This window comes from Triturus cristatus, chromosome 1_2 (assembly GCF_964204655.1).
Source record: "Triturus cristatus chromosome 1_2, aTriCri1.1, whole genome shotgun sequence".
In the NCBI taxonomy this organism is placed as follows: Eukaryota; Metazoa; Chordata; class Amphibia; order Caudata; family Salamandridae; genus Triturus; species Triturus cristatus.
In genome coordinates this window covers 1,069,652,377-1,069,724,465 of record NC_140580.1, presented here as the reverse complement: position 1 = coordinate 1,069,724,465, position 72,089 = coordinate 1,069,652,377, and positions in this window count along the sequence as shown.

Below are 72,089 nucleotides of genomic sequence, written 5' to 3'. Positions count from 1 at the left end.
ATACGGCCGCCAGGCTAGTCCTGGACTGCCCATACAGGACTTCGGCCCGCCTCTGCTTAAACTCCCTTCATTGGCTCCCAATAAAGAAACGAACCCTGTTTAAAATACTATGCTTAACTCATAAGCAAATGTATGGAAATGGCCCCAAGTATTGGCAGCCAAAGCTCCGTTGGTATAAACCCTCCAGGGCCCTGCGATCCAGTGATGCTGCCCTGCTTATCCCCCGAAGGATTCGTACAGCTAGGCAGGGAGGCCGTGCTTTCTCCTATCTGGCCCCCTTTTCATGGAACAAAATGCCTTACCATCTCCGTATCATGCCCAATCACGGTGACTTCCGTAAAAAGCTAAAGACCTGGCTTTTTGCCAATTAATCTGTGGCCCTCTGTTTCTTTTCGGAGTGTCTGCAAGCGCCATGAGACTCTCTGAGTGATATGTGCGCGATATAAGTATCTCTGACTTGACTTGACTTGACTTGACTCCATATCTGCGTTACACGAGTCAATTTCAAGGAGTCCCAAAGTATCCAAATGAGAAAGATCTGAAAAAACTTTTGAATTTTTAATAAAGATACGTTTAGGTTTTGAAGTAGCAGAGGGGGTAACTTTTGAACACCCATAGATCCGTGGTGGCAAAAAAACAAAACACAGATCCAAACCTCAAGAGTTATGAAATACCTGGTACTTATCCAAAGTCTATTTAGTCACCAGCGCTGGGTTAATAGCGTGAGTGCGTGAGAAGACGCTATGAGGCGTTTAATATGAGAGGAGGGAAGGTCTGCAGCACCTCATTAGGCAATTGTCAGGCTGTAAAGTCAGTTGTTAGTAAAGGAAGGTTGATTTCCCCCCAAAAAAATTTAAAAAGAAAACTAAAATTGAAGCAGTCTCTCAAATTAGTGGGCTCTTGTTGGCAATATGAGAACAATTGCAGAAAAGTTGAAGAGAGAGGCAAAATGGTGGCTATAGCCACATCACCACAGCACCTAGAGGAGGCGGGGTGAAATTGGGCTACTGCACCACCATTTGCCATTACACGAGGGAAAAGTAACGAAACTGAAGCACAGGGAGACAAATAATTGAAATAATGAGCGCTGTCTCTAGAAATGAAGGTTCTTTCATGCCGCGGTAAATAAACAAAATGGCGGCCGACATAGTGCGACCCCACCGATGCGCTAAATCTGAAGAAAAAAAAGGGTGCAAGAATTACCGGGAGAGCGCTCAAAATGATGTCATCCCCGCGAGTGTCTTTTCACACGCACACCATGCCGAAGGCTGTCCAATTTGAAGAGAATTGGGCGTCGTTCACCCGCTCCGGTCCGGGAGCCTCACCGCGGCGCCGCCATCTCTGCCGGGCTCCAAGCCACGCCCCCGTGATAGATAACTGCTAACACAATGTTTTAAACTTGTTTCAGATATAAAAAAAAGTATTCCCCAGCCCTGGTCCTGATGATAACCCTCAATAACCAGCAGTTCGAAATGCGTCAGCGATATTAATGATTAGAGATTTCATACTAATCGCATCAATATGGACAGCGATTAGGACTTTTTTTTAAATTATCATTTTGTGCCATATTAGATGGTTTTGAAACCCCGTTGCTCAAACCAAGAGGGCCAAAGAAAACATACCCCTCTGGATATCATTATAGGACTGGTTGAACAATGTATTGCTAATAACAGTGTTTTTTAATGCAATTTTGTGTGTCAAATTATGTTTTTTTGTATTTAAGTTTAGTGCTTTCACTGATGGTTATGTATTGTGTGGAGTACACCAGTTAGATTACTGAGAATAGCGATGCGCTGTCATTGTTTTGTTCGATTTTCAGTGTGGTTCACAAGAATTATGTAAAAGACGAGAGGTGTTATTTTTTTCCAAGCATATTAATATGCATTAATTTGTGCACTAATGTGTTAAATGAATTCAAAGGCCATGCTTATTGATTAACTTGACCTTTTTTCAAAGCAAAGTGACTTTAAATCACGAAGCCTCCAACTGTTTTTGTGTTTAGCTTGTATCTACAAGATACGGCGCATTCCTGTCCTTCGTCTCTGCGCCGGCGCACAAACAGCAGCCATGCGCTTACCTAGACACCCTTGAGTGATGTTGCAAGGGTGCCTTTGTTGCGGGAATGGACAAAAACATGAATTGATGCCATTTTTCTCTCTCATTGTGTGCTGTGAAATGTAGCATGTATAAACAGTGGAAAAAATTAAGAGAAATAACAGTATTTCTCCTCGTTGCATTACTCATACGTCTCCTCTGGGGAGGTGTTGAATTCTGGTGCATGCCCAGCTTTAAATAACATTGTAAATCTGGGAATGTGTCATGTTACATGGATGTTGCATGGGAGCACTCACAGCAACACCCATGTCACACAGAGTGATGCGTTATGAGGGCCCATATATACAAGGCCATAAAAAGCCCATTGTGCTGCTGGTGAATCAAGAAAAGTGATATACCGGCAATACAATGGGCTTGTAAATGAGGCCCACAGTTTTATATTTTGTCTATTGTATACCACAGCACATGCCTATCAGAAGGCAGTATCTGATTGAGAAATGGCTGTCTTTACAAAACATAAAAGGCAGCCATGTCGCTTTCAGCACACTTTAGCTGTGTTCGTGTTTTGCTGTGTTCTGAGCTAGTGTTGTAAATTAAGGCAGAATGTGATTAAGCATTTACTGAAAACATTAGTGTTTCCCTTTATCGTGTTTTCCTCATTATGTTGGCCGAAGTCCGGACTCCATTTTGTATTGACATGCTGCCATGTGGTCACCACGAGGAGAGTCCGACCTCTGTGTTAGTTGCTCTTGTAATCTGCCTAGCAACAGTTTATAAATAGCCCTCTTGTCCATCTGGCGCATGCCCAGACTTGACCACATCTGTTATAATTAGCTTTGCTTGACCATGTGTTTCCGCGGGCTCAAGGAGTGTGTTAGCTCCGCCCATGTATTGATTCAGTATCGAGAATGACCCTAAATGGTAATGTTCTTCGACTTCATGTGGTAACCACCCACTCATGAGCCCCTCTGTTGTGTATAAAAGGGGACAATGTACGCAAGTTCTTTGTGCTACTCCTTGCAATACTGAAGAGTGTTGTGTGGATTGTAGGACCACCCTTAAGGGTTAATAAACGTTGTTTTTGTACTTTGCAGTTTCCGTGCCAACTTCCTTATAGATTTCGTTACAGAAGAGCGAACCCTTGTCTCTTGCGGGCCTAGCTGGGGCTTGTATTCATCAATTGGCGCCCGTCATGTGGGGCTCATCGGCGACTCGGATGCTCGAAGGATTGGTCGCGACGAAGGTGAGGAGTTTGGCCGGGGATGTGATCACTGCCAGCGGCGTCTTAGCCCTGGCATCCCGAGGTTTTTCTTCCTTCCCTTCCGAGCTGACCGTCTGGGTGGCGCCGGTCATCGACTGAGACCTCTTCTGTCGGTCCTGCCGTGAGAGCCGTTTGGGCGATTGTGGAGCTTGGCAGTTGGAACCTGGACTCTTGATTGGTAAGAACCGTTGTACGGTACTTGCTCCGAGTTTTGAAGCCTGGTCTGGCTATTTGAGTTTGATTGATGGTGACTAGTCATATTTTGAATTTGTCTTTGTGAAAATATATGCGTTGCAACACATATAGGCAGGTAATGTGGAGAAATTTCTCCGGAGCTGTGTAAACTTGGAACGGCGCAAAGATTAAGTGCCATTTTTCTTGATAATACTGCATATTTTGCATTATTCCTAGCATGCCTGCTTTTAGCGCACTCCGTAAGTGGTGCTGCTGTTTGGGTAACCGGTTGAACCTCGAGGAATCTGCTCCAGCTCCCCCAGAGGGGACTCCTAATAGGGATATGTACGTGAAACATGGTCTTTCTTCCATAATGTACAGCACGTTATGGAGGAAATATACTAGGAAGGATCCTGAGTTGCGATGGCCTTTGTATGGATCGTTTGAGTATGTGGAACAGTGTATGTGTAAGCGACGTGCTCGTCAGGATATGTTTGAGAGTGTGCGATTATGGGTGAAGGAAGTGCGTGAACGAGAGAAGCGTGAGAAAGCGCTGTTTGATAAAGAGCAACGAAAGAATGATCATGTGCGAGCACAAGAAGCAAAGCGTCGGGAGGACAAAGAGCAGACGGATAGACAAGAGAAAGAGCGTAGGCTACAAGTTTCGGGCCAATATGTTGTTCGCCAGCCGCTTTATCCTGTCCTTAATAATCCTGATGATGATTTTTATTTGCTAGATCGCTCTCCGCCCCCTTATGTTGGCGCATCCGCTCCGCGGCCACAAGATTCTGACCCGGCTTCGGGTAAGGTAGACACACGGTCCATGCTGCCGGCCGAGCAAATGGCTGAGCTTCGGCAAATTTCCTTCCGTGCGCTTAAAGGCAAGGTATCCATGGAGGAATTGTTTCAAATTTGGGGGCCATGGCGGGAGAGAGATAAAGTGTATTTTCTGGGTCATTTCGCGGATGAAGTGATTAATGCTTTCCGAAAATATTCTCATGTTTTTGAGCCTGACGAAGTGTCTTCGGATGCCAGAGCAATACGTAACGGTGCTTTTTCTCCCTCTAAGGCTCCTGAGGCGGCTCGGCGGCTGTTCGCCTTGCGGGACGAGGTGCTGGCCCTTCGAGAGAAAGCACGCCAACGAGCGGAGGAGGAGAAGCAGTCGGATTCGTCTGCAGCAGGGGGGTACCCATCTGCCTCCCAGTCAGATAAGGATGACATAGTGCATGCTAAACCAATGCGAGAGGCGGCGCCTTTGTATGTTCCTCCTAAGGGAGCAGGGACTGGCTCGGACATTAACTCCGCCGATGCTAGGGGATATTTTGTATATAATTGGGTTTACACTCCATGGCATAGGGCCGATGTTATGGCATTAAAGAATGCGCTGCCTGACCCCCGCAAGAATCCAGCGGCCTTCTATGAAGAAGTCGAGGGGGCCTTGAATTCTTGCATTATGACCTTAGCGGATATAGACCTATTCTTTGGCCTTATCCTACCGCCGGATACGTGGCGCTCTGTTCGGAAGGTAGATGATGCGGTTGCCTTCAAGGCCCGGTGGTCTGACCTTGAGGACGAGGATAGGGAACGGAAGCCCGCACAGAAACCACCCCAGAATATTTTAGATCTCCCTGCGGCTATTGTGGCTAAGTTGAAGACGATTATCCCCCCTAAAAAGATTGACTGGAATATGTTAGCTGCATGTAAACAGAAAGTTGACGAGTCAGTCGCGGACTTCTTTACGCGCTTTGAGGAGACGTTTCATGATTTTAGTGGCCAGTCGCTTACTGACGACACGGGCCGCCACCTTTTTGCGGACAAATATGTGGCTAATCTGCTGCCGGCAGTTGCGGCCCGGTTGAAAGCGAGTGAGAGTTCTTGGTCCTCCGCGACACCGACGGCCCTTCTGACCATTGCTCAGTATTATGAGCGTCAGGAGCACGAGGCGAAGGGCCAGGAGGAGAAGAAATCGAAAGATCTTAAAACCAAAGTGATGTTAGCACAAGTATATGGCCCGCCCCGCCGGGGTAATAATAGTAGGGGAAGGGGCGGATCTTCTGGTCCCCCTTCGGGCCGATCTGATTTGAATAGGAACCAATGTGCGTACTGTAAGCAGTTGGGCCATTGGGCCAGGGAGTGCCCAGCATTGCGTGCTTCGCGGCAGGGGCACACTCCGGGTGGCCAGAGAGGTAGAGGGGGCTTCTCGAACTTTAGAGGGAATTCTAACGATAATGTCCGTTTCGACACTGCTGGACAGCACCGAGATAGCTCAAACGTTTTCGATCGCCAGCATCAGTATCATGTCTCGGACATCGATCACTCGGGATATCATGATTCTCAGCATGCATAGGAATGCGTTGGATGGGGGTCTGAATCAGTTGAGGTGCCGGTCGATCAGACGGGTCCTTATGTATCGGCTGAGGTTTTAGGTTCTACTGATCAGTTCCTAGTGGATACAGGAGCGACACGTAGTGCATTGTCTAGGTACTTGGTTCCGGGGGCTCCCCCATCCGGCTCAATAGTTACATCGGTAGGGTTTGACGGTACACTCTCCCGAAGCCCTCTTTCACAGCCCCTTGCATTTAAAGTTGATTGTTTTTCTGCGCCTTGTCCGTTTCTGCTTGCTCCGTACACACCGGATAACATTATGGGCCTTGATATGTTAAAGTACTTTAGGGCTACAATTCGTTGTTCCCCTGAGGGTGTGAGGGTGATTTTAAATGACAACTACCCCCGATCTGGGCGGATGTGTACAATCTCAGAGGATGCGTTGTTGGCTACCCTCCCCCAAGCTTTATGGGCGAATTCGGACACAGATGTCGGACAAATGGTGATTCCTCCGGTCCACATTAGTGTCCAGGAGGGGGCGGTGCTACCACGCCTCCCACAGTATCGTATTTCCCAGGAGGGCGAGGAAGCTCTCATACAGATTGTGCAGGATTTGATCGCAGTAGGAGTAGTGGAAGAAGTTCCCTATAATATCTGTAACAGTCCGATTCTCCCAATTTTGAAAAAGGACACGGATGCAAAGGTCTATCGGTTCATAATTGATTTGAGGGAGGTAAACAAGATCGTGATACCTCAGTACCCGGTGGTTTCCGATATCACGACGTTGCTTACCTTGGTCCCGCCTACGGCGGCCGTGTTCTCAGTGATTGATTTGAAAAATGCCTTCTTTTCCATTCCCATTCACCCTGATAGCCGATTTCTTTTTGGGTTTACATTAAACAATAGATCTTATCGTTTTTGTAGAATTCCCCAAGGCTATACAGAAAGCCCTAGTATTTATAGTCAGGCTTTGAAGCGACAGTTGGATTCCTTTGTTTTACTCGAGGGGGTCGCCCTCATTCAATATGTCGATGACATCCTGTTGGCGGCTGACACCCTGGAGTTGTGCGAGAAAAGCACGATAGCCTTACTTTCCTTTTTGGCATCCCACAACCACAAGGTCTCTAGGAAGAAATTGCAATTCTGTAGACCAAAGGTGACTTATTTGGGTCACCTTTTGTCTAAGGAGGGGCGTGCACTCACACCAGATCGTATCCAAGTAATTTTGGACACACCAAGGCCATCCACGCAGAAGGATGTGCGTGCATTTTTGGGTCTTGTTTCTTTTTGTAGGCAGTGGATATTGGGGTTTTCACACATAGCTAAGCCATTACTAGCTCTTTTGACAAAAGACACGCCTATCCCAATCCCTTGGTCAGATGAATGTGATGCTGCTTTTCAGCAATTGCGACAGGCCCTTTGTTCAGCACCAGTGTTAGGGACCCCTGATTATGCGAAACCCTTTTCGTTGTATGTGCATGAGAAAGATGGATGTGCATTATCAGTTTTAGTACAGATGCATGGTGATAAGCAACGCCCTTGTGCATACTTTTCGGCTGTACTTGATCCTGTCGCCCGCGCGTTGCCAGGGTGTTTTCGCTCGGTTGCGGCGACAGCTGTGTCAATACGCCAAAGTGAAGGAATTGTATTGTCCCATAAACTGTTGGTGTTAGTTCCCCATGCTGTGGATGCCCTGCTTAATCAAACAAAGACGCAGCATTTGACCAGTGCTCGTTTAACGGGATATGAGCTGACGCTTTTGGCTCCTCATATTACGTTAAAGAGGTGCGTGACATTAAACCCGGCCACATTGTTGCCATACCCCGAGACCCAGCCTGAGGCACAGAAAGCGCATGATTGTATTCTTGTGACTGAGGAACAAACAAAGGGTCGTATTGATCTCCAGGATACGCCCTTTTCAGATGTAGATGGAGAGTTGTGGGTAGATGGATCATGCCTGAAGCTACCAGATGGTACGACTTCAGCAGCGTATGCAATTACCACATTACACACGATAGTGGAGACAGCACGCATACCACAGAAATCGGCTCAAGCAGCGGAACTGATAGCGTTAACACGAGCATGTGAGCTCAGTACAGGATTGTGCGTGAATGTTTACACAGATAGCCGCTATGCCTTCGGAGTAGCGCACGATTTCGGCCTACTCTGGAAGGAGAGAGGGTTTCTAACGTCACATGGGGTGCAGATAATGCATGGGGAGTTAGTCCACAACCTTTTAACTGCATTGACATACCCAAAGAAAATCGCTATTGTTAAGTGTAGCGCCCATAGGAAAGTGGTTGATAAGGTTGGAGAAGGGAATGCGCTAGCGGATCGAGTAGCACGGGAGACTGCGATGCAGCCCGGTGCTACTGCCATGTATGTAGTAAAATCACAGGTGGAGAGATGGCGTGATGCAAAGGAAGAAGTGCGAGAAATACAAAGGACCGCTTCTGATAAAGAGCGGGAGCAATGGGCTAGCGAGGGAGAGTTGGATGACGAGGGTTGTTGGAGAAATAAACAGATGGATAGATGGAAGTTACCCACGGCTTTTGTACAACCTATGGTTCAAATGGCACATGGGCTAGCACATGTTGGAGCTTCCGCAATTGTGAAATTGCTTACCCAAGTCTGGGAGCATCCAGAGATTGCTAGCACAGCAAAGAGGGTGGTGCAGACCTGTATGATCTGTCTGAAGTATAACCCAGGGAAAGGCACGCGAACTCCAGCAGGAGGATTTGCGACGCCCACCGCACCCTTTGAGGTTCTGCAGATGGATTACATCCAGCTTGAGCGCTGTAACAATTTGAAATATGTTCTAGTAGTGGTTTGCGCCTTCAGTAAATGGGTCGAGGCGTACCCTGCGAAAGACAATACTGCAATGACTACAGCGAAGCTATTGCTGAAAGAGTTTTTCCCCCGATACGGCGTCTGTAGACTTCTGTGGAGTGATAATGGCCCTCACTTTGTAGCAGATGTTATAAAGTATGTCTTGAAGGGCCTAGGCATCACCCAGAAGTTCCACGCCGTGTTCCACCCTCAGTCTGCAGGACTAGTCGAGAAGTATAATGGTACACTGAAGCTTAAGATCGCCAAAATTCAAGCTTCAACGTCTTTGACTTGGCCAGACGCTTTGCCACTGGCGTTATTGTCAATTAGGTCGGTGCCACACTCTCGAACCGGCCTTACACCCTATGAAATTGTATTTGGACGCCCAATGAATATTTGGGGTCCACCAGGACCTAAGGCTGTGTATGATGTACCTTGTGTGATGATGAGTGATTATCTGGCACAGTTAACGGATAACTTGGTTTCTATTCATCAACAGGTCCGAGAGGCGCTCCCTGATCGGTCTACTGGCGAAGGACATGGTCTCCGGCCTGGAGATCATGTGATGATAAAGGTTTTCGACAGATCGAACAGTTTGGAGCCGAGATGGGTCGGACCTGAGCAAGTCCTTCTTGCAACGAGGACGGCAGTGCGAGTCTCGAACAGGAAGAATTGGATCCATTCCTTGCACTGTCGAAAGGTACCGCCCGGATTGGTGGAGTCTGCCGTGCTGACCGATCAACGAGACATCCTAGCAGCAGAGACAGGCCGTGCTGCAGAGCCAAACGACATTGAGGAGCTCTTTTCGGACCACACGACTTCTGGAGGAAGGCGATATCATCTGCGACCAAGGAAGTGAGGTTTCCAGTACCGGGACATACTGTCAGAAAGGCCCTTGGGTTAGTGAAACGGAGAGCCGATGAGGCAAGGGGGGGGGGATCAGCCCTGCATTAGTGTAGTGACACCCGTCTTGGCCCGCTGGTGAAGAAATCAACCGCTGCCCAAGGGGAAGAGTTCTGACAGACTTTTTAGTTTCAGGAAGATATCAGGGTATTGTTTCCTTTGACATGGAGAAGAAGAAAATTTTTTGTGCGTTGGGGTTCATGCTAACAGTAGCTATCGTTGGTATAACCACATGGTTTGTGGAGGAGGCAACTCCTGCCCGAGAGACACTTGTGTTGACGACTCCAGTGCCTGCGGAGCACTACTTTTATACATTGCCGTATCAAGAATTGAAGCATCGACAGTCCTACTTGAATAACACTTTTATTCAGATGCTGCATCACACCCACGTTGCTACAAATGCTACGAACTGTTGGATATGTGGGATGATGCCAGCCCATCAGAAGAAAGGAGGCACGCCATTCATACCACTTCCTTTCTCTCACAATGGCTCTTGTAGAGCATGGTACACTCTGTTGTTTGCCACTCGAAAACCGACAGTGGGACGATTGCTTTTCAGACTTAATAAAGAATGCCATCAGGACAAGAATGGATATCCACAAGCGAATGGGACAATTGGGGAATGGGAAGAGTACCGACCGGACAATGAATCCATTCCCTATATCTTCACGAATACCAGAGACACTGTGGGGAAGGAGAAATTTGTGATCCAAGTGGCCCAAGCCCAAGCGGACCTGTGTGTCCAGAGTGTGGGTTTTATCCCTGTTGGTGTCAGTGATTGTATAACCGTATTAAACATCGATGGGCTGAACAACAGCACCTTCCTAGCATCCCATAATACCTATTTCGTATGTGGAAATAAAGGTTATTACCGTTTGCCGGCTGGGTGGTCTGGGGTATGCTATGTATCATTCCTATTACCTCCTGTATTCTTAGCACCTGCGTCATATCATAAGGATTTGAAGTTGCTGAATAATGTGACTGTAAATAGATATAAACGTACTTTATCGATTGATGATGTGGATCAAACTGATACTAGCTTGCAACAGTATATTGATTTCAACTTAGGACTGTTTTTCTTTGTTGGAGCTGCTTTGAATAGTAGGAAGATCCGGAGATTAACGAGAGTGGTAGAAGCTGTGACTAATCAGACTGCTGCTGCTCTTGGGAATCTTACGGAAGAATTACAGATAACCAGGATTGTTGCATTGCAGAATCGTATGGTATTGGATGTGATGCTAGCTGATCGAGGAGGAGCCTGTAAAATTATTGGAAGCAGCTGCTGTGTGTTCATCCCTGATCATACGCCATCCGTTTATAATGCCATTAATAAACTGCACAAAATAGCAGCTGAAATCCACACAGAAAACGGCACTTGGTCCTTTTCTGGATGGTTTTGGGCGTTGGTTACTGCCTGGGGTTGGAAGGTTCTAACTGGTCTCTGTGTTATTGTAGCGATTCTGTTCCTTTTCTGTATGTGTATTCAATGTGGACCATTGTGCTGTTCCGTATGCATTTCATTCTGCATTCCAGATAAGAAAGCTATTGCCGATGTTGCCCGCCAGAAGGGTCTAGCTAAAGAGGTTAAAGGAATGATGATAATTGACATATACGATGATTATTCTTGGAAGCCAGATGTCTTCAGTAAATGCTGAAAGGGTCGTCTGTTGTAAATTAAGGCAGAATGTGATTAAGCATTTACTGAAAACATTAGTGTTTCCCTTTATCGTGTTTTCCTCATTATGTTGGCCGAAGTCCGGACTCCATTTTGTATTGACATGCTGCCATGTGGTCACCACGAGGAGAGTCCGACCTCTGTGTTAGTTGCTCTTGTAATCTGCCTAGCAACAGTTTATAAATAGCCCTCTTGTCCATCTGGCGCATGCCCAGACTTGACCACATCTGTTATAATTAGCTTTGCTTGACCATGTGTTTCCGCGGGCTCAAGGAGTGTGTTAGCTCCGCCCATGTATTGATTCAGTATCGAGAATGACCCTAAATGGTAATGTTCTTCGACTTCATGTGGTAACCACCCACTCATGAGCCCCTCTGTTGTGTATAAAAGGGGACAATGTACGCAAGTTCTTTGTGCTACTCCTTGCAATACTGAAGAGTGTTGTGTGGATTGTAGGACCACCCTTAAGGGTTAATAAACGTTGTTTTTGTACTTTGCAGTTTCCGTGCCAACTTCCTTATAGATTTCGTTACAGAAGAGCGAACCCTTGTCTCTTGCGGGCCTAGCTGGGGCTTGTATTCATCACTAGGGCCTTAGATATAGGTAAGTAGTAGATGTTATTGTTGTTCCCTACCTATTACTACTTTGTCAAAGTGGAAATTGATAAACATATTTTTATGTTTCTACATATTTTTACAGCACTGTACAGAGAACTGCGTTTAAAAAAATTGTAAGTAGCACTGTCATTTGTAGGTATTACACGGTATTCACTAGACATTTTGTAAAGTATCGAATAGTTTAAAAAAAAGAAAATGCACTGTAGTATTCTATATTTGCAAAATACAATGAAGTACAGTGTTTATTTATTTTTTTGTCTAAAAATAAATTTAGGTACCTATGTGCTAAAATATATATAGAAACTTATAAATTTATAATAATAATGGAATAGGCATGGGAAAAATATCAAACCTAATATTTACCTACATAGAAAGGCATAACACAGAACACAGTGAATGTGTACTGAAACAACAGGGTGTAGGTGGGCAATGAGAGAGCCGTTGGGGAATGAATTGGTAGGGAGACTAAAATAAAAATAAATCTGAATGAGGAGAGAAAAAACAGCTACACAACAAAAAAGCAGCACAGGGGCCACGGGAGAAACACGAGGAAGAGGGCAGCACAGATTGTATAGACTGGTATATGGCAGGTGAGTGTGTCTCTACCGTGAGGGGGAACTGGAAAACACATGCACTCTCATGGGCTGCTTAAACAAAAAACAAAAAGTTGGACCCTAAAAGTGAGTAATGTATATACAAGTGTGCACCTGTAAAGGATGGTAAATAGGCTATGCCCCCGCTGGAGATACAAACACAGGAAGAAAGGCATCCAGTAAACAAACAAATGAGAGTGACAATAAAGCCATGCCCTGGTAAGCCATGGGTGGGATGTAAGCCCACTGTAAATTCATGATAAGCCCACAATGGGTCTTTCACAATCACAATAGAGCTTTAGCTGTCTGGTAAGCCACACCTAAACATTTTGCATCTGGGAAGTGGATTTAAGTCATAAAACATCATCTTGCTCTGCCGAGAAATGTCCCAAATTTCACAGACATTGTTTCCCCCTCTCCCACCCCACAGAGGATGCCTGAGTGTTTGTCCCCTGTGAATTAAAATGTCAGTAACAATTTATTCCATACGATCCAGCTCAATCTTAGAGCTCCCCACCACCAAGAACCTCTCCCCAGTCCCACAAGCAGCCAGCAAAAAATGACACTGCCATGACATAAATCCTTCGGTTGTTCGAGAAGACTAATTCACAGCCTGGATATTGCCTCTGGGAAAAAAAACAAGATTGCTTTCCCATAAAATTCGAAGGAAGCCGGTACTAAATTAATAAACGGCTGAAGCCAGCAAAGCAAACACTTTGTTATTACGAAGTCAAGAATGTTGCTGTTTTTTTGCATGCTGTCTGCAGGTAAAAAGAGGCTTCATTATTCCTTATTTATTCTGGACGAGATCAGGGCATCCGTTTATAGGTGTTTTTTCTTTTCACTGCACACATACATATATATCTTATGGATATTTTTTCTGTTCTTGAAGAAATGATGAATTATTCACAGGCAGTGCACTGAAGCGTTGCGTCGGCTGCCGAAATGGCAATTGAATCAAGAATATTGCCTTGAAAATAAGGCAGAGAAGAGGTGACATTGAGCTGCATGGTGTGCTCAGCCACAAGGATCAAGGGTGGCGTTTCCCCTAATCCAGGGCCCTACAGTCATGTGCTCTTATACTTTTTACTAGACACACTATGCGTCTAAGCTTTATAGCTTGATTAGAGGGGTGGACTCCGTCAATCTGTACAGTGGGTGTGGGCTGAGTGTTCTCTAGCCTGTTCATCGCTCATATTTACTGATTGGAAGATATTTGCACAGAGGCGGGCATAGACTATATGGGCGCAACATGTACGTTCTGACGAATCCTCACACAACTTTTGCAAAAAGGAGCTACTTTTTTACTAGTTTGTGCATGGAAAATTTTGTGGTGATCCGTCAAACAGGGGCAGAGAAAAGAGGGGGTCCTAAAACTTTAGGACTCTTAAATGCCTTCTGTGAATACCTAAAGTCATAATGTTAGGATTTTTCTCAATTTAGGAGTAGTAAAGTAAGGAGTAGTAAACGGAGAAAAATCCTAATTTTAAGACTTTCGGTATTCACAGAAGGCATTTAGGAGTCCTAAAGTTAGGAGTCCTAACTTTACTGCTACTAAACTGAGAAAAATCCTAATTTTAAGACTTTCGGTATTCACAGAAGGCATTTAGGAGTCCTAAAGTTAGGAGTCCTAACTTTACTGCTCCTAAACTGAGAAAAATCCTAATTTTAAGACTTTCGGTATTCACAGAAGGCATTTAGGAGTCCTAAAGTTAGGACTACTAACTTCTGTGAATACCAAAATGAGTAAGTGACTTCTGTGAATACCAAAATGGTAGTAAGTTTAGGTTTTTGTCTTAAGTTAGTTCTGTGAATCGGGCCCGTTGTGTAATTGGGTCTTTGATCTAGCTGCTGCGGCAGCAGTGTAAATAATGCTCCCCGCCATGCAAATTAAATCACATATCTCATTAAGGCTGGCTGACAGAAGTATGCTAAATTATAAGGAATCGGAGTATGTTTAGACCGACTACATTTTGCAATATGGGCCACCAAGTGGTCAACTCTGGCCTTAGTTCCACTGTCCATCCTGGAGATACCATAAAACACATTTCACAAATGCAATTTACAGTGAAAAGAAGTACAGTTGTTTCAATGTATGTAAAACGGAATGGTGCAGTTTGGACTGAAACTTAATTCCTATTAATTTAGAGTGGGTCTCCACTGCCATAATGCTACCTGTGCACAGATGCCAGGTTGACAAAGACAACATCCTGTCTCACTCACTCTAAAAGTGTGCACACATGTGTGCTCACATGTCTAGAGCCAACCTATGTGAAGCTCCCCAACCCAGTTTGTCTGATTTTAAAATGTGGGCACTGGAGGTTACGGATCAAACTATTTTGTCACAAAGCTTCTAGTGGTTGATGCTTCATGAGGGGATATCAACAAGTTAAAATAATCTGAGGTCCAAAAGTGAAAAAACTATTGCTTTTCAAGGGTTTGATACTACTGTCTTACACAAATCTTACGTGAAATATCTGAAATCAGGTACACTTGTACTAATATAATTTCTATTCTAAACTTTCGGAGATATTTCAAAAAGATTTTAGGAACCTAGGGGCATATTATCAAGCCAGGCGATAAAATTATCGCCGCTTTAGCGGCAGAAAACTGCCGCTAAAACGGCGATAATGGGCTTGATAATATGCTCTATGGAATTCCAATTGAAGCCCATGTTAGATGTCCTTCACATCTAACATGGGTTTCATTTGGAATTCCATAGAGCATATTATCAAGCCCATTATCGCCGTTTTAGCGGCAGTTTTCTGCCGCTAAAGCAGCGATAATTTTATCGCCTGTCTTGATAATATGCCCCTAAGTCAACGTCTCTGTACTTTGCTTACAAAGACAACTAATGCTGCACAGCACAACTATTTAATACACGCTCTTGTTACTGGATCTAAAGTTACTGGCGCTAAGATGGAAACAGATGGTTACTGCTGAGAGTTGCACTTAATGCTACAAAGCAAACTGACAGCAGCAGACACTTTCAACGCAAGTCAAGAGTGCACTTGTTTGGCAAAGACTTGCAGTATTGGAAACGAATCTCAAATGACATTAATTCAGTGAGTTGATGTTGGATTTAATCGGTTCAGTTTGTGTACAAAAAAACAACAAAAAACAGAACATTGTTCCATACCAATGATAAATGCTAATCTTTTCATCTCTGCCTCAAAGCCTTGTCCCCTCTAGATAGGCAGACTAACACAAGCTTCACAAGCTTACATGTTTCTCCTTGCTAGATGTTGTGAAGGACATCTGTAAACAAAGGAAGCTTGAATATATGTCTCCACGATATATTGGAAATAGCTCAATGTACACATCTATACTATGGATCATGTGATCTAGCATGTCAGGTTTCAGTGTCCCAGACAGGGGAAGAGATGAATACATTGCATATGGGTGGTTTAAATAAATGCTCGTTAAATAATTTCTACCACATTTTAACAAAAGCACTTTTATTTTTCACCTTCTAAGCACCTGGATATAAACGGAGTGCATTCTCACATCTGGATGGTGGTCACACCCTGCTCCACAGTGACCTAAATAATGAAATACGGACACGAAAAGATAGATAAATAAATAATGCCCATCCAAGCCATTAAGGACAACGTAAATGCCATAGCATGTGTTATCCAGGGCCTGAAGAAGTGTGAGCACAGCACTCCACACTGATGGGACTCCACTGGCTCTCCAGTCTTCTTGCACCACCTTCACAATCAGCTGCATGAACTACAAAGCCATCCATACCAGCAGCTCTGTATATCTTGCTGAAAAACTCACCATCCCCGGTGGCTTTTGGCACACCCACTGCCAGAACACCATCAGGATAGAGGTAAAAAACGTATCATAAGAAAAAACAAGTCCACTGCCAAACTCCATCTATACATGAAGGATCTGGAACAACAGAACTGCATCGATCAGGACCACCCCAACCCTCTTCAATTTAGGAAAGAGCTGAAGATGTGTCTCTTTCAGGAACACTACATCATGCTAAAGTAGCAATCCACTTCTGGTCCTAGAACCCATCTCCCTCTTCTATCACCTGTTAACTATACATTTGCCATGTACTCTAAACTGTGCTCTGCTGACTTTTGTCTAGGCTTGTTTTATACAAATATCAACTTCATACATACACCCACGCCACCTAGTCTGGAAGTGTTAATCGCACTTCAGCGATGCTCCATTGATGCAACAGAGAGTTGACTCTCTCCCAAGAGTTGCCTCCTCAAACAAGACTAGGGATTTGTAGGGGAGGGGCCTACAAGTACTGGAAAGTTAGGTTCTCCCAACTTAACTAACACTCTCTGATAATTTATGGTGATTTACTTCCGTGGTGTTTTTTTCTAAATAGGTGAAAGAACTCTGTGCCATTACTGGAACCTTTGCCCACAAATATGAGCACCCCCCTGTGGTGTACTCAAAAGAGGGTGCAGAAAAAGTTACCAAACCTGGCATAGCCGTGCGTTTTATAAATTCTATTTTATACCAGAATATCTGCTGCAAAAAAACGCAAAATGTTATTTCCAAAGCACATTATATTCACTATATACCACAAAAACATGAACACATACAGAAAAAACATGGGGCCTAATGCAAGCAAGGGGAATAGGCCTGTTACATTCTGGCTGGGAAGTAAAATAGCATCATAATTGGAGTGTAGAGGACCTCTCACAAACAAGGGCACCTTGCCACTGCACCTGCAGCACTAATGATAGCTATGTCCCTGCTGAAAACACACTAACTATTAAGCAAAAACAGCAAAAAATGGGCATTCAATAGACAATCAACCAACTCATTAACAAAGACGCATCTAGCCATAAGGTCATAGCTGCAACTGTGAGCTGTAAAAAAGCAATTACAGTAAGTAGAAGACGCTCTTGAAAGGTTCATGTTTGGGCTCGTTTGTATTGTTAACACATGTACTTCTGTTAGACAATGTCCTTGAATATCTCTGCTTCTCTATCCAGTCAGAGCGTGAATTTGCCTGCTGCCATGCCGATTATACATCTGAGAATACATTCCATTGCATATATGTAATGGATGATCTGACTCAAAATGTACTATTAATCAAGTTTGCTTCCTGCCGGTTTCCCTGCCCGCTTTTGCGCAGTTGCTGCAGTCCTTTCCTTGAATGAGACGGGTGGGACTACATCCCCCAGCCAACACAGGGGCAAGGCAGGCCAAGGACCTCTAAACTCTCTCGAAAGCGCTGACCGCACCCTGCAGTGCAGGGTTTGTTTCACGGCGGTTTCCCGGTCTGCTTTTGCGGCAGTTGCTGCAGTTCGTCCTGTCACTGAGGCTGGGGTGAGACTTTGTCTCCCAGCCAACACAGGGGCAAGGCGGGTGTTAGACCTGGCCCTATTTGCAGGTTTAACCCCCAAACTTTTTGCCTTTTGTCTCCCATTTTTCTGACCCTGTTTTTGTTGGCTTTAGGACTCTGGGCACTTTACCACTGCTCATCAGTGCTAAGGTGCATATGCTCTCTGTATAAACTGCGATTAGAATTGGTTATCAATGACTGGCATATTTAATTTACTGGTAAAACCCTAGTATAGTGCACGGTATGTGCCAGGGCTTATAAATCAAATGCTACTAGTGGGCTTGCAGCACTGATTGTGCCACCCACATGAGTAGCCCTGTAAATGTACCGCAGGCCTGCCACTGCAGTGTCTGGGCTTGCAGTTGTTAACAGCCATGTTGACCTGGCAAGTGCACCCACTTGCCAGGCCCTAACCTTCCTTTTCCTTACATGTAAGGCGCCCCTAAGGTAGGCCAAAGTCACCCCCATGGGCAGGGTGCTGTGTAAGTGAATGGTAGGAGATGTACTGGTGTGTGTGACTTGTCCTGATAGTGAAATACTGTGTATTTTGTTTCTCACTATTAAAAGGCTGTCTGTCCCATAGGCTTGTAAATAACAAGTAATCCCTTGGATTGTGCAAACAGCCGATGCTTAAAAACTCAACTCACATCTGAGTCATACCTTTAGTTAAATACAGTACTCCAGCCCATGCAATAGACTCCCACAGAACGTTTTTACCATACTATATTCTGACACTCAAAATTTATCACAAAACCTCTTTTTATTTAAAAAGCCTTTTTATAAATTACAGTATTTTATCTATAATCATCACACATACTATATGTCATCAAATTCATATAAAATAATTTTTGTTGAAAACACCGCACAATACATATGGTACAATCAAATAACAAAACAATACATAACATAAAAAGAGAGAAAAAGTTGGACAAGGTGCTTTGTCATTCATAAAACATCCAATGGAACAATTTAATAACTAGGCCTAGATACGCTGTTTCTTTTAGTATCTACAGATTCAATTATTTCCATGGGTTATGTAAGTGATGCGTCAACGCGTTTTGATGGCTTTTGTTAATGTTCCATCTTTTTCAAGACAACAATTTTTGCAAGTCTCTCTGTAAAACCTTGTAATATAGCCCCTGTTTAAAACCTGATTAATACGATCAGTATAGCCTTAACATTCTGCCCAGGGATTTAATGGCTGATACGTCACTGCTTCCTGCTCATATATGGTTACTATCGCGTTTGTTAACCTCCGTTTTGTATAGGAATGGTCTCTTCGATTAGATGCTACCGTCGTCTTTTATTAGGGAACCAGAGGGGCCATGAATCCTGTGGCTCCTCTGTCTTATTTTACTCTAATCCGCAGAATGTCCGGCCCGTAATGGTTGTCCTTTCGGTGGCAAGTACTATAGGCTTATCATACGTAGCTTTCCAAAGGGGCAAGATAGAAAAATTTAGTTTAGGCTCTCGGAACTCAGAATTTATTAACGCACCTTTTTGTAAAGGTGGTTTTTAAATTCTGTGTTTGAAAATGCCACTTTAGGACAGTGGGCATTTTCTTACTTTACCATTCTGTCTGCCTCTGGCTGTTTGTTTATTCAGCGTCTGTTGTTTGAGTGATAGGAGTTGGGATGTGCATTCTCTCTAGACAGTCACCAGAGGGATTGAGGTGTGCCCTGCCTTGCCTGGAGAACTCATCAGTAGGCTGAATAAACCTGCTTTGCATTGACAGTGGTGGGTGGAGTTTCGCTAGCTCCTGAATAGGCTATGTTTCCTTTGCACAATGCTGTCTCCACCCCTGCTGTCAAGCTGAATCAAGCAGGACAGAACTGGTTTGGAGAGAGCTCAGAGTCTCTGAAGCAAAGAGAACAATGAGCAAATGGGGTATAAGTATTGGAACTTAAACTAACCCTGGGCGTAGTGGGGCTACGTGGAGCATCGCGTAGTGTGGCCAAATCTATGCACACTCACGCGCTCCGCGTAGCCCCAATACGCGCCGCCCGCCTCCCGCCCGCCCTCATTTTAAAATAAGTTAAAGTATTTTAAAAGTAAGTAAAATGCCTTACCTGTGGTGCGGCGTCCCGGGGCTCCCTCTTCCTGATTGACGGCAACTTCTTCTCACAAATGCGCATGCGCGGAAGCCCGCGCATGCGCATTTCTCGCGATAAATGCGCATGCGCGGGCGTCAGCGCATGCACATTTGTGAGAAGAAGTTGCCGTCAACCAGGAAGAGGGATCCCCGGGACGCCGCACCGCAGGTAAGACATTTTACTTACCTTTAAAATTCTTTAAATTATTTTAAAATGAGGGCGGGTGGGTGGCGGGCAGCTCTGCTTCGCCGTGGCATGTGCGTAGCGCTGCCTGCTATGCCTACTTCTTAAACCGCAAAGCAGGCAGCGCTACGTACACTCCGTGGGCGGAGCGGAGCACTACGCCCAGGCTTACCTTAAACCCCAGGACTTTAGATTACTTCTGGAAACAAAAAGACCCTGCCAAGAAGAAGAGATGAAGAGCTGTGTGCGGAGAGTCGCCTTTTCTGTGTGAGGGGTGGGTTGGTCTGTAATTGCTGTTTCTGTCTGTGGTGGAGAAAAAGGACAGACTTTGTACAGTTGTGGTATCCTGCTTTTGAAGAATCTCCAAGGGCTTGTGTGTGTTTGCCTCCTGTTTGAAGTCTCAGGGAAATCAAAGACTTCAAGAAAGATCTTTGCTGCATCTAAAAGGAACCGGCTTGGAATGAAAGCGGAAGACCTGTGTGAGCAGTGCTGCCCCTGATGTGTTTGGGGTGGCCTGTAGTTGCTGCTCCTGTCTGGAGCAGGGGGACTGGACTGTTTTTCCATTTTTTTTTATTTTTTTTAAATGAAAACCTGCAGGCTGTGGTTCCCAGCCTAGAGCATGTGAAGCACTTTGGCCTGCCTGGTGAGTGCTTTATTGATGTTCTTGTTACAGCCAGTGAGTGCTGCTTTCTGCCCTGGGGATTGCCCCTACAGTCCAAGGTGGGGGCTGTGTGAAGAGCGGTATGTGGTGTGACAGCATCAAGGCAGGTTGGCCCTCCAAATGCTCGGCCCGGCCTACTTGTCCTTGGGCTGAGCGTTGGGTAAACAAAGCCCACGAGTCACGTCGCCTTAGCGACCCCAGCTTCTCTGTGTGAGGTAACGGCAGCTGAAGCTGCATCCTGGAGAGTGGGGCCAGCTACAAGCCCGAACTTGGCTATGAAAAAGAGATTGCGAGCCGGACCTCCAACAACAGCAGCCCCCTTTGACCCAGAAGGGCCGACCAGAGACTTCCTCTTTTATGTACCGCTTCGGGTGTCCCCGCCGACAGGATGATCACTGCTTGAAGTTTTCTACATTGCAGGCAGCTACACCCCATGTCACAGGCAGCCACACCTGCAGACTCTGCATACGGAGACCCAGTGATGTCTACCTGGGCGGGACCAAGGACTTCTAAACTTGCTCAAAAGCGCTGACCGCATCCTGTAGCATGGGGTTTGTTTGACGGCAGTTTCTCTGCCCGCCTTTGCCGCAGTTGTTTCAGTTCATTCTATTGCCGAGGCTGAGATGGGAGTACTTCCCCCAGCCTACAAAGGAGCAAGGTGGGCCAGGAAACTCCAAACATGCTCAGAACATACATGGGACACGCCAGGGCTAGCACTCCGGTGAAGACCATGCCAATCACCCGGAAGGGGCTGGGCTGGGCCACTCCCTGTTAGCGTCATCTCAAGGTACTGTTGTCTTTACTTCTTGCTTTTGAAATTTTATTAAGGGATCCTCAGCTCTTTCGCCATGGGGAAATGGAAAGTGACTCCTTCGATAGCTAAGCCTAGCACCACCTTGGACGGCTTCTTCCAGTGGGCAGTGAGGGTGATCAGCAAGGAGATTGAACTGGCTGAGCGGCACCTATCCTTGTCCTCCCCTCCTGATTTACACACTTTGCTGATTTTGCTCAAAGTAATTAAGATTTATCAGGGTTGTAATCAGATTAAGCAAGAGAAGAGACTCGGTGCTTTGAATATTGCAATTGGCCTGACATTTCCCATGTTGCAGAGCCGCTGGACATCCTGAGGGGACAAAATCCCAAGTCCATACACTTGTCAATGGAGGCAGACCAAAGAGTCAAGGCGGGAAGAGGAAGAGAGTGGAGGGGGTAATCTAAGAGACAGTGCCCCGGAACCCTCAAAGTTATTGGAAAGCCCAGGACTTGGCCCAATCAGTATCTGCATGACGAAAGTAGGGGAGAAAGCACCTGACTTATTTGAGCAGATCTGCAAGTGTGTCTTAACATCCTTTACCGGCAGTTTGAGACCGATTCTGGCCCCTCTTGAGAAAATTGAAGTAATATTGATCAACTTGAACCTTGCTTTTGTGGAAGATCGATCTGCAGGGTAAGGTTACCTCCTCCCGGCTCTGTTGACCCTCACTCGACCATAGTGGCATCCAGCCTGTCATCCAGCCTGTCACATGCACCAGTAGAATCGGACAGCTCCTCTACTGAAAGTGTAGACCAACCAAGCGCAGACAGGAGCGAGCCTGTGGAGAAAGGATTTAGACAACAATGCAGTCTGGATGGAAGTGGTGGGGCTCCAGAGTCAGCCAAAGGGCGTGTGGCCTCTTGTGCAGTAGATCTGGTTGTATTCAAGAGCCCTTGTTCTCAAAGCTCCCCACATTGCAACTACCCTCTCAAGCAACCCCTTTTGTCTTGATTTGAAAGGTGTTCCTCCTTTGAGGCATGATACCTGTGAAAATCACGATCAATTGGTAAACAAGATGGTGCACTGGTTACGCGGCAGGCTGGGGGGTCCAGAGCTGTTTCTCAGTCAGAATAATCTTGTCCGGAGAGTCTTGTGGGTAGATAATACCCAGTAATCTGATAATAATTATTGCATTCTTATTAATTTTAAGACAGAGCTGTGACTAAAGATATTTTAACAAGGCTCGACTTTACTGAGTGTATCTCCACAACAGTTGAAGCACTCTTGCTGGGAATTGTTTATAGAACAATTGGTAGAATTACTTCAGTCCCCGTGAACTCTCCCTGTCCTGTGACTGTCTCAGATAGATTCATGCCCATTTATCGGTTGAACCTGCTGAATTGACTTCCTGTTCAAGTTGTGGCTTCTAGACAAACCTGTTCAAATGTAGGCCACAAGATGGTAAGGCCTAGATCTGGATTAGCAAATAAGTCAACCCTTAGTGAAAGTAGCATCTCGGGTAATGGTCTTGGGTATGACATATATACATCGTTAATAATAGCTTCTTGGAATGTGGTTGGCTTGGCAAAGAAGTAGAGCAATCTAGACTGGCGAAGAATATCTGAATGATATGCACTTCTTTGCCTCCAGGAAACTTGGCTAACTGACACTGTGTCCATTGATGGTTTTGCTACTTATTTTACTGCTGTGTTTCCAGGTTTCCACTCTTATTGGGCGGGAAGCCATAGCCTAGTTGACATTATTTTATTCTCTGGAACTTTTAGAGAATGGGTAGCAGATTATATTTTAGTAGAATCTCCACTCAGTGACCACAGGCTTTTGACTCTGTCAATCTGTGACATCTTTTTTGTAGGAGGCAGCTGAAGGCCAATCCCCCTTTTCTGATGTATGCAAAGAATAAAGGGGCGATTATGATCTGGACAAAGGTGGATAATGATTCTTTTTTTCTCTGCTCTGTTGGGCGCAACACTCCCTGATTTCTTGATGTATTTAGGCGAAAACATTAACATCAGGAGAGGGTTCGAGCTATTAAACCGATTTGATAGAATCTGCAATATGGCACGCAACATGCTCATACTCCCATACACATCTAACAGCGGGCAGGAAGCTAAATGGTTTGATGCATAAGCTCATAATCAGCTGTTGGCAGCACTTAGAAAGATCCCAGGAATTTAGAGCGGGTCCGCAGTTGCAGGATTGTGTACAAGAAGGCTTTAAGGGCCCAGAAGAAAACTATTAGTGAGGAAACGTATCATTCCTTAGTACGGGCTAGCCACCTTAAATATAGCAAAACTTACAGGAAGATGGTGAATAAGAACTATTTTGTGAAAACCCAGGAATCTGGTCTTGACACAGTGATTCCACCAGAGGACTGAGTTGCACACTTTCCTCGCCCTTATTCTGGCCCTGCTTCTCTGAAGGGGTCCACCTCTGCAGACGCTGATGTAATTCCAAATCGAGCACCACTAGTCTCTGATTCTTTTTCTCTGCCCTTGGCATCGCCATCCTGCAGATTGGAGATTAAATTAAGTGACATGATAGCTACAATAGGGAGATGCTTTGTGGGGAAAGCTCCTGGGGTGAATAGAATACCAGCCATTCTTCTTCAGGGAGATGTACCTCTATGAGCTCCTCTTTTGACAAATGTCTTCAAGACGATTTTAAAGATGGGTCCACCTAAGGCCTGGTTCCACGTGACCATTATCCCCATCTTTCAAAGAGGCTCAAGGAAAATACGCAGTGCTATCATCCAATATTCCTGATCAATTAAACTTCCAAAATAATGGTAAGAATTTTGTTGGAGGCTTGCAAATTTGGGTAAGTGAGCATAATGTGCTCTCAGAATTCCAGATTGGTTTTTGTCCAGGCTTAGGGACAGTTTAGCAGTGCCTCAACTTATATCTCCTAATAAGAAAATATACTGTGGCCAAGGAGTGTAATCTGCATCTGGCATTCATGGATCAGAGCTCAGCCTTTGATTCTGTAAATGGAACCAACTTGTGGAGCATCTTGGGGTAGAGCCAAATTTTGTCAACTTTTTGGGAGAACTTCATTTAGAGGTGACTTCCAGTGTGAGGAGACAACTGATCCTTTTAAACTTGCCAGAGGGGTACACCAAGACTGTATTTTGGCACCCTTTCTTTTTTCTTTGTATGTTAATGGTTTAGAAGTGCAACTTCTGGATCTTAATGTTGACTGCCCACAAGTAGGTAATCACAGTGTTCCGGCATTGATTTATGCCGATGATAACATTCTGATAGCCAGGATGGCAATTGGCCTACAGTGACTGCTTGATCAATGTTTCATAATTATGGCTGGTCTGGATCACATGGTCAATCAGGCAAAAACTCATGTACTGGTTTTTGGATCCTGAAAGAAGGAAGGTATTGCCCTCAGGGTGAACAAAAATAACGTTTGCACTGTCCCCATATTGTCCTATCTTGGTATACCATTTGATGAGAAACTTATCTGGGGTCCACTGAAGAATATCAGGGCTGCTGGTGTGATTTAAGAGTTTTCTTGTATTTTTAACGGTATTATCCTTTAAGTGTTTTATGCTATTGGTTTTATGATTCTTTTATGGTTACATGTTGATCGAATAAAGAGTTTCAACAACGAGTGACACACATAAGACCTAGATCACCAGGTGATAGGCTTTTGAGGTTGCTGCACGTAAAACATAAACAAGCCAAAAGGCAACCCAGATGACTTGATGGATTACCAGTTGACTTCCCGATTAATTTATCTCTGAATCCCTCTGAAAGAAATACAAATTCTCTTAGAGAAATACCTCACTAGCCGAAACCTCTAAGAAATTGATTTAATTATAGAAAAGATCCCCCTGAAATACATAAAAGTATTAGGAATGAGAAAGAAATGTAGGGATGTTAAATAATTAAGTCAAAAAACGTATCACTCTCTACTATAACCACCTTGTGCTCTTCTCCTTGTTTCCCCAGAAGTGACAAGATCTTTCAATCACTGAGACAGTTTGTGCAGCAGAGAAAGACACATGAACAAAACAGTCCAAACAGCAATTCCACAAGTCAATAGATAACTACTAATATGTCGCTTGAACCAGTCCCTTACATCTGGTTCGTACAATTGTCTTGATGTGTAGGAGATGCCCATTAGTCTTCCCAGCAACGTTGAATGGTGCTATATGACTGCGATAAACCACATTTGTGACATATGTAAGTTGCACTTCTACTGAAAATCCACAGAAATCTGTGAAATAACAACTTGTGTGCCCCTTAAGAACTATGACCATAAAATGCCAGCAAAGCCATGGTACAACTGTGGTATTTCAATGCCCTTCTGGTCCACCCGAGCCACATCTGTGCCTCAATAGGGCTATGAACACTCGGCAATGCCAAGGAAAATTAGTCATGTATGGGCTTCCATTCAGCATCATCCTAACAACAATGGTGGGATACCACCCCTTGAGGACAGTAAATGCCATGATCATAGGACTAATCCATGTTGTTAAGATCTCTTGTAGGATGGGCGCCTTATTCAACAGTTGTTTTTGGTTATATGGGCCGGAAACCACTAGCCAGCCCAGAGACACATTAGGCTGACTAGAACCTTTTACCACTTTGACCGCTGAAAATATTTCCCACAGTAAAGGGCCAATAGCTGTGCAGAAATATACTCACCAGACAATGGAGAATTTACACACGAGTCGTATCTTTGGACACATCAATTTTCTCTTCCTGGAGTTTTCAAGTGACACGTTGAGTCTTGACTATGATTTACAATCACAAGCTATATTGAAGTGGGTGGATTTTACATGGGAAAATTACAATTTCAAGTGTTCTACATAGAACCCGCATGTTCTGTCGCTATCACTTTATATAGCACCAACATCTTCTATCCAATTTTATGTGAGAGATTTGCTGTTGGTAAAGTTCTACAGCACTATCACAATCGCATACACCTATGATAATATAATGGGACTCTTTGAGTAAACCTAATTGATCTAGTATGAAGAGAAACGTTTTTTATGAGGGTTCATTCTGTCATTGCTGCTTTTAGATGCAGGCATTTGCTGTTTTTTTTATTGTGTGTTGTTTCAATTAAAGTAAGTTCTTGAACTTACAACAGTGACATAAGACCCTAATTTCCAGGCCATGTTCCTTTCGCAGTTTCATAGATTTGCATATGGTCTGGTAGCTCATTGTTCTCAGCGAACAATTGGCCCCATGCCATGAATAATACCTGTAGCATGTCCTGGCATTTTAGTATAGTACATTGCCTGATTGAGGTGCGCTTTCATTTCTGACTTTGCAAATATCGGCCACAAAATTTTGCACCTATTTAACAATAAAAATATTAAAGTGTGCTCAACTAGGAGAAGAGTTTGATCTCTGCCCCAAGGAGCTTTTACATTTCTTTATGCCTGGAAATCTGTGCCAGGTGTACTACTGGGACTGAGCAAAAACCAAAGGAAATGATGGACGGAGTGTTGAACATTGCAAGCACTCACCCCCAGTCAACTGATCTGGGTTTAATCCATCACCGTTCTTTAGCCCACTCTGTCACCCCAGGTCAGACATGGCCATATGCAAATCAGTCTGACCCTGTGCCCCATGGGAACAGTCCAGCCCGAACTGCCAAGCCATGTCTTCCCTGGACCGGAAACAAGCTTCCTAGGACCGGTTTCTGGCATTACAGCCGTCTTCAGCCAGGCTTGCTTGAATCCAGTGGCAAAGTGAGCAAGGGACTCACGTCTGAGCATACCCTGCCAACTTATGGCGAACAAAGCAAAAACCAAAGGAAATGATGGACGGAGTGTTGAACATTGCAAGCACTCACCCCCAGTCAACTGATCTGGGTTTAATCCATCACCGTTCTTTAGCCCACTCTGTCACCCCAGTTCAGACATGGCCATATGCAAATCAGTCTGACCCTGTGCCTCATGGGAACAGTCCAGCCCGAACTGCCAAGCCATGTCTTCCCTGGACCGGAAACAAGCTTCCTAGGACCGGTTTCTGGCATTACAGCCATCTTCAGCCAGGCTTGCTTGAATCCAGTGGCAAAGTGAGCAAGGGACTCACGTCTGAGCATACCCTGCCAACTTATGGCGAACAAAGCAAAAACCAAAGGAAATGATGGACGGAGTGTTGAACATTGCAAGCACTCACCCCCAGTCAACTGATCTGGGTTTAATCCATCACCGTTCTTTAGCCCACTCTGTCACCCCAGTTCAGACATGGCCATATGCAAATCAGTCTGACCCTGTGCCTCATGGGAACAGTCCAGCCCGAACTGCCAAGCCATGTCTTCCCTGGACCGGAAACAAGCTTCCTAGGACCGGTTTCTGGCATTACAGCCGTCTTCAGCCAGGCTTGCTTCAATCCAGTGGCAAAGTGAGCAAGGGACTCACGTCTGAGCATACCCTGCCAACTTATGGCGAACAAAGCAAAAACCAAAGGAAATGATGCACGGAGTGTTGAACATTGCAAGCACTCACCCCCAGTCAACTGATCTGGGTTTAATCCATCACCGTTCTTTAGCCCACTCTGTCATCCCAGTTCAGACATGGCCATATGCAAATCAGTCTGACCCTGTGCCTCATGGGAACAGTCCAGCCCGAACTGCCAAGCCATGTCTTCACTGGACCGGAAACAAGCTTCCTAGGACCGGTTTCTGGCATTACAGCCGTCTTCAGCCAGGCTTGCTTGAATCCAGTGGCAAAGTGAGCAAGGGACTCACGTCTGAGCATACCCTACCAACTTATGGCGAACAAAGCAAAAACCAAAGGAAATGATGGACGGAGTGTTGAACATTGCAAGCACTCACCCCCAGTCAACTGATCTGGGTTTAATCCATCACCGTTCTTTAGCCCACTCTGTCACCCCAGTTCAGACATGGCCATATGCAAATCAGTCTGACCCTGTGCCTCATGGGAACAGTCCAGCCCGAACTGCCAAGCCATGTCTTCCCTGGACCGGAAACAAGCTTCCTAGGACCGGTTTCTGGCATTACAGCCGTCTTCAGCCAGGCTTGCTTGAATCCAGTGGCAAAGTGAGCAAGGACTCACGTCTGAGCATACCCTGCCAACTTATGGCGAACAAAGCAAAAACCAAAGGAAATGATGGACGGAGTGCTGAACATTGCAAGCACTCACCCCCAGTCAACTGATCTGGGTTTAATCCATCACCGTTCTTTAGCCCACTCTGTCACCCCAGTTCAGACATGGCCATATGCAAATCAGTCTGACCCTGTGCCTCATGGGAACAGTCCAGCCCGAACTGCCAAGCCATGTCTTCCCTGGACCGGAAACAAGCTTCCTAGGACCGGTTTCTGGCATTACAGCCATCTTCAGCCAGGCTTGCTTGAATCCAGTGGCAAAGTGAGCAAGGGACTCACGTCTGAGCATACCCTGCCAACTTATGGCGAACAAAGCAAAAACCAAAGGAAATGATGGACGGAGTGTTGAACATTGCAAGCACTCACCCCCAGTCAACTGATCTGGGTTTAATCCATCACCGTTCTTTAGCCCACTCTGTCACCCCAGTTCAGACATGGCCATATGCAAATCAGTCTGACCCTGTGCCTCATGGAAACAGTCCAGCCCGAACTGCCAAGCCATGTCTTCCCTGGACCGGAAACAAGCTTCCTAGGACCGGTTTCTGGCAATACAGCCGTCTTCAGCCAGGCTTGCTTGAATCCAGTGGCAAAGTGAGCAAGGGACTCACGTCTGAGCATACCCTACCAACTTATGGCGAACAAAGCAAAAACCAAAGGAAATGATGGACGGAGTGTTGAACATTGCAAGCACTCACCCCCAGTCAACTGATCTGGGTTTAATCCATCACCGTTCTTTAGCCCACTCTGTCACCCCAGTTCAGACATGGCCATATGCAAATCAGTCTGACCCTGTGCCTCATGGGAACAGTCCAGCCCGAACTGCCAAGCCATGTCTTCCCTGGACCGGAAACAAGCTTCCTAGGACCGGTTTCTGGCATTACAGCCGTCTTCAGCCAGGCTTGCTTGAATCCAGTGGCAAAGTGAGCAAGGACTCACGTCTGAGCATACCCTGCCAACTTATGGCGAACAAAGCAAAAACCAAAGGAAATGATGGACAGAGTGCTGAACATTGCAAGCACTCACCCCCAGTCAACTGATCTGGGTTTAATCCATCACCGTTCTTTAGCCCACTCTGTCACCCCAGTTCAGACATGGCCATATGCAAATCAGTCTGACCCTGTGCCTCATGGGAACAGTCCAGCCCGAACTGCCAAGCCATGTCTTCCCTGGACCGGAAACAAGCTTCCTAGGACCGGTTTCTTGCATTACAGCCGTCTTCAGCCAGGCTTGCTTGAATCCAGTGGCAAAGTGAGCAAGGGACTCACGTCTGAGCATACCCTGCCAACTTATGGCGAACAAAGCAAAAACCAAAGGAAATGATGGACGGAGTGTTGAACATTGCAAGCACTCACCCCCAGTCAACTGATCTGGGTTTAATCCATCACCGTTCTTTAGCCCACTCTGTCACCCCAGTTCAGACATGGCCATATGCAAATCAGTCTGACCCTGTGCCTCATGGGAACAGTCCAGCCCGAACTGCCAAGCCATGTCTTCCCTGGACCGGAAACAAGCTTCCTAGGACCGGTTTCTGGCATTACAGCCGTCTTCAGCCAGGCTTGCTTGAATCCAGTGGCAAAGTGAGCAAGGGACTCACGTCTGAGCATACCCTGCCAACTTATGGCGAACAAAGCAAAAACCAAAGAAATGATGGACGGAGTGTTGAACATTGCAAGCACTCACCCCCAGTCAACTGATCTGGGTTTAATCCATCACCGTTCTTTAGCCCACTCTGTCATCCCAGTTCAGACATGGCCATATGCAAATCAGTCTGACCCTGTGCCTCATGGGAACAGTCCAGCCCGAACTGCCAAGCCATGTCTTCCCTGGACCGGAAACAAGCTTCCTAGGACCGGTTTCTGGCATTACAGCCGTCTTCAGCCAGGCTTGCTTGAATCCAGTGGCAAAGTGAGCAAGGGACTCACGTCTGAGCATACCCTACCAACTTATGGTGAACAAAGCAAAAACCAAAGGAAATGATGGACGGAGTGTTGAACATTGCAAGCACTCACCCCCAGTCAACTGATCTGGGTTTAATCCATCACCGTTCTTTAGCCCACTCTGTCACCCCAGTTCAGGCATGGCCATATGCAAATCAGTCTGACCCTGTGCCTCATGGGAACAGTCCAGCCCGAACTGCCAAGCCATGTCTTCCCTGGACCGGAAACAAGCTTCCTAGGACCGGTTTCTTGCATTACAGCCGTCTTCAGCCAGGCTTGCTTGAATCCAGTGGCAAAGTGAGCAAGGGACTCACGTCTGAGCATACCCTGCCAACTTATGGCGAACAAAGCAAAAACCAAAGGAAATGATGGACGGAGTGTTGAACATTGCTAGCACTCACCCCCAGTCAACTGATCTGGGTTTAATCCATCACCGTTCTTTAGCCCACTCTGTCACCCCAGTTCAGACATGGCCATATGCAAATCAGTCTGACCCTGTGCCTCATGGGAACAGTCCAGCCCGAACTGCCAAGCCATGTCTTCCCTGGACCGGAAACAAGCTTCCTAGGACCGGTTTCTGGCATTACAGCCGTCTTCAGCCAGGCTTGCTTGAATCCAGTGGCAAAGTGAGCAAGGACTCACGTCTGAGCATACCCTGCCAACTTATGGCGAACAAAGCAAAAACCAAAGGAAATGATGGACGGAGTGTTGAACATTGCAAGCACTCACCCCCAGTCAACTGATCTGGGTTTAATCCATCACCGTTCTTTAGCCCACTCTGTCACCCCAGTTCAGACATGGCCATATGCAAATCAGTCTGACCCTGTGCCTCATGGGAACAGTCCAGCCCAAACTGCCAAGCCATGTCTTCCCTGGACCGGAAACAAGCTTCCTAGGACCGGTTTCTGGCATTACAGCCGTCTTCAGCCAGGCTTGCTTGAATCCAGTGGCAAAGTGAGCAAGGGACTCATGTCTGAGCATACCCTGCCAACTTATGGCGAACAAAGCAAAAACCAAAGGAAATGATGGACGGAGTGTTGAACATTGCAAGCACTCACCCCCAGTCAACTGATCTGGGTTTAATCCATCACCGTTCTTTAGCCCACTCTGTCACCCCAGTTCAGACATGGCCATATGCAAATCAGTCTGACCCTGTGCCTCATGGGAACAGTCCAGCCCGAACTGCCAAGCCATGTCTTCCCTGGACCGGAAACAAGCTTCCTAGGACCGGTTTCTGGCATTACAGCCGTCTTCAGCCAGGCTTGCTTGAATCCAGTGGCAAAGTGAGCAAGGGACTCACGTCTGAGCATACCCTGCCAACTTATGGCGAACAAAGCAAAAACCAAAGGAAATGATGGACGGAGTGTTGAACATTGCAAGCACTCACCCCCAGTCAACTGATCTGGGTTTAATCCATCACCGTTCTTTAGCCCACTCTGTCACCCCAGTTCAGACATGGCCATATGCAAATCAGTCTGACCCTGTGCCTCATGGGAACAGTCCAGCCCGAACTGCCAAGCCATGTCTTCCCTGGACCGGAAACAAGCTTCCTAGGACCGGTTTCTGGCATTACAGCCGTCTTCAGCCAGGCTTGCTTGAATCCAGTGGCAAAGTGAGCAAGGGACTCACATCTGAGCATACCCTGCCAACTTATGGCGAACAAAGCAAAAACCAAAGGAAATGATGGACGGAGTGTTGAACATTGCAAGCACTCACCCCCAGTCAACTGATCTGGGTTTAATCCATCACCGTTCTTTAGCCCACTCTGTCACCCCAGTTCAGACATGGCCATATGCAAATCAGTCTGACCCTGTGCCTCATGGGAACAGTCCAGCCCGAACTGCCAAGCCATGTCTTCCCTGGACCAGAAACAAGCTTCCTAGGACCGGTTTCTGGCATTACAGCCGTCTTCAGCCAGGATTGCTTGAATCCAGTGGCAAAGTGAGCAAGGGACTCACGTCTGAGCATACCCTGCCAACTTATGGCGAACAAAGCAAAAACCAAAGGAAATGATGGACGGAGTGTTGAACATTGCAAGCACTCACCCCCAGTCAACTGATCTGGGTTTAATCCATCACCGTTCTTTAGCCCACTCTGTCACCCCAGTTCAGACATGGCCATATGCAAATCAGTCTGACCCTGTGCCTCATGGGAACAGTCCAGCCCGAACTGCCAAGCCATGTCTTCCCTGGACCGGAAACAAGCTTCCTAGGACCGGTTTCTGGCATTACAGCCGTCTTCAGCCAGGCTTGCTTGAATCCAGTGGCAAAGTGAGCAAGGGACTCACGTCTGAGCATACCCTGCCAACTTATGGCGAACAAAGCAAAAACCAAAGGAAATGATGGACGGAGTGTTGAACATTGCAAGCACTCACCCCCAGTCAACTGATCTGGGTTTAATCCATCACCGTTTTTTAGCCCACTCTGTCACCCCAGTTCAGACATGGCCATATGCAAATCAGTCTGACCCTGTGCCTCATGGGAACAGTCCAGCCCGAACTGCCAAGCCATGTCTTCCCTGGACCGGAAACAAGCTTCCTAGGACCGGTTTCTGGCATTACAGCCGTGTTCAGCCAGGCTTGCTTGAATCCAGAGGCAAAGTGAGCAAGGGACTCACGTCTGAGCATACCCTGCCAACTTATGGCGAACAAAGCAAAAACCAAAGGAAATGATGGACGGAGTGTTGAACATTGCAAGCTCTCACCCCAGTCAACTGATCTGGGTTTAATCCATCACCGTTCTTTAGCCCACTCTGTCACCCCAGTTCAGACATGGCCATATGCAAATCAGTCTGACCCTGTGCCTCATGGGAACAGTCCAGCCCGAACTGCCAATCCATGTCTTCCCTGGACCGGAAACAAGCTTCCTAGCACCGGTTTCTGGCATTACAGCCGTCTTCAGCCAGGCTTGCTTGAATCCAGTGGCAAAGTGAGCAAGGGACTCACGTCTGAGCATACCCTGCCAACTTATGGCGAACAAAGCAAAAACCAAAGGAAATGATGGACGGAGTGTTGAACATTGCAAGCACTCACCCCCAGTCAACTGATCTGGGTTTAATCCATCACCGTTCTTTAGCCCACTCTGTCACCCCAGTTCAGACATGGCCATATGCAAATCAGTCTGACCCTGTGCCTCATGGGAACAGTCCAGCCCGAACTGCCAAGCCATGTCTTCCCTGGACCGGAAACAAGCTTCCTAGGACCGGTTTCTGGCATTACAGCCATCTTCAGCCAGGCTTGCTTGAATCCAGTGGCAAAGTGAGCAAGGGACTCACGTCTGAGCATACCCTGCCAACTTATGGCGAACAAAGCAAAAACCAAAGGAAATGATGGACGGAGTGTTGAACATTGCAAGCACTCACCCCCAGTCAACTGATCTGGGTTTAATCCATCACCGTTCTTTAGCCCACTCTGTCACCCCAGTTCAGACATGGCCATATGCAAATCAGTCTGACCCTGTGCCTCATGGGAACAGTCCAGCCCGAACTGCCAAGCCATGTCTTCCCTGGACCGGAAACAAGCTTCCTAGGACCGGTTTCTGGCATTACAGCCGTCTTCAGCCAGGCTTGCTTCAATCCAGTGGCAAAGTGAGCAAGGGACACACGTCTGAGCATACCCTGCCAACTTATGGCGAACAAAGCAAAAACCAAAGGAAATGATGGACGGAGTGTTGAACATTGCAAGCACTCACCCCCAGTCAACTGATCTGGGTTTAATCCATCACCGTTCTTTAGCCCACTCTGTCATCCCAGTTCAGACATGGCCATATGCAAATCAGTCTGACCCTGTGCCTCATGGGAACAGTCCAGCCCGAACTGCCAAGCCATGTCTTCCCTGGACCGGAAACAAGCTTCCTAGGACCGGTTTCTGGCATTACAGCCGTCTTCAGCCAGGCTTGCTTGAATCCAGTGGCAAAGTGAGCAAGGGACTCACGTCTGAGCATACCCTACCAACTTATGGCGAACAAAGCAAAAACCAAAGGAAATGATGGACGGAGTGTTGAACATTGCAAGCACTCACCCCCAGTCAACTGATCTGGGTTTAATCCATCACCGTTCTTTAGCCCACTCTGTCACCCCAGTTCAGACATGGCCATATGCAAATCAGTCTGACCCTGTGCCTCATGGGAACAGTCCAGCCCGAACTGCCAAGCCATGTCTTCCCTGGACCGGAAACAAGCTTCCTAGGACCGGTTTCTGGCATTACAGCCGTCTTCAGCCAGGCTTGCTTGAATCCAGTGGCAAAGTGAGCAAGGACTCACGTCTGAGCATACCCTGCCAACTTATGGCGAACAAAGCAAAAACCAAAGGAAATGATGGACGGAGTGCTGAACATTGCAAGCACTCACCCCCAGTCAACTGATCTGGGTTTAATCCATCACCGTTCTTTAGCCCACTCTGTCATCCCAGTTCAGACATGGCCATATGCAAATCAGTCTGACCCTGTGCCTCATGGGAACAGTCCAGCCCGAACTGCCAAGCCATGTCTTCCCTGGACCGGAAACAAGCTTCCTAGGACCGGTTTCTGGCATTACAGCCGTCTTCAGCCAGGCTTGCTTGAATCCAGTGGCAAAGTGAGCAAGGGACTCACGTCTGAGCATACCCTACCAACTTATGGCGAACAAAGCAAAAACCAAAGGAAATGATGGACGGAGTGTTGAACATTGCAAGCACTCACCCCCAGTCAACTGATCTGGGTTTAATCCATCACCGTTCTTTAGCCCACTCTGTCACCCCAGTTCAGACATGGCCATATGCAAATCAGTCTGACCCTGTGCCTCATGGGAACAGTCCAGCCCGAACTGCCAAGCCATGTCTTCCCTGGACCGGAAACAAGCTTCCTAGGACCGGTTTCTGGCATTACAGCCGTCTTCAGCCAGGCTTGCTTGAATCCAGTGGCAAAGTGAGCAAGGACTCACGTCTGAGCATACCCTGCCAACTTATGGCGAACAAAGCAAAAACCAAAGGAAATGATGGACAGAGTGCTGAACATTGCAAGCACTCACCCCCAGTCAACTGATCTGGGTTTAATCCATCACCGTTCTTTAGCCCACTCTGTCACCCCAGTTCAGACATGGCCATATGCAAATCAGTCTGACCCTGTGCCTCATGGGAACAGTCCAGCCCGAACTGCCAAGCCATGTCTTCCCTGGACCGGAAACAAGCTTCCTAGGACCGGTTTCTTGCATTACAGCCGTCTTCAGCCAGGCTTGCTTGAATCCAGTGGCAAAGTGAGCAAGGGACTCACGTCTGAGCATACCCTGCCAACTTATGGCGAACAAAGCAAAAACCAAAGGAAATGATGGACGGAGTGTTGAACATTGCAAGCACTCACCCCCAGTCAACTGATCTGGGTTTAATCCATCACCGTTCTTTAGCCCACTCTGTCACCCCAGTTCAGACATGGCCATATGCAAATCAGTCTGACCCTGTGCCTCATGGGAACAGTCCAGCCCGAACTGCCAAGCCATGTCTTCCCTGGACCGGAAACAAGCTTCCTAGGACCGGTTTCTGGCATTACAGCCGTCTTCAGCCAGGCTTGCTTGAATCCAGTGGCAAAGTGAGCAAGGGACTCACGTCTGAGCATACCCTGCCAACTTATGGCGAACAAAGCAAAAACCAAAGAAATGATGGACGGAGTGTTGAACATTGCAAGCACTCACCCCCAGTCAACTGATCTGGGTTTAATCCATCACCGTTCTTTAGCCCACTCTGTCATCCCAGTTCAGACATGGCCATATGCAAATCAGTCTGACCCTGTGCCTCATGGGAACAGTCCAGCCCGAACTGCCAAGCCATGTCTTCCCTGGACCGGAAACAAGCTTCCTAGGACCGGTTTCTGGCATTACAGCCGTCTTCAGCCAGGCTTGCTTGAATCCAGTGGCAAAGTGAGCAAGGGACTCACGTCTGAGCATACCCTACCAACTTATGGCGAACAAAGCAAAAACCAAAGGAAATGATGGACGGAGTGTTGAACATTGCAAGCACTCACCCCCAGTCAACTGATCTGGGTTTAATCCATCACCGTTCTTTAGCCCACTCTGTCACCCCAGTTCAGGCATGGCCATATGCAAATCAGTCTGACCCTGTGCCTCATGGGAACAGTCCAGCCCGAACTGCCAAGCCATGTCTTCCCTGGACCGGAAACAAGCTTCCTAGGACCGGTTTCTTGCATTACAGCCGTCTTCAGCCAGGCTTGCTTGAATCCAGTGGCAAAGTGAGCAAGGGACTCACGTCTGAGCATACCCTGCCAACTTATGGCGAACAAAGCAAAAACCAAAGGAAATGATGGACGGAGTGTTGAACATTGCTAGCACTCACCCCCAGTCAACTGATCTGGGTTTAATCCATCACCGTTCTTTAGCCCACTCTGTCACCCCAGTTCAGACATGGCCATATGCAAATCAGTCTGACCCTGTGCCTCATGGGAACAGTCCAGCCCGAACTGCCAAGCCATGTCTTCCCTGGACCGGAAACAAGCTTCCTAGGACCGGTTTCTGGCATTACAGCCGTCTTCAGCCAGGCTTGCTTGAATCCAGTGGCAAAGTGAGCAAGGACTCACGTCTGAGCATACCCTGCCAACTTATGGCGAACAAAGCAAAAACCAAAGGAAATGATGGACGGAGTGTTGAACATTGCAAGCACTCACCCCCAGTCAACTGATCTGGGTTTAATCCATCACCGTTCTTTAGCCCACTCTGTCACCCCAGTTCAGACATGGCCATATGCAAATCAGTCTGACCCTGTGCCTCATGGGAACAGTCCAGCCCAAACTGCCAAGCCATGTCTTCCCTGGACCGGAAACAAGCTTCCTAGGACCGGTTTCTGGCATTACAGCCGTCTTCAGCCAGGCTTGCTTGAATCCAGTGGCAAAGTGAGCAAGGGACTCATGTCTGAGCATACCCTGCCAACTTATGACGAACAAAGCAAAAACCAAAGGAAATGATGGACGGAGTGTTGAACATTGCAAGCACTCACCCCCAGTCAACTGATCTGGGTTTAATCCATCACCGTTCTTTAGCCCACTCTGTCACCCCAGTTCAGACATGGCCATATGCAAATCAGTCTGACCCTGTGCCTCATGGGAACAGTCCAGCCCGAACTGCCAAGCCATGTCTTCCCTGGACCGGAAACAAGCTTCCTAGGACCGGTTTCTGGCATTACAGCCGTCTTCAGCCAGGCTTGCTTGAATCCAGTGGCAAAGTGAGCAAGGGACTCACGTCTGAGCATACCCTGCCAACTTATGGCGAACAAAGCAAAAACCAAAGGAAATGATGGACGGAGTGTTGAACATTGCAAGCACTCACCCCCAGTCAACTGATCTGGGTTTAATCCATCACCGTTCTTTAGCCCACTCTGTCACCCCAGTTCAGACATGGCCATATGCAAATCAGTCTGACCCTGTGCCTCATGGGAACAGTCCAGCCCGAACTGCCAAGCCATGTCTTCCCTGGACCGGAAACAAGCTTCCTAGGACCGGTTTCTGGCATTACAGCCGTCTTCAGCCAGGCTTGCTTGAATCCAGTGGCAAAGTGAGCAAGGGACTCACATCTGAGCATACCCTGCCAACTTATGGCGAACAAAGCAAAAACCAAAGGAAATGATGGACGGAGTGTTGAACATTGCAAGCACTCACCCCCAGTCAACTGATCTGGGTTTAATCCATCACCGTTCTTTAGCCCACTCTGTCACCCCAGTTCAGACATGGCCACATGCAAATCAGTCTGACCCTGTGCCTCATGGGAACAGTCCAGCCCGAACTGCCAAGCCATGTCTTCCCTGGACCAGAAACAAGCTTCCTAGGACCGGTTTCTGACATTACAGCCGTCTTCAGCCAGGATTGCTTGAATCCAGTGGCAAAGTGAGCAAGGGACTCACGTCTGAGCATACCCTGCCAACTTATGGCGAACAAAGCAAAAACCAAAGGAAATGATGGACGGAGTGTTGAACATTGCAAGCACTCACCCCCAGTCAACTGATCTGGGTTTAATCCATCACCGTTCTTTAGCCCACTCTGTCACCCCAGTTCAGACATGGCCATATGCAAATCAGTCTGACCCTGTGCCTCATGGGAACAGTCCAGCCCGAACTGCCAAGCCATGTCTTCCCTGGACCGGAAACAAGCTTCCTAGGACCGGTTTCTGGCATTACAGCCGTCTTCAGCCAGGCTTGCTTGAATCCAGTGGCAAAGTGAGCAAGGGACTCACGTCTGAGCATACCCTGCCAACTTATGGCGAACAAAGCAAAAACCAAAGGAAATGATGGACGGAGTGTTGAACATTGCAAGCACTCACCCCCAGTCAACTGATCTGGGTTTAATCCATCACCGTTTTTTAGCCCACTCTGTCACCCCAGTTCAGACATGGCCATATGCAAATCAGTCTGACCCTGTGCCTCATGGGAACAGTCCAGCCCGAACTGCCAAGCCATGTCTTCCCTGGACCGGAAACAAGCTTCCTAGGACCGGTTTCTGGCATTACAGCCGTGTTCAGCCAGGCTTGCTTGAATCCAGTGGCAAAGTGAGCAAGGGACTCACGTCTGAGCATACCCTGCCAACTTATGGCGAACAAAGCAAAAACCAAAGGAAATGATGGACGGAGTGTTGAACATTGCAAGCTCTCACCCCAGTCAACTGATCTGGGTTTAATCCATCACCGTTCTTTAGCCCACTCTGTCACCCCAGTTCAGACATGGCCATATGCAAATCAGTCTGACCCTGTGCCTCATGGGAACAGTCCAGCCCGAACTGCCAATCCATGTCTTCCCTGGACCGGAAACAAGCTTCCTAGCACCGGTTTCTGGCATTACAGCCGTCTTCAGCCAGGCTTGCTTGAATCCAGTGGCAAAGTGAGCAAGGGACTCACGTCTGAGCATACCCTGCCAACTTATGGCGAACAAAGCAAAAACCAAAGGAAATGATGGACGGAGTGTTGAACATTGCAAGCACTCACCCCCAGTCAACTGATCTGGGTTTAATCCATCACCGTTCTTTAGCCCACTCTGTCACCCCAGTTCAGACATGGCCATATGCAAATCAGTCTGACCCTGTGCCTCATGGGAACAGTCCAGCCCGAACTGCCAAGCCATGTCTTCCCTGGACCGATAACAAGCTTCCTAGGACCGGTTTCTGGCATTACAGCCGTCTTCAGCCAGGCTTGCTTGAATCCAGTGGCAAAGTGAGCAAGGGACTCACGTCTGAGCATACCCTGCCAACTTATGGCGAACAAAGCAAAAACCAAAGGAAATGATGGACGGAGTGTTGAACATTGCAAGCACTCACCCCCAGTCAACTGATCTGGGTTTAATCCATCACCGTTCTTTAGCCCACTCTGTCACCCCAGTTCAGACATGGCCATATGCAAATCAGTCTGACCCTGTGCCTCATGGGAACAGTCCAGCCCGAACTGCCAAGCCATGTCTTCCCTGGACCGGAAACAAGCTTCCTAGGACTGGTTTCTGGCATTACAGCCGTCTTCAGCCAGGCTTGCTTGAATCCAGTGGCAAAGTGAGCAAGGGACTCACGTCTGAGCATACCCTGCCAACTTATGGCGAACAAAGCAAAAACCAAAGGAAATGATGGACGGAGTGTTGAACATTGCAAGCACTCACCCCCAGTCAACTGATCTGGGTTTAATCCATCACCGTTCTTTAGCCCACTCTGTCACCCCAGTTCAGACATGGCCATATGCAAATCAGTCTGACCCTGTGCCTCATGGGAACAGTCCAGCCCAAACTGCCAAGCCATGTCTTCCCTAGACCGGAAACAAGCTTCCTAGGACCGGTTTCTGGCATTACAGCCGTCTTCAGCCAGGCTTGCTTGAATCCAGTTGCAAAGTGAGCAAGGGACTCACGTCTGAGCATACCCTGCCAACTTATGGCGAACAAAGCAAAAACCAAAGGAAATGATGGACGGAGTGTTGAACATTGCAAGCACTCACCCCCAGTCAACTGATCTGGGTTTAATCCATCACCGTTCTTTAGCCCACTCTGTCACCCCAGTTCAGACATGGCCATATGCAAATCAGTCTGACCCTGTGCCTCATGGGAACAATCCAGCCCGAACTGCCAAGCCATGTCTTCCCTGGACCGGAAACAAGCTTCCTAGAACCGGTTTTTGGCATTACAGCCGTCTTCAGCCAGGCTTGCTTGAATCCAGTGGCAAAGTGAGCAAGGGACTCACGTCTGAGCATACCCTGCCAACTTATGGCGAACAAAGCAAAAACCAAAGGAGATGATGGACGGAGTGTTGAACATTGCAAGCACTCACCCCCAGTCAACTGATCTGGGTTTAATCCATCACCGTTCTTTAGCCCACTCTGTCACCCCAGTTCAGACATGGCCATATGCAAATCAGTCTGACCCTGTGCCTCATGGGAACAGTCCAGCCCGAACTGCCAAGCCATGTCTTCCCTGGACTGGAAACAAGCTTCCTAGGACCGGTTTCTGTCATTACAGCCGTCTTCAGCCAGGCTTGCTTGAATCCAGTGGCAAAGTGAGCAAGGGACTCACGTCTGAGCATACCCTGCCAACTTATGTCGCACAAAGCAAAAACCAAAGGAAATGATGGACGGAGTGTTGAACATTGCAAGCACTCACCCCCAGTCAACTGATCTGGGTTTAATCCATCACCGTTCTTTAGCCCACTCTGTCACCCCAGTTCAGACATGGCCATATGCAAATCAGTCTGACCCTGTGCCTCATGGGAACAGTCCTGCCCGAACTGCCAAGCCATGTCTTCCCTGGACCGGAAACAAGCTTCCTAGGACCGGTTTCTGGCATTACAGCCGTCTTCAGCCAGGCTTGCTTGAATCCAGTGGCAAAGTGAGCAAGGGACTCACGTCTGAGCATACCCTGCCAACTTAGGGCGAACAAAGCAAAAACCAAAGGAAATGATGGACGGAGTGTTGAACATTGCAAGCACTACTACTGGGACTGTCCTGTGGCTTTTCCCACAGTCTCCTGTTCCCACTGTGCAGATCACTGTCCAGTGTAGAAAATTACATGAAGGAAATGGAGTCTCTCCTGTAAATGCAACTTTTTTTTCTGGAGAAAGCTCTCCCTCTGAATCTCAAGCACATTTGGGGGTGATCTGTTCCCTCACCATCCTAAAAAGGGACTTACTCCTGCTCTTGTCTAGAGCAAACCTACGACCATCTCCAGGGTAAAAATTGGTCAGATAGGAGTTTAGGAATGCCCACAAATGGACATGTTCATGGGCATTTTCTAATCTTTCAAAGCAAACCACATCTTGGAGCACCCACTGTCCATTGCTTGAGTGGGATTTACTGTTGCAAATTTCTCCACACGTGTGGGACTAATTTGAAGTGCTAAATTCATTTATGGCTGCCTGGAATCCCTTTGTGAAGTCCGGGCAGGAGTAACGTGGTCATAAATCTAAACTACAGATAGGAGTTTGCAAATGTACAATTCACTGCTGCAACAGCTAGCCAGAGTGTAAGGTTATGAAATTTAATACATGGACATAAATGCGTTGGAGTGTGATAAACTCGTGGGCTTCGGCATCTAGAAATCCGGCTCCAAATCCAGCATCTGAAGGTTGACCATGTAGCTCATGGAAAATCACTTTATCTCCCTGTACCTCAACGTGCCAGTGTGTAGTGTCAATTAATAACAGAATGTAAATGCAAAAAATCAGCACCAGATTTAGATGCAAATAATGGCCCAATTACATGTACCCACAGCACCATCACTTGTTTACTGAGGTACGATCTCAACAGAGGACCACACACCCTACTAGTCTTTGTAGATAACTAGGTATGTAAAGTTCAATTATGCAGATGCAGTTACCAAAAAAAGGGAAAATACTGGCCTACAGGTAGTAGGTGGAATGTCAGTTTCCCTATGACCACATAACTTTTGGCAAAAACATTGTTGTGGCTGCCATCACAGACACCGATTGGTGCAGCCTGCAACCACAATTTCCGGTTGATTTACATCTCACCAAGAGACAAAAACATATTCATCCTCCATTTTTGCTCTGAACGTTTCTAGATGGGACTTTAATCGAGGAGCAGAAACAAGGCCCAGATCTGTGGTAGAAGTGGGCGGGACAGGAAGGGCAAAATGTCCCGTACTTTTTTATTTTCTCAAAAAAACATTACCCTACGATTTGTAAAAAGACAATCATCCCAGCAAAGTTTATTCCAATAGTTTAAATGCTTCACTGAATTGTCATTCATGGAGTCTCCTGTGCTGTGAAACCGAAGGTGGGCAGACAGCGAAACAAGAAACAAGCCTTCTTGCCAGGGTGTCTGAGTGCCTGTAAAGACGGCAAATGTGCACAACTGGTTAATCTGCAAATATAAAAGGTGCTTGAGAGTCAGGCTTTAATTGATGGAATCGCTTGAAGGTTTCTGATGACAAAGATTTACTCATATTGAGTGGTAGTGAAAGGGAGTTACTAGCTGAGCTGTGAAGTGCACTGCCGTCTGGGTATTATTAAAATCTATATTTTGGAGGCACCATTTTATCTAAGCACCATTTTATTTAAACCTTTTCACACATTTTGTAGCAATATATCTTGCACCGTGTGTAATGCAAATTTATAATAATGAGTTGCATATTCATAGTGCTTTCTGTCACAGACTGGGATCTTGTTGCACTAAAAATTCACAAGTCACCCTTCTCCACTGCACCAACCAGGATTCAATTCTGTGGCTCTCTTCTTGCACAAACAGATAGAGGTTTCAGAATGTATTATAGTGTATTTGCCACTGATTATCTTAAGTTTGCTTATGTATTTCTCATTTAGGCTGTGGGATATTTTATATGTAGCTACCTGAAGGTAAAAGACCAAAATAAATACAGAATATTTTGTTTTTTAAGCCACACCTTTGACCCCTGCCCCCACGCTCACTGACCCCGTCCCCACTGCATGCAACATTACAGTTTCATATTTTTGTAATGCACTTGCACTGCTGGCCCACATAAGCTGTGACCTCCCATGAAACACTAGTAGGATAGACTGGAATGGGGGCTGTCCTATGAAGGCTGTCTACAAGGGTCTACAAAGGTACATACGGCCAGGAGAAACTAGCCTGCCTGGTGGACAGGATAACAATTGAGGCAGCTTGTGTGGGCCAGTGGAAAGATGCACGCAGACGGATAGGCCAATCAGAGCAGGAGGCAAGGGGCATGACTGCAGAGCAGTGCCAGTGCCACAGTTGCCATAGTGGTCTCATGTTTTTATTTGAAGTACATATAACTAAACACGTCGCGTAGCTACTTATAGTTTAAAACACATTATGCAGACATGCAGCCCCTAAGGATCTGGAACTTTGAAGACAGCACCCACAAAGTAGCAAAGTTATTTTGCAAAACTTTGAACCATCAAGATTTCACAAAAACGTGTTTTTGTTTTGCACGTATATTCTCACACAGGAAAGATCAGCTTAGATGTATTTTCATTTGCAAAACTTAATTTTTGTGTAATTTTGATATCGGTATAATATTTCTCTAAACTTCAACAATATGTTTAAATTGGCAAAGTTTGAAAAAAAACTCAAAATGGTGACTGCCACTATGCTAATTTTTCACAGCCTCTCTGCAAACTATTACCACTGACATTTTGTATTCACACTTTTAGCTGTTTATTGGTGGAGCTAGTGTGCTTATGCTATATGTTGTCATGTAGGGATGAATGCAGTGGATTAACCTGCAGAAGCAGGGCCAGCTTTAGAGCTGGTGGTGCCTGGGGTGAATCTTTTTTGGTGCACACCCACCAATGACCTCCTTTTCCATGCATTCCTCTCTTACCATCCTCCAAAAGTACCCCTCATCTCACCATGTCGCCCCTCTCACATGCGTTTCATTTTTGTCATACCAGTGTAGGGTGTCAGAGCAACTTACATCGCACTCACATTATTTAGAAACAATTAATCAAACGTGTTTAAATCAGTCAATAGGGAATGTTGCATAAGACAATGTTGGTTACCAGGTGCAAGAATCACATTCTTCATACTAGTAGAAATTAGAACAGAGCTCCAATGAAGTAGCTCTGTGCTTATTATGGCTGGTAGAAGCCATCTGCTTCAACCTTCCAATGTTTGTCTTTCTCCTTCTTTCTTTTTCATGTAGAACAATCTCACCTCAGTGGGTGGAATGTTCTAATATCTTTTCAGCCCTTCTGCCTTAAGCTAAACCAGTTGTCAAAGGCCCTCTCTCTCCCTCGTTATAAGCCCTTGCCTGTGGCTTGGTCCTTTAACTTGGGTCAAGAGCCTTTAAAAACTGGTTTAGCCCTTGGCAGTGGGCTTTAAGGCTATAGGACAGTGTTTCCCAAACTGTGGTCCGGGGACCCCCAGGGGTCCCTGACACTTTCCTAGGGGGTCCGCAGGCAGCAGTTTAAAAAGCACTGCACTTGTATAATTAGCAGTTTTCCAGCAACAATAAAAGTGCCAAGATAACACCAGTGATTAATGTACCTGCTGGAGAGAGATGAGAGTTTTGTCCTGTGGCAGCTTTGAGTTACCTAATGTAGCACAGAGGGTTAATATGCTTATTGCAAAGAACGTGTACTGTGCATTTTAAATAATAGTATTTTATGTGCATAGGCGAGTGGGTTACTGCTTTTGTCACAAAGATTATTTTGTTACTGTGCAGTACATAAGTGACAACCGTAATCTAGCACAGTGACCTATAAACTGTCATCAAAGAGCTGCTTGCAAACTGCATGGTACAAGTTAGTAACTTATGTTTTTTCCCTTTCTTTCATTATCCCCATGCTGCTAAAAAGGTTTATTAGGGTGGAAATATATTTTTATTGTTAAAGTCAATGCTAACCACTATCTTATGTTCTGAATCCCGAGTTTTTTGTGCTTCTCCAGACCAAGCACTCTTTAAAAATGCCTACCAGAATAAATGACATGTGAATCCTACACCTTGTAGTCCCCTTTGCCTTATGTAACATTTTCTATACACTGATTTACACTGATTTACACTTATGATTAATTGTCTCTATATGTGTGTGATGTAAAATGATAAACGTGTTGTAGACTGCACCATTGTTTCCTAAATTTCTTTGGGGGGGAGAGCCTCCCAAAGCCCCCTTTGTAGTGGTCAGGCACACTCAATGCACTTGGTGTGCACCGTATGGTGACTGGTTTGAAAACATTTGCCAGGGTTGCTTTGGGTTTCCAGTCTGGCCCTGGCAGGAGTAGGAGCCTCGTACTGCGAAATAAAACCAACCATTTAAAAGTTAGTCACAGAGATGCAACACCAACCTTCCCATTAAAATTGTAGTTTGCAAATTCGTTGAATATAAAATACTAAGGGGGATATTTACAAAAGAAGTGGTGGAGCGTGTCGTTAGCCTCTGTGGCTTAACGACTCGCACCGCCACTTCAGAAACGCTGCGCTGCACCATATTTACAAGAATATGGTGCAGCCCTACATTTTGCCCTGTGCTGGAGATACACTTAGCAGTGTAGCGCCAACGCAGGCACCCTTGCAACACAGTGCAAGGGCGTCTTTGTGCAGGGGTAGATTGTTTATGTAAAGGAAGGTCCCCCCTTCCTGCACATAAACAATCTTGAAATGGGGTTTTGTCACTTGTGTGTGTGCTGCTTAATGCAGCACACATGGAAGTTACAAAATGCAATTTTTTTAATGATTGTTTGTGTAGGAAGGGTCACCTTCCTGAACATAAACAATCCAAGGCGTTTTGCTTTTTCCATGTGTGCTGCACAAGGCAGCACACATGGAAAAAGCAAAAACGAGGAGAAATAAAGCATTCCTCCTCGTTTCGCCAAGTTAAGACCTGGTTTTCCCTGGTGTTAATTTTGGCGCTGCCTCCTATTTACGCTGCCCCTGTGAATAGGGGGCAGCATCAAAATCAATGGGTTTTGCGGTGGAATGCCCACTGCAAAACCCACTACCCATCCCTTTCATGCTAAGCATTGCGCAAAAGGGGGCCGTATTTACAAGGCAGCGTAAAGCCATATTAAGTGGCTTACCGCTGCCTTGTAAATAGGGCGAAGCCCCTATCGGCACGCGAACGTTGCAAAAAGTGATGTTTCCATGGTGGTAGGGGTTTGTAAATATGCGCCTAAAATCCTTAGTATTTTGAGTATTTGTTTTGTGTGCACACGTGTTTATTTTATTCGAATTATTGTTTTAACGTTTCAAATTTAAATCATACAAATTGCTTGTGGGTCCCCGAGTTCCAGTGGTGACTCAGTGGGGTCCTCAGGAGTCAAAAGTTTGGGAACCACTGCTATAGGATGTTTTATGAGTGTTTGGCCTGGAGAACCATAAACTCAAAATTGAAAAGGTACCTCGGTGGTTGGGTTGGCTTTACTAATAGGCATGTATTTCTACTCAAACAAACTCTTTTTAGCAACATTAGGATAATGAAAGACTCTGAAAAGAAAACGTTTCTAACCTATATCATGTAGTTTGCATGCAGCTCTTTGATGACAGCTCATTAGGACACTGCGTATTAGGATTGTAACTTGTGAACTGCGAGTAAGCTACACCATAAAATATAGTTGTGTGATCTGTATGGTACACCTTTTTGCAGCAGGTGTGTTAAATCCCTCCGCTACGATCTCTCTCCAACAAGAACTTTAATCACCAGAGTTATCTTGACATTTTTATTGTTGCCTGAAAACGTCTGTACACGCAAGGAAATCGGCATCAGGTGCTATTAAATCCATAAGTCATTTACAAACAATGAACACAGTCCCCCTAAACTCAGCACCTGACGCTGCTGCACCTGTCGCGCCGCACTAAAGCCGGCCCTGCAGAAGGTAGATGTTCTTGGGAACTAAATCCTCCTGAATGACTACAAATGAAGCCTTGAGGTGGTTTCATGGATATTTCATGGGTTTGATGAGGTGGCATCAGACATACTTGTAGAGTGAAAGAATGAAAAGAAAATCATTGAAAAGCCTGAGGCAACATACTTTACAGGGAAATCTGGAATTAAATATTCAGATTCTTTTTCCATGTCCTGGAACTGAAAACCCACAGTTTTTCAGAATGAAAATGATCTTCTAAGCAGTAGCAGCCGGTAATTTTGGCAGGGTGAGGGGTGGGCAGCCCACACATGCACACATATGCCCTCATACACTCAAACCCATTCATTCAAACAAATACACACACACACAGACCCATTCACAACATTCACAACAAATTCATACATGTATTCCAACACTCACACACCAAACATTTAAAAATATAAGACCTACTGGCCCTGCTGCTCCTGGAGCAGAAAGGCTTGGAAATTGCAGGAGGGTTGGGGCTGCTGCATTCTCTCAAGGTCAACCAATGAGGCAACGCAGCTGTCCCTCTCTCGCCACAGAGTGGATTGGATCAGTGAAACTGCTGACCCCACCCCACTATGTGTCGATGTGTCACTGATTGATACGCGGCCCTGAGCAGTTCATGGCATAAAACTGAAATGCCCAGGTCTCAGTCGATCAGTGATGCTCGCCCTCGTCTCAAGGGAGAGGGCCTTGAGGCACTTTTGCCAGGATGAGAAGGTCACACCCATAAGGCTGGGAAATCCTCAGCCTGGCAAACTTTAGCTTGCAATAGGGGGTGGCGATGGGCGGAGCATCAGAACCAATCAAACGCTCACACCCAGTCAACAGATCTGGGTTTGATCCATCACCGTTCTTTAGCCCACTCTGCCACCCCAGTTCAGACATGGCCATATGCAAATCAGTCTGACCCTGTGCCTCATGGGAACAGTCCAGCCCGAACTGCCAAGCCATGCCTTCCCTGGACCGGAAACAAGCTTCCTAGGACCGGTTTCTGGCATTTCAGCCGTCTTCAGCCAGGCTTGCTTGAATCCAGTGGCAAAGTGAGCAAGGGACTCACGTCTGAGCATACCCTGCCAACTTATGGCGAACAAAGCGTTACAATAGGGGGTGGCGATGGGCGGAGCATCAGAACCAATCAAACACTCACACCCAGTCAACAGATCTAGGTTTGATCCATCACCGTTCTTTAGCCCACTCTGCCACCCCAGTTCAGACATGGCCATATGCAAATCAGTCTGACCCTGTGCCTCATGGGAACAGTCCAGCCCGAACTGCCAAGCCATGCCTTCCCTGGACCGGAAACAAGCTTCCTAGGACCGGTTTCTGGCATTTCAGCCGTCTTCAGCCAGGCTTGCTTGAATCCAGTGGCAAAGTGAGCAAGGGACTCACGTCTGAGCATACCCTGCCAACTTATGGCAAACAAAGCGTTACAATAGGGGGTGGCGATGGGCGGAGCATCAGAACCAATCAAACACTCACACCCAGTCAACAGATCTGGGTTTGATCCATCACCGTTCTTTAGCCCACTCTGCCACCCCAGTTCAGACATGGCCATATGCAAATCAGTCTGACCCTGTGCCTCATGGGAACAGTCCAGCCCGAACTGCCAAGCCATGCCTTCCCTGGACCGGAAACAAGCTTCCTAGGACCGGTTTCTGGCATTTCAGCCGTCTTCAGCCAGGCTTGCTTGAATCCAGTGGCAAAGTGAGCAAGGGACTCACGTCTGAGCATACCCTGCCAACTTATGGCGAACAAAGCGTTACAATAGGGGGTGGCGATGGGCGGAGCATCAGAACCAATCAAACACTCACACCCAGTCAACAGATCTGGGTTTGATCCATCACCGTTCTTTAGCCCACTCTGCCACCCCAGTTCAGACATGGCCATATGCAAATCAGTCTGACCCTGTGCCTCATGGGAACAGTCCAGCCCGAACTGCCAAGCCATGCCTTCCCTGGACCGGAAACAAGCTTCCTAGGACCGGTTTCTGGCATTTCAGCCGTCTTCAGCCAGGCTTGCTTGAATCCAGTGGCAAAGTGAGCAAGGGACTCACGTCTGAGCATACCCTGCCAACTTATGGCGAACAAAGCGTTACAATAGGGAGTGGCGATGGGCGGAGCATCAGAACCAATCAAACACTCACACCCAGTCAACAGATCTGGGTTTGATCCACCCCAGTTCAGACATGGCCATATGCAAATCAGTCTGACCCTGTGCCTCATGGGAACAGTCCAGCCCGAACTGCCAAGCCATGCCTTCCCTGGACCGGAAACAAGCTTCCTAGGACCGGTTTCTGGCATTTCAGCCGTCTTCAGCCAGGCTTGCTTGAATCCAGTGGCAAAGTGAGCAAGGGACTCACGTCTGAGCATACCCTGCCAACTTATGGCAAACAAAGCGTTACAATAGGGGGTGGCGATGGGCGGAGCATCAGAACCAATCAAACACTCACACCCAGTCAACAGATCTGGGTTTGATCCATCACCGTTCTTTAGCCCACTCTGCCACCCCAGTTCAGACATGGCCATATGCAAATCAGTCTGACCCTGTGCCTCATGGGAACAGTCCAGCCCGAACTGCCAAGCCATGCCTTCCCTGGACCAGAAACAAGCTTCCTAGGACCGGTTTCTGGCGTTTCAGCCGTCTTCAGCCAGGCTTGCTTGAATCCAGTGGCAAAGTGAGCAAGGGACTCACGTCTGAGCATACCCTGCCAACTTATGGCGAACAAAGCGTTACAATAGGGGGTGGCGATGGGCGGAGCATCAGAACCAATCAAACACTCACACCCAGTCAACAGATCTGGGTTTGATCCATCACCGTTCTTTAGCCCACTCTGCCACCCCAGTTCAGACATGGCCATATGCAAATCAGTCTGACCCTGTGCCTCATGGGAACAGTCCAGCCCGAACTGCCAAGCCATGCCTTCCCTGGACCGGAAACAAGCTTCCTAGGACCGGTTTCTGGCATTTCAGCCGTCTTCAGCCAGGCTTGCTTGAATCCAGTGGCAAAGTGAGCAAGGGACTCACGTCTGAGCATACCCTGCCAACTTATGGCAAACAAAGCGTTACAATAGGGGGTGGCGATGGGCGGAGCATCAGAACCAATCAAACACTCACACCCAGTCAACAGATCTGGGTTTGATCCATCACCGTTCTTTAGCCCACTCTGCCACCCCAGTTCAGACATGGCCATATGCAAATCAGTCTGACCCTGTGCCTCATGGGAACAGTCCAGCCCGAACTGCCAAGCCATGCCTTCCGTGGACCGGAAACAAGCTTCCTAGGACCGGTTTCTGGCATTTCAGCCGTCTTCAGCCAGGCTTGCTTGAATCCAGTGGCAAAGTGAGCAAGGGACTCACGTCTGAGCATACCCTGCCAACTTATGGCGAACAAAGCGTTACAATAGGGGGTGGCGATGGGCGGAGCATCAGAACCAATCAAACACTCACACCCAGTCAACAGATCTGGGTTTGATCCATCACCGTTCTTTAGCCCACTCTGCCACCCCAGTTCAGACATGGCCATATGCAAATCAGTCTGACCCTGTGCCTCATGGGAACAGTCCAGCCCGAACTGCCAAGCCATGCCTTCCCTGGACCGGAAACAAGCTTCCTAGGACCGGTTTCTGGCATTTCAGCCGTCTTCAGCCAGGCTTGCTTGAATCCAGTGGCAAAGTGAGCAAGGGACTCACGTCTGAGCATACCCTGCCAACTTATGGCGAACAAAGCGTTACAATAGGGAGTGGCGATGGGCGGAGCATCAGAACCAATCAAACACTCACACCCAGTCAACAGATCTGGGTTTGATCCACCCCAGTTCAGACATGGCCATATGCAAATCAGTCTGACCCTGTGCCTCATGGGAACAGTCCAGCCCGAACTGCCAAGCCATGCCTTCCCTGGACCGGAAACAAGCTTCCTAGGACCGGTTTCTGGCATTTCAGCCGTCTTCAGCCAGGCTTGCTTGAATCCAGTGGCAAAGTGAGCAAGGGACTCACGTCTGAGCATACCCTGCCAACTTATGGCAAACAAAGCGTTACAATAGGGGGTGGCGATGGGCGGAGCATCAGAACCAATCAAACACTCACACCCAGTCAACAGATCTGGGTTTGATCCATCACCGTTCTTTAGCCCACTCTGCCACCCCAGTTCAGACATGGCCATATGCAAATCAGTCTGACCCTGTGCCTCATGGGAACAGTCCAGCCCGAACTGCCAAGCCATGCCTTCCCTGGACCAGAAACAAGCTTCCTAGGACCGGTTTCTGGCGTTTCAGCCGTCTTCAGCCAGGCTTGCTTGAATCCAGTGGCAAAGTGAGCAAGGGACTCACGTCTGAGCATACCCTGCCAACTTATGGCGAACAAAGCGTTACAATAGGGGGTGGCGATGGGCGGAGCATCAGAACCAATCAAACACTCACACCCAGTCAACAGATCTGGGTTTGATCCATCACCGTTCTTTAGCCCACTCTGCCACCCCAGTTCAGACATGGCCATATGCAAATCAGTCTGACCCTGTGCCTCATGGGAACAGTCCAGCCCGAACTGCCAAGCCATGCCTTCCCTGGACCGGAAACAAGCTTCCTAGGACCGGTTTCTGGCATTTCAGCCGTCTTCAGCCAGGCTTGCTTGAATCCAGTGGCAAAGTGAGCAAGGGACTCACGTCTGAGCATACCCTGCCAACTTATTGCGAACAAAGCGTTACAATAGGGGGTGGCGATGGGCGGAGCATCAGAACCAATCAAACACTCACACCCAGTCAACAGATCTGGGTTTGATCCATCACCATTCTTTAGCCCACTCTACCACCCCAGTTCAGACATGGCCATATGCAAATCAGTCTGACCCTGTGCCTCATGGGAACAGTCCAGCCCGAACTGCCAAGCCATGCCTTCCCTGGACCGGAAACAAGCTTCCTAGGACCGGTTTCTGGCATTTCAGCCGTCTTCAGCCAGGCTTGCTTGAATCCAGTGGCAAAGTGAGCAAGGGACTCACGTCTGAGCATACCCTGCCAACTTATGGCGAACAAAGCGTTACAATAGGGGGTGGCGATGGGCGGAGCATCAGAACCAATCAAACACTCACACCCAGTCAACAGATCTGGGTTTGATCCATCACCGTTCTTTAGCCCACTCTGCCACCCCAGTTCAGACATGGCCATATGCAAATCAGTCTGACCCTGTGCCTCATGGGAACAGTCCAGCCCGAACTGCCAAGCCATGCCTTCCCTGGACCGGAAACAAGCTTCCTAGGACCGGTTTCTGGCATTTCAGCCGTCTTCAGCCAGGCTTGCTTGAATCCAGTGGCAAAGTGAGCAAGGGACTCACGTCTGAGCATACCCTGCTCAGACGTGAGTCCCTTGCTCACTTTGCCACAGGATTCAAGCAAGCCTGGCTGACGACGGCTGAAATGCCAGAAACCGGTCCTAGGAAGCTTGTTTCTGGTCCAGGGAAGGCATGGCTTGGCAGTTCGGGCTGGACTGTTCCCATGAGGCACAGGGTCAGACTGATTTGCATATGGCCATGTCTGAACTGGGGTGGCAGAGTGGGCCAAAGAACGGTGATGGATCAAACCCAGATCTGCTGACTGGGTGTGAGTGTTTGATTGGTTCTGATGCTCCGTCCATCACCACCCCCTTTTGTACCGCTTTGTTCGCCATAAGTTGGCAGGGTATGCTCAGACGTGAGTCCCTTGCTCACTTTGCCACAGGATTCAAGCAAGCCTGGCTGACGACGGCTGAAATGCCAGAAACCGGTCCTAGGAAGCTTGTTTCTGGTCCAGGAAAGGCATGGCTTGGCAGTTCGGGCTGGACTGTTCCCATGATGCACAGGGTCAGACTGATTTGCATATGGCTATGTCTGAACTGGGGTGGCAGAGTGGGCCAAAGAACGGTGATGGATCAAACCCAGATCTGCTGACTGGGTGTGAGTGTTTGATTGGTTCTGATGCTCCGTCCATCACCACCCCCTTTTGTACCGCTTTGTTCGCCATAGTTGGCAGGGTATGCTCAGACGTGAGTCCCTTGCTCACTTTGCCACAGGATTCAAGCAAGCCTGGCTGACGACGGCTGAAATGCCAGAAACCGGTCCTAGGAAGCTTGTTTCTGGTCCAGGGAAGGCATGGCTTGGCAGTTCGGGCTGGACTGTTCCCATGAGGCACAGGGTCAGACTGATTTGCATATGGCCATGTCTGAACTGGGGTGGCAGAGTGGGCCAAAGAACGGTGATGGATCAAACCCAGATCTGCTGACTGGGTGTGAGTGTTTGATTGGTTCTGATGCTCCGTCCATCACCACCCCCTTTTGTACCGCTTTGTTCACCATAAGTTGGCAGGGTATGCTCAGACGTGAGTCCCTTGCTCACTTTGCCACAGGATTCAAGCAAGCCTGGCTGACGACGGCTGAAATGCCAGAAACCGGTCCTAGGAAGCTTGTTTCTGGTCCAGGGAAGGCATGGCTTGGCAGTTTGGGGTGGACTGTTCCCATGAGGCACAGGGTCAGACTGATTTGCATATGGCCATGTCTGAACTGGGGTGGCAGAGTGGGCCAAAGAACGGTGATGGATCAAACCCAGAACTGCTGACTGGGTGTGAGTGTTTGATTGGTTCTGATGCTCCGTCCATCACCACCCCCTTTTGTACCGCTTTGTTCGCCATAAGTTGGCAGGGTATGCTCAGACGTGAGTCCCTTGCTCACTTTGCCACAGGATTCAAGCAAGCCTGGCTGACGACGGCTGAAATGCCAGAAACCGGTCCTAGGAAGCTTGTTTCTGGTCCAGGGAAGGCATGGCTTGGCAGTTCGGGCTGGACTGTTCCCATGAGGCACAGGGTCAGACTGATTTGCATATGGCCATGTCTGAACTGGGGTGGCAGAGTGGGCCAAAGAACGGTGATGGATCAAACCCAGATCTGCTGACTGGGTGTGAGTGTTTGATTGGTTCTGATGCTCCGTCCATCACCACCCCCTTTTGTACCGCTTTGTTCGCCATAAGTTGGCAGGGTATGCTCAGACGTGAGTCCCTTGCTCACTTTGCCACAGGATTCAAGCAAGCCTGGCTGACGACGGCTGAAATGCCAGAAACCGGTCCTAGGAAGCTTGTTTCTGGTCCAGGGAAGGCATGGCTTGGCAGTTCGGGCTGGACTGTTCCCATGAGGCACAGGGTCAGACTGATTTGCATATGGCCATGTCTGAACTGGGGTGGCAGAGTGGGCCAAAGAACGGTGATGGATCAAACCCAGATCTGCTGACTGGGTGTGAGTGTTTGATTGGTTCTGATGCTCCGTCCATCACCACCCCCTTTTGTACCGCTTTGTTCGCCATAAGTTGGCAGGGTATGCTCAGACGTGAGTCCCTTGCTCACTTTGCCACAGGATTCAAGCAAGCCTGGCTGACGACGGCTGAAATGCCAGAAACCGGTCCTAGGAAGCTTGTTTCTGGTCCAGGGAAGGCATGGCTTGGCAGTTCGGGCTGGACTGTTCCCATGAGGCACAGGGTCAGACTGATTTGCATATGGCCATGTCTGAACTGGGGTGGCAGAGTGGGCCAAAGAACGGTGATGGATCAAACCCAGATCTGCTGACTGGGTGTGAGTGTTTGATTGGTTCTGATGCTCCGTCCATCACCACCCCCTTTTGTACCGCTTTGTTCGCCATAAGTTGGCAGGGTATGCTCAGACGTGAGTCCCTTGCTCACTTTGCCACAGGATTCAAGCAAGCCTGGCTGACGACGGCTGAAATGCCAGAAACCGGTCCTAGGAAGCTTGTTTCTGGTCCAGGGAAGGCATGGCTTGGCAGTTCGGGCTGGACTGTTCCCATGAGGCACAGGGTCAGACTGATTTGCATATGGCCATGTCTGAACTGGGGTGGCAGAGTGGGCCAAAGAACGGTGATGGATCAAACCCAGATCTGCTGACTGGGTGTGAGTGTTTGATTGGTTCTGATGCTCCGTCCATCACCACCCCCTTTTGTACCGCTTTGTTCGCCATAAGTTGGCAGGGTATGCTCAGACGTGAGTCCCTTGCTCACTTTGCCACAGGATTCAAGCAAGCCTGGCTGACGACGGCTGAAATACCAGAAACCGGTCCTAGGAAGCTTGTTTCTGGTCCAGGGAAGGCATGGCTTGGCAGTTCGGGCTGGACTGTTCCCATGAGGCACAGGGTCAGACTGATTTGCATATGGCCATGTCTGAACTGGGGTGGCAGAGTGGGCCAAAGAACGGTGATGGATCAAACCCAGATCTGCTGACTGGGTGTGAGTGTTTGATTGGTTCTGATGCTCCGTCCATCACCACCCCCTTTTATAAACTTTAGCTTGGGCAGCCAGGAGCCTGCGCATTTAGCAGATATCGAGCTCCTGGCTGCCTGACCTGAAGAAGAAGATTGTTTGTCAGGCTTCCCTTTATTTAGCCTTACAGCACTGCTTAATTTGTGCCGGAGCTTCCTGGTGCTTAGCACCGGCACTTTTTTAATAGGGCCAGGCCTATTGAATCTTTCTCCCCAGTGCGATGAGCCCAATAATTATTAAAAAGAAATGTACCTACCTGTCCTGTGTCCTCCTCGTTCCGTTCAGACTCATGTCTTGGCTGGCTTGTCTTCAGAGAATGGCCCACCCAGGTCCAGGCATGATGACTGCATCACATTAGTGATGTCAGTAGTGCACGCCTGCCTTTCAAGGGCCATTTTCTTTCGCATTGGTTAATTGTTACGGTTGAGGGCGGACTGATGGGTGAGCTGCGGGCAAGGCAGGCTGGGTCCTGGTAAGTTCTGGTCTCGGCAATAAGCTTAATGAGACATTGAAGTAATTAAAAAGTGAGTAGCTGCTTCCTGTTAATAACTCGCAAACACCGAAATGAAAATCCAGCAGAAGCAGGCCATAAATGATTCCTTTTGACTCGTCATTTGCACTGCATGCTGATGCTCTTGGCCTGGGTTGGGGCCCACCAAAACACATTATTTGCCAGAAATCTAATGGAGCCAGTGCCACGGAGGCTGCAGGTCACAAGTAAGAGAGTAGTAGATTCTACTCAAGTCGCTTTTAAGTAATCTGGAACAGATTTACTATCGTGTGTCCTCTTCACCAATTTCTTTGCAGCAAATAAATGTATAAGATAACTGTCAACTCTGCTTTTTCAAGCTCAGCGCCTCGTGACTCCACTGCCCCCTTTTACTCTGCAGCTCCAGACCTCCCAATGTATGGTTTCCCAGAGTAAATTGCCAGTGCCAGTGCTCTTCTGCATATGCAAACCGGCATGTTTTTCTTTCTGCACAATCTGCAAATAAAAAAGGGCAGGTTACAGCACTGAAAGATGAGACCTATTGGTATAGCAAACACTTGTTGTCTGCAGCTGCAGTACAAGTCTTAGGCAGAACCCAGTGACACACATGCATGGACAGAAGTTCCTGAAGGTTTTCTTTACTTGTGTTTGTCACGCAAATTGGTCCACTGTAGGACTCCTGCCTCTAGAATCTCCATTCTTGTGGTAACCTTAGATGGAAATCACGCAATTGAATGATTATCAGACAGGCCTTGTACTTGAACAGTCACATATATTTTAAATTTGCGCATTCATCTCAAAGACCCGTACTGTGTCAGGTTTCACGTGGCAGTTTCCATCTGCACTGCTTCCCCACCAACAAAAGGGAACATCAAATGAACACTACAGTCTTAAGGCAAGCTTCTTGGAGAACCTCCAGGCTCCAGGGCTCGTGGCGACAGAAGAGTTAAAACGAGAATGACTTTTTCCAAAAACAAGGGGTAGTTTCACATTGAAAAATAGCTCTTTTGAGCTTGAAACTAATTTAAACAGCAGAATGTAAGCAATGCACACTATATTATTTGTGTTTTGGGCCAATAAAAAAACTACCACTATCACTGTTGCACACACATTTTTCGCGCGCACTCTGTGCCCCTTTCGCGTAATTCACACTAGCGCACAGACAGCTATCTTCTTGCTGCCTGGCCACTTCATCTTGGCGCTGTTTCTGTTTGAAGTAATTTGTAGCTGCTTAACATGGGAATTTCTCAGGAGACTGGAAGGCGAGGGTTGGTTTGCTGTTGCCTTGGACATTCATCCGCACTTTTTCTCACAGTTACCCGATTTAAAGCTTGGGATGTTTAGAGGAGACTGGAATGTTTTGTTTATTCCATATGTAGTAATGCTAAACAAAACAGAACATTGCGTGGCTATGAACAATTTAGAGGACCTTATTAAGCAGGAAATTAAATATGAGCAGCAATTGCAAATAGAGCTCAACTGCAACTTTTGTCTATGAAGTATTGGTGTGGCTCACCTAAAAATCATAGATTGTATAAATATATATGATATCACAAAGAATCACGTCTTGTTCTCTGTGGTGAGGCCGAGGCTGCTGCTGTATTTAGGGGTTGCAAGACATTACGTTATGATCGGATATTGCAACTGCGAGCCGGCGTTCCTGCAAGTGCATTGCATTGATTAATGCTTCTTTTTTGGAGGGTCAGGACCGGTTGCGGCAACGGAGAAGGGGTGGGTCGGTCAGGTGTGAGTAAGTGGCATTCCAGAATAAGCATCATCAGAAAGGAATAGCAGGGCTTTCATTTTAGAGTTTTCCTGGGTCCACTCACTGCCAGCACTGGAATCCACACTAGGGGGCATATTATCAAGAACAGCGTTAAAATTATCGCCGATTTAGCGGCAGGAAACTGCCGCTAAATCGGCGATAATGGGTTTGATAATATGCCCAGGAGAATTCCAATAGAAGCCCAGGTTCACACCAGAACACGGGCTTCTATTGGAATTCTCAAGGGCATATTATCAAGCCCATTATCGCCGCTTTAGCGGCAGTTTCCTGACGGTAAAGCGGCGAAAAGTTTAACACCGTTCTTGATAATCTGCCCCCAGAGCTCTGTCTTTCGCATGGCTCTCTACCCACTGCCGGGCACCTGCAGGGGTTCTGCAAGTCAGTTCCCGACATACCTGTGTATACAGGAGTTAATGGGGCCTTGATGGGCTTTCTGTGGGCCAGGGACATGGAGGTGAGATGTCCTAGGTGTGTGGTGCTAAGTCTTCCACCACTCTGGGTGGATGTGTGATGTTTTCAGATTTACACCCCTGTGGGTGACAAACACCTCCTCAGGATCTTGCTGTGCCACAGCTTGGCCCATCTGTGCCTCGATGACACACGGCTAGTGACTGACCCTCAGCCACAGATGCATAGTACAGGGTATAGACTGTCCTCTCGTGCATACTTATGTCATGCACATGGCTCATTTTCTGACCTTTCAACCTGGAGATTTCGGTCCTAACCCTTGTTATGGCACATTCAGCAATACTAGTTCTGGATGTGGATGGGTGGAGCTAATAGAGGAAGTGGGTGGAGCCAGTGGAGTGAGTGGGTGGAGCCCGTGGGCGTGGGTGTGGCCTCACTAAAAGATTTGAGCACCTCCCCTTAATATTTACAAACTAAGCACTGCCTTACAGACACTCTTCTTCTCCAAAAAAGAAGAGAGTGCATGGCCCCCTTGCCCGTATGGACGGGCTGCTGATGTTTCTAAGACGTCCTTGCTTTTTAGGTGTTGGATCAATTATGCTGCAAAGCAACACCTTGAAGTCAAGAATTATGTTGTTGCTTTAATAAACGACCTATAGCACAATGCCATAGAAAACGCAATGTCTAGTTGTATGCAGGTGACCAGAACTTTTATCCTTCATAGAAGAAGGTGAAAACTATCCTTTTATGCTATCCTTGTATAGAGATGTTGCTGCCTAAATATGTAGGTTGAGTTTTATTTACTTAAGATCAAACAGCAGACATTGTGGCCCCAATGCCTGCCATGAAGCAATTGCTAAGGTTGGAATCCTCCATATTACAATGAGTGCCCTATGCATGGGACGGTCATGCACAATGCTTTCTTGAGCTAGTGGTTGCAGGTGTTCATTTTTGTGACTGGAAACTATATTTCCTCATCATACTTTGATCTACAACAAGTGAATAAGAGGCAGTAAAGGGGAAGATGGGAGGAAGAGAAATATGGGAAAATAATGACAAAGACAGTAAGCAAGGATAAAAAATAATTTGTATGAGTGAGATAAATAAGCAGGGAGTGTACTTTGGTATATGAAACAGGCATGAGATGGAATTAAGACATAGAAAATCTTGGTTTTTCATAGTCTCAGTATTTTCCAGCTGTGGCGACTTGCTCCCAATTAAACCTTTGGGGTCTGGCATATTTTATGAATTAAGGGGCATATTTACAATCCCCTATCACCACCACAACGTCACTTTTTCTGACGTTGTGGTGGCGAGAGGGGCTTCGCCTTATTCACAAGGCAGTGTTAAGCCACTTAATGTTGCTAATGCTGCCTTGTAAATAAGGCATCCTTTCATGCTACACTTAGCGTGAATGGGGCAGGCAATGGGTATTGTGGTGGGCGTTCAACCGCAACACCCATTGATTTTGACGCTGCCCCATATTTACAAGGGTGGCGTACATAAGGGGCAGCGCCAAAATTAAGACCAGGGTAAACCTGGTCTTACACTGGTGCAATGAGGAGAAATGCTTTATTTCTCCTTGTTTTTGCTGTTTCTATGTGTGCTGAGTCGTGCAGCACACATAGAAACAGCAAAAGGCCATTGATTGTTAATGTGCAGGAAGGTGTCCATTCCTGCACATAAACAATCATTAAAAAAATATGTTTTGCAACTTCTATGTGTACTGCTTAAGCAGCACATATAGAAGTTACAAAATGACATTTCAGATTGTTTATGTGCAGGAAGGGACACCTTCCTGCACATAAACAATCTTCCCCTGCAATGCAGGCACTTTGCACTATGGTGCAAGGGTGTCTGCATTGGAGCTAGGCAGCTTAATTAGCACCAGCGCAGGGGGATTAGCAGGGCTGCACCGTATCCTTGTAAATACGGTGCAGCCCTGCGTTTCAGAAGCGGCGGAGTGCGGCGTTAAGCCAAGGATGCTAACGCTTCACTCGACAACTTCCACGTAAATATGCCCATAAGCTTGCTGTTGATGTGCCTGTTTTCTGTGTCTCAGGAGAGCTTTGGTCTTATAGAAGGGGCTGCAGACACTTGCTCAGCACCTATGCATAGTAGGTGCAATCGCAAGGAGGTGTTTCCTTATGTGCATGGGTCCATGGGCCCATGCAAATGAGGTAACACTTTGGCACTGTGACCTTGGCTTATTATAGACACAGGGGTAGAGGCATAGCAGTTGTTAGGGGGTGCACTAAGTGTGTGCCAAAAAAAGGTGGTGCACAGTCAGCGTGCCTCTGAGGGTGACACATGAAAGGAAGAAAGCCCCTATGGACTCCCAAGACAGCCCCGTGTAGTCAGGTGTGGTCACTCAGTACACTCACCTGCAAGTGGATTTCTGTCCCATTTGAAAGGCCGGCCACATTGCCGTATGCAAAGTGAAAAATGGACCAACATTTTTGAACAGGTGACCTTTCACTAATGTGTTGCCCCTAGGGCAGGTGTGAATTTGCAGCTGCCCTGGCAGCCGCACATTAAGTATAATAAGTTGCACTGACCAAGTCTGCACCTGGCTTATCCATTTAAAGGTAAACTGCCGCATAGACCAGGGCTGTGGCAGTGTTCCCTATATGTAAAAAGGCCCAGAATTAGTACTGTGACAAGAGCACACTAACATGCTGTAAGAAATTGGTTACTGGTTGTGGGAGGTGAAGCCCTAGTTAGATAGGAACCACAGTCCTTATCAGGATGAAGTCACATGCAAACCCTAAATTAACCTGTTCTCAAACCTCATGTAGCTTGGAACAGAGCAGTCAGGCTTAACTCAGAGGCAATGTGTAAAGTATGTTCAAACAGTAATAATGTGAGAACACAAAACAAGACAAATCCCAAGCCAAATCAGAAGAACAGTGTAATTTTTAACAAATTTTAAAAATACCAAAATGGCAAATATCCAATCAGTAACACTGGAGATATGAAATGTAAAGATTTCAGTGAAAATAGCGACAAAAAGAGTCAACTGTGGATATCTAGTCGCGCTGGACCAGGACAAAGTCACAAGTTCAAGATGACTGCGATGAACCATGGGTCGGCTACTAGGACCCAGTTAGTCCCACTGAACTAGAGTACCTTAGTACCTGGTTGAAGAACTTTGCGATGTTCCGGCATTGAAGATGCGTAGCGCAGAAGAGGCAATGCGAGGACTGGATTGGAGAAGCATCGTACAACGTTGGTTCTAAGGAGATGCAAGGCTGCAATGCGAGGTTCTGCTCCATCATTGAGGAGGCTGTTGGTGAGGTAAACTTGCAATGTGAAGCCCTGCGTTGAGGATTACTTGCACATCTGCTGGTTCCGAAAAGACTGTAGGGTTTGTGATGAAAAGTCCTGCATCTTCAAGGCTACGGCCGACAGGGTTCTTACAATGAGAGGGCCTGCGTTGAAGGTGCATCACACGATGGAGGATCTGATGAGGCTGAGGGCTGCAAGGATGATGCAAGGTCTTTGCGCTGGTAGAGTCTACGCAGTAAAGGCAATGTATCATTTCTGCTCTAGGTTGCACCACGCAGCAGAGGAGATGCATCAGTTCTGCTGGATCCACAGATGGACTAACAAAGCATCTTCATTCCCACTTCCAGAGTTCCAGGACTGGGGTGACACCACTTGGCAGGGAAGGATTCACAGTTGCAGAGACCAGGAGCTGGTTAAAAGAGACTTGACTTTAGAGTCACTCTGGTGGTCCTGGGTACAGGTTGCAGATTGAGTCCTTCTCATCCAGGCAAGAGGACAGCAGTACTTCAGGGCAGCAGGCCAGCAGAGTGGCAATCCTTTCAGCAGCCCAACACTCCTTCTTCCTGTTAGGGCCTTCAACAGGTCCAGAAATGTACTGAAAAATTGGTGTCTGAGGTCCAAAATTTATACCTGGTGCCTCATTTGAAGTGGAGGAAAATTCTAGAGGTTTCCCTTTGAAGTACACAGGTTTCCTGCCTCCCCGTTCCCGGCTCCAGACTACTTTGTGTAAAGGCAGGACACATCCTATTCGGGCGTAAGTGGGGCTCTCCTATCCTGCTACTGATGGCCCATCGAGGCACACTCAGCTCTCTATTGTATTTGCTGTCTAATAGGAATACATAAAGATCAACTGCCAACTACACCCAGTCATGTGACCCAGAGACCGGCTGCAAACTAAATGGCTAGGGCAGGAAAATGGCAACTTTCTAAAAGTGGCATTTTCAAAAATTATAATTCATAGTCTGACATTACCATAAAAAAGGATTTTTCATTAAAATTCCAAAGACACCAAACATGAACTGTTTACTGCTCTCATTTGGATGTTACAGATTCTTAAATGTAATGCGTTAACTCCAATGTTATCCTATAGGAGAAGTAGACTTTGCAATAGTGAAAAACACATTTAAGAGTTGTTCACTATCAGGACATGTAAAACTCAAAAGTACATGTCCTACATTTTAAATACACTGCACCCTGCCCTGTGGACTGTTTAAGGCCTATCTTAGGGGTGACTTGTATGTATTAAAAAGGCAGGTTTGAGGCTGGCAAAGTGTTATTTTGCCAGGTCGAAATGGCATTTTAAAACTGCACACACAGACCAGGCCTGAGACATGTTGATATGTGGAGAGGTTCCATAGACTCCAGACACTGAACATCTCCATTTTACATGTTTACGTTTCAAGTTGACATCCTTTTTTAAATGTTGACTTTTGACACACTTTGCTTGGACACTCATATGGGATAATATTCTCAGAAATACATTTGCTTACACTTACACTTTTTTGTAGGCATGATATCAGGCCCTTGAACAATCTGTACAAGGACTAAGATCGCTGCACAATATATTGTTGTTTGTTGTTTTCCGTTTCGCGACAGCTTTGCAAGGGGTAAAATAAATATAATAGCCAGACTAGAATTCCAGTGTATAGAGAATGGGGGAAGTTTAGTAGAAAAACACAGCCCACCCATTCTTTAGGCAGAGGATCATTTCGATGGGACTGTCGAGGCTGCCCCATGCCGGAATTCCTTCCCAGCTGAATCCTGTTACTAACCTGAGAAGGAAGGTGGCCTGCTCTACACCAAGATGCGCTCCCAGAAGACAAATACTCTCAGGTAACCGGAGAGTTAGACCGCTCTAAGGTATTCTGGCAGGTTCACACACCCTAGGCATATTTGGAAAGGAAGCACTATGTAGAAGTGTAGATAGAATTATATGTATGACAAGCCAATGTCACCATCTTTTAGGGAAAACACACAATTTAGCCATGGTTAGCAGTGGTAAAGTGCGCAGAGTTCTAAGTCCAGAAAAAACTGGATCAAAACAGTATCTAGGAGTAAGGCAAAATATTTAGGGAAAATCACCCTATGACTGACTGTCTACAACTTCACATACTAGCACTGAGAAAATACTTCAAGACTGCAGTCCAAATAGCCATCTCCACATCTACACCCACACAAGGCACTCACATTTGAGCCCTCCTCCTAAAATACTTCCCCCATCCACTTCCTCTGTAAAATAACTTGCTCCTCTCAGTCTCTCCTTGGAGCCACTGCCAATGCACTTCTCCTCTCACCTGTTCCCCTGAAGCACAGTTGAGACACTCCATACATAGCTAGTGATCAGTATTTAACTGACAAGAAAGAAATCAGAGCCTGGAATAGGGTGCATGCAGAGGACATTTCTAATGCTCTGACTAACATTTCTACACCCATTCCAAGGAACGCGAATGAGGCGGCACTGGCCTATACCAACTTGCTCACGCAGGCCTGTGCTGACCTAGCTCCTCCTAAACAAGTGCTCCTCAAAAGGAGCGTACCTTCAGCCCCCTGGTACTCGATTGACCTTAAAGCACAAAAATGTATCTGTAAGAGACTGGAGCGTAATTGGAGGAAGAATTATACCATTACGGAAAAAAAGGAATATCTGGCTAGCCTAGCAACCTACAAAGGTATGCTGCGCGAAGCAAAACAGAAGTATTATGCGACCCAGATTTCGGCAGCTAAAAATTGCTCTATGGAGCTGTTTGCCACCATTACAAAGTTATCCTCTCCTGCACCGATTCCCATCTCGGCTAGCACAGAGCTCTGCGAAAACATTGCCTTGTTTTTCTCCACCAAAGTTAATAATATTTTTACTAGCCTTAGCAACTCAATCAGGTGGGAGGAGAAGGCAGAGGAAAGACCCACTGAAGTGGACACGTCATCTATTACCCTGGAGGAATTTGTTCCGCTTACAGTACAAAATACCTTGGATTTGCTCACCAAAGCTAATTCAGGTTCCCCTCTTGACCCCTGCCCACTAAGGATTACTAAACTAGCATCTGGCCCGATAGCCAACCTTCTCACACCTATCTTCAATGGGATGTTTCAAGAAGGAATCTTTCCTAATATTTGGAAGATGGCTTCTATTCTCCCCCTGCTGAAGAAACCGAGTTTAGATGCGGCGGACCCTAACAATTTCCGCCCTATTTCCCGGCTTCCGCTCCCATCAAAACTAGTGGAAAAGGCAATGAACATACAGCTCACAGCATTCATAAAGTCATCATCTTTGCTGGATGTATCCCAGCATGGGTTTAGGGAGGGTCACAGCACTGAATCCGCTCTGATCGCGGCAACATATCAGATCAGGTTAGCAGTTGACCAAGGCGGCAGAGCAGCCTTGATCCTGCTGGATCTATCTGCCGCGTTCGACACGGTCCATCACGGATTGTTGATGGACCGGCTGAGGAAAGGAGGTGTTCGGCATAAAGCATGGAAACTGCTGAACTCCTTTCTCTCAGAGCGGAGTCAAACAGTGGCCTTGGGGAACTTTACATCTCGTCCTTTCTCTCACCCTTGTGGGGTACCACAAGGGTCCTCACTAAGCCCAACACTTTTTAATGTCTACGTTGCCTCCCTTGCTCCCATCATTAGATCTTATGGGTTTAGTGTCACGTCATACGCTGATGACACACAGATCGTCGTGTCTCTATACCCTGGAAGTGATGTCGGAATGGATGTCAATTTCCAGGCCTGCATGTTGGAGGTGGCCCGGTGGATGGCTAGCAACTGCCTCAGGTTAAATTCTACTAAAACTGAGGTAATGCTGTTTGGAAATAATCCCAGCTTTTGGACTCCTACCTGGTGGCCTCAGGAACTAGGAGCCTGTCCCAGCCCAGTAAATACTGTAAAAAATCCTCGGGATGGTGCTGGATGACAAACTCACTATGACACTACAGATTAAGGCAGTAGCATCTAAAACAGGCTTTATTCTAAGAATGTTAAGAAAGATCCTGTTTTTGCTTCCTCCTGAAAGTCGACAAACGGTGGTCACCGCTCTTGTGTCCTCCAGACTCGACTATTGCAACAGTCTTTATCTGAATATTCAGGAGAATCTGATGCATAGACTGCAGTTATTACAAAATGCGGCTTCCAGATTACTTACGGGTATTCCAAAGTTCTCCCCGATTTCCAAGGCCATCCATGACTTGCATTGGTTGCCTATCCACAAGAGAGTTCAGTTTAAATCCTTGTGCTTGGTGTTTAAGGCCTTGAAGGGTTAAGGCGCAGGTTACCTGACTAAGCATCTTACTAGGTATGTCCCTGCCCGGCACCTTCGTTCAGCAGAGGCCGGACTTGTCACGATTCCTACCATAAAAAAAGTCCGTTGGGGAGGACGCAGTTTCTCTTATGGGGCTGCCAAGCTCCGGAACAAACTACCTCCCCATTTGAGACATATGGAGAATCTACTCCATTTTAGGAAAGCTCTAAAAACTTGGTTGTTTCAATAACTACGCCAGCTTAGAATTTAGGAATTGTGGACAGCGCCAGGACACCTACTTGGTAATCGCGCGCTTTATAAAACACCATAACATAACATAACATAACATACTGCCCCATCCTCCCTGGCCCCGAGCTGGATTCAAAGGAGCCCCTAAACTGCCCACTGCTTTTGCTAGCTTTATCAGGCGCTGAGAACACAGTGGGTACTTTTTCAGGTGTTCCATGACAGTCAGAGCTTATTAGACTCAAACTGAAACAGTCAGAGCATTATACCCCTTGTAGTCTTGGCTTTACATTACTACTGAACCGAAAGCTGGGTGCTCAGTAAATCCATTTTAACACTTGACCCTCAGGGGATCGAGGTTTAGCAGCCAAAGACTTAGGGCCCAATTCACAAAAGTATTCTGAGGCAAAATTCTAACTTTTTAACTTTCGGTATTCACAAAAGGCATTTAGGAGTAGTAAAGTTAGGATTCCTAACTTTACTACTCCTAACCTGAGACAAAATCCTAACTTTACGACTTTCAGTATTCACAAAAGGCATTTAAGAGTAGTAACGTTAGGAATCCTAACTTTACTACTCCTAAATGCCTTTTGTGAATACTGAAAGTCGTAAAGTTAGGATTTTTCTCAGTTTAGGAGTAGTAAAGTTAGGCATCCTAACTTTACTACTCCTAAATGCCTTTTGTGAATTCCGATTTTTTCTCAGTTTAGGAGTAGTAAAGTTAGGAATCTTAACTTTACTACTCCTAAATGCCTTTTGTGAATACCGAAAGTTGTAAAGTTCGGATTTTGCCTCAGATTACTTTTGTGAATCGGGCCCTTACTTCTTAGAGTTGGTGTGGGATTACAGATTCAGCACTCAACCAAACATGTAACACCAGTTAATATATCATTGTCCCACACAGTGCTTCTATTTGAGAAAGAAAATTACTTTAATCACAACTAACATCTACACAGGAAATTGTATTGAGTTGCACACATGACTTGTGAGGAAAGGGGAACAAGTCAAATCTAAGTATGGTAGTCCACTCCTAAGTTATTTCTAGTGATAAGACAAAGTCAACGTAAAGCAAATTTAAGGTACCCAAAAGCTCTTATTTTAATCTCGCAGAACTAGTCATACATGTCCTACGTTCTAAGTACTTGGTATCACATGCGATTCCTCCTCGTAGGGATATTTCTGTGCTGCACTGTAATTGCCCAGAAAAAGAAACTCTAGAACAACCATGTTTTCAGCACTTTTAAAAAATTGTTGAAAGTGGAACAAGAACAGAAATGCAGAGGGAGGGTATTCCAATGAAACAGCGCTAGATATGAAAAAGCCTTGCCCCCAAATTCAACGGTACGTATGTGAGGGATCTGTAACAAAGCTTTATTAGAAGATCTTAGCCGACTGGTGGGCTTATAAACCTTCAATGTTTTGGCAGGTACACGGACCAGGCCTGATGCCTGTGGGTTAGGCAACACAGATTCAAAATTGCAAATTTCTTTATTGACTACCAATGCAGAGTTTTGAGGATTGGAGCTTAAGGTGACCCGTCTGGCATATTGTATATTAATCTGGCAACGGTGTTTTGCACCACCTGCAGTTTGCCCACCAAAGAAGTATTAGTGGCCGCCAACAATGCATGGCCATAATCCAGGTGATTTAAATTCAGTGACTGGACTAACGTTTTCCTGGAGGTGGAAGACAGCCAAGGGAAAACCTTTTTAGCAGTTTCATTGTGGCAAAACACATTCCACATGTTGTGTTGACCTGCTTTCTCATAGATAACTCCTGGTCAATTTTTACTCCCAGGTTCTTCGCTACCTGCTTATGAAGGGAAGCAGGACCGAGATCGGAGGGCCACCAATCAAGTGACCACAACTCCCGTACTTTTGTAAACAGCACGATCTTGGATTTGTCACTATTTAACCGGAGACAATTGGAAGTCATCCAGTTAGCAATTTCTCTCATACAATGCTTGAATCACTGCTGCATCTGGTTTGGCTTTGGTCCGAAAGAAATAAGCAACTAAGTATCGACATATGACACAATCTCCACTCCGCAGGATCTCACAACATGGGCCAGAGGATCAATATATATATTGAATAGTGTAGGACTTAAACAAGAGCCGTGAAGGACTCTTTTATCAACTAATGTCTTCCTAGATTTAAAAGGTCCCAAACAAAGTTGTTCGAGTGGGAGACTGTGTCAAACGCTGCCGATAGATCCAACAGGACCATTTCTCACAGCGCTAAGCTGCGATTAGAGGCCCTTTTTACTTTGAGTCTGTCACTGTGCCCGCATGCAAGCACCAACTCGGACAGCTAACCTCTTCGCTCCGGGTCACAGCGTAGGGGACCGTCACCAGTGTAAAATGTTTCACCACGCAGACTGGCAGGGTAGATCCCTCCCTTGGTGGCAGAAATCGTCGTAAGACATTTCTGCCTTCACGGCCTCCATCATCTAGGCAGCCTCTCCTTAAGCAGGGGTACCCTCAGAACACCTCAACAGTTAGTAGGTTAATTCTTCTCTTTGTTATTGTCAAGGCAGCTCTTTATAGCTTGGTTTACAGCTCCCAGCTTCATGTTTCCAAACCTAGAGACCCATATTCTAGTCAAAGAATGTCCTGGTGAGGGACCCATGGCAAGTGTGAAGCTGAGCGGCTGCCCCATCACTCTACCTGGAGGGAACAGTGTGCCGTAGTCGTTCAATGCCCGGCTTGTCTATCTGAACGTCACCTGATTTTTTGTCTTTGAATTCTGGTACTTGTAGTTTTTTTGTGTACGTTTTCAACTTCCAGTGTACTTCCTCATATCTCTGTACTTGTCACCACTCATTACTTGAAGATAGACTGCTGACCTACAAACATGCAGATTATAACCAGCTGAGTTTTATGTGAGACATCTCCGCATACTGAAGTATGCTCTGAATAGTTTCCAAAACAAATAATGGTTATGTACTGGGAAGGTATAGGAGAATGGTTGCTACATGCTACAAACAATCAACATAAGGCATGCATGTTTTCTTTGAGAAATGCCCCATTCAGAATCTGGTTGCTTTGATTAAAAACATTCTTTTACATTTCAAGATATATTGGACATATCGTGAGAGCATTGTCCAAAGAATATGTGACCTGACTCCCCCAAGGCTTCACATGACCGACTTATGTCAGTGAAACAGGGCAGCCTGGTGTGTTGCGGACACCCCCAGGCTCCGCATTCTGGCACGGATCTGGTCACTCAGTGGACTAATGCACCTACTGCAGAAATATGTGTTTGACCTCATGTCTTCATGTTTGAATCCTGGAGGGTTTTCTCAGCTTTACATCCTTCCAAGGTCGATAAAATGAGTACTATTGAGTGGAGTAGCAGTAAACATTTATTATCCAGCACTCAAATGCCCCACGAGGTGAGTGTAAACTTTACAAATACACGTTATAGGCCAGGACCAATGATGTTCATCACAGATCAGGAATTTAATGCAACATAGAGATGGCATTTCTCCCTTTTTAAACACGGGGGCAAAGGAACACAGACTAGGAGAGAGAGTTATTTTTCCCATTTAGACAGACTGGCCCCTCCATCTTCTCTTTCTTCTCACACATACACATAAACTGTGGGAAAAGTCTGCCCCTGAATGTGTGTGCAATGAGGGAAACGAAGCAAAGACACTTTACAGAATGTACCTGGAGCCCTGAATGACAGAAATTAAAAATTCAGATGGCCTCGCCTATGAGGATTGTTAGTAACTTAATAGTGAGATAGAGTAGCCTGTTCCAATTGCTGATTTTTAAGTGAACAGTGCTTTGCATGATGGGACTTGTAGGCACATACATATACAAAAGAAGGTGAATCAGCAAGAGGTACAGTGCAAACTACTTTGCATAAAAAAGAAGATGTGAGATCTTTGGGTTTACGCAGTTGCAGTCACAGGTCCCCAATCAACACTGCCACAATGTGTCCAAAATTAAGGAAAGTATCTGCTTGTTTATGGGAGTTGCTGCCTTATTTGTGTTGTTATGAGATCAGCAGTAACTCCACAGAACAAGATGTCACCTGGAAGGTGGAAAATCAAACCAAAGACCTCGGGTGGATGGGGAAACAATGGTCCTCGCACATTGTGCTCCCAAGATCGTCAATGAGCAAAGTAAGGTATAGTAATACTTTATTGTTCAGTTAATTAAAATTTACAATACAGCACAAAATAATCACCAATAAAACATCATCCAATAAAAATCCATCATCAATCAATTGGAATACTAGAATGTTATAACAGTAAAACTCTTTGCATGTAGGAAGGAAGAAAACGTTAACTTGAGTCATTATTCACATAACAACGATCCAATTCTTAAAACCAACAGCTATGGAGTAAGATCCTGCTAATTTTACCCAATTTAGGCATAAATAATGAAAGTGCTTTAGTGTTGAAGGTTTTACAGAGCAAGGACCTTGTTGTTCCAAATTAATATAGTCACATATAAAAATGTTGCAACAAGTGATGTTGTTACCATAAATGTCTAATTTGTGTAAAGTAGTCAAAACAAAGTGCTACGGGCCTATCCTAAATTCATACTTCATTCATATTAAAACTATTCTTTTGATTGCAAAATTGCAGAGTAAAAACATCATATTTTACTATGAATGTTCTAAGTTTAAGGGTAAAAACAATAAAAATCATGCTGAATGTGGTCACCAATTCATGTGCTCTTTACAACAAACAATACAAGAGCACATATAGGCATCTCCAGCACAATGCATGCACCACAGAAGGTCACCGTTATAACTCACACTTTGCTAGTTTTGTCTCAGCAATAGACATAAACTTCAAGATTTTCCCTCTAAACATCAGGTCGTCCCCTTGGAGACAGACTATAACTGCTGGCCGACATGTGTGTGTGTTGTTTCTAATAAAAAACTGTCTCAACAGCCTTTTCCACTCCGCCATTAGGGCTGGACAATGCCAGACAATGTGACAAACGTCTTCCTTAAAATAGTTGCAAAGACGACATGACGTCTCTTCAGTCGATGTCCTTCAAATGGGTGAATGAAAACAAGTTTGTAAATCATCAAGTCGATAATGCAGCAGCTTTAATTTTGGCTTTAGTCCATTCAAACACCCTAAGCATGTTTGGGGTTTAAGGGGGCCTTATAATCCTATTACCGTCCATGCATGGGCTCTTTCAGACAGCACAGCTTGATCCATTAGGATGAGATATGTTTCCCTGATTCATGTATAACTCTGTTAAATGCAGATTGTGAAAGGGGTAAGGCCCAGAGCTTCTTAGCCTTAAAGGTGGTTAAGGCCACGTTTAGAAAATCATGTGCAGCTGCATTTCTTGGTTCACTTATCGCTTCCCACACCATAGAGCGTGGCGTGCATCTGGGATCATTTTTTAGCTTATGGCAGAAGTTCAAATAAGCACCCAGACTTCTTATAGATTGCCTCCTAAGGACAAACTCTAAGGGGCAGATTTATGTTCCCTGGCGCATCCCTGCAAATCAGCAGGGATGCGCCAGGGAATATGTGTCACGCAAGTTTGCCCTTGCGCCACCGCAGATGCGCCGCATTTACAATGCAGTGCATCGTGGCGCAAGGACAAGCAGATGCGTGACGCATCTGCCGGCGTTAGGTTGGCGCATTGCTGGAGTCGCGTTGCAAGCGTGAAGCAGCCCCAGCAAGGCTCGGGGTGCACCTAGCTCTAACATGCTGCGTCAATCCTTACGCCTGCTTCAAGCAGGCGCAGGGATTTGACGCAACATGGCCGCAAAGTGAATGAGTGAAATCTGGTAGATTTCACTGAGCCACTTTTCGGAGGCGTTCCTGCGCCGGAACGCCCCCCCCTGTGCAGGTACGCCCACATGTGGCGCAAGCTTTACAACGTGACGCATCTCCCTAGATGCGTCACGTTGGAAATCTGCCGCAGCATGGTGCTGGCTTTGCGCCGCCGCTGCATCACAAAAGTGACGGAACGGCGGCGCAAAAGTGACGCACAGGGCTTATAAATCTGCCCCTCTGTGTATTTCCATCCCCCACCAGAGTTGCCAAAACATCGGAATTACTAATACCCTGCTGGGAGACATATCGGAGCCCTT